At 50.3% G+C, this 71,647-nt stretch overlaps 2 protein-coding genes across 2 annotated transcripts in view; both read left to right on the forward strand.

Moving 5' to 3' along the window:
• Nucleotides 1-957: 957 nt before the first annotated feature.
• Nucleotides 958-54,478, forward strand: LOC137319165 (netrin-G1-like). Its single transcript, XM_067981500.1, has 7 exons — nucleotides 958-1,769; nucleotides 35,797-36,440; nucleotides 40,470-40,642; nucleotides 42,343-42,369; nucleotides 50,743-50,910; nucleotides 52,581-52,715; nucleotides 54,058-54,478. Exons 1-7 carry the CDS (start codon nucleotides 1,527-1,529, stop codon nucleotides 54,285-54,287), a joined length of 1,620 nt encoding a protein of 539 aa, XP_067837601.1. The 5' UTR covers nucleotides 958-1,526; the 3' UTR covers nucleotides 54,288-54,478.
• Nucleotides 54,479-59,378: 4,900 nt separating this feature from the next.
• Nucleotides 59,379-71,647, forward strand: part of LOC137319166 (E3 ubiquitin/ISG15 ligase TRIM25-like) — a 23,917-nt gene continuing 11,648 nt past the window's right edge. Inside the window, exons 1-3 of the mRNA XM_067981501.1 lie at nucleotides 59,379-60,013; nucleotides 64,121-64,216; nucleotides 66,219-66,449. Coding sequence (XP_067837602.1) covers nucleotides 59,456-60,013; nucleotides 64,121-64,216; nucleotides 66,219-66,449 — 885 coding nt within the window. The 5' untranslated portion in view covers nucleotides 59,379-59,455. The remainder of the gene's footprint in view (nucleotides 60,014-64,120; nucleotides 64,217-66,218; nucleotides 66,450-71,647) is intronic.

Consider the following 71,647-nt stretch of genomic DNA (forward strand, 5'->3'; position numbering starts at 1 on the left):
ATGATTCCATGGCACTATTCAAAAGAAGAGCAGGGGAGTTCTCCCGGGGTCCTGGCCAATATTTATCCCTCAACCAACATTGTGAAAAAACAGATTATTGAGTCATTTATCTTATTGCTGTTTGTGGGATCTTGCTGTGCACAAATTGGCTGCCGTGTTTCCGACATTACAACAGTGACTACACTTCAATAAAGTATTTCATTGGCTGTAAACGCTTTGGGACGTCCTGAGGATGTGAAAGTCCCAAAGCTGCTCAAACAAAGTCCTCCACAGAGAGAGCCAATAGAAAGTGTTTGAGTGGGAACCTCGATTCCTTGTCATTGAATTGAAGGGCTGGAGACTCTCACATTTTAAAATTAAACAAAGCTGTTTCACTTTAATCCTCACTCCAGCCAATAGGTGACCCGGCTCCGTCACACTCACTGGTTCTCAGTGTCTGCAGTTATTGGTTTATATTAAAACTAATAAAAGGCGGTAACGATTGATTCTGGGCAGTGTGGTCCTGATGATCAGGGATCCAGAGTCTCGATCTGGTGTTGTCTGAAAGGATCTTTTGATTGTCTGTAATTTCTGAATGTTGCAGTAAATCAGTGCGTTTATAATCAGATAATGAATAATATCCTTAATCCCTCAAACTCCAGTGTGTTCTATTTAATCAGTGAGCTTTTCAATAGTGGCCGAGATTTAACGGGAAAATCCCATCACGATTTATTTTTATCTCGATCAGAATCCTGGGAGTTGAGTTGAAATCTTCATCTCATCGAAATCGAGATAAAATCTCAAATCCAGGCACTCGGATTGGATTAGTCAGAGTGCGGGGATTGGCTGTTAATGGGCAGTGTGAGTCTGAGGATTGGGCTCGAAGGTCAGGAGCAGAACCTGGTCCAAAATCCATTGATTTTATTTCTCTCCGAACAGGGAGCTGATGTCAGAAGGAGGAGATGATCAATGGGAGAGAGAGTCTTGTCAGGACACAGTCATCTCATTGGGTCCCAGTACTGACTGATCAGCGAATAAGGACAACTGTCTGACACAGAGAACAGCTGGGGGGAAAACAGCTGGAATTCAAACACCTGGAACATCTGCAAACACAGCCGGGGAAAACAGCTGGAACCATAACACCTGCACATCTGCAAACACCGCTGTGGAAAAACAGCTGGAATCCTAACACCTGACACGTTCGCAAACACAGCTGGGAAAAACAGCTGGAACCCCAACACCTGGAATATCTGCAAACACCGCTGGGGAAAAACATCTGGAATCAGTGTCCAGTCAAAGTCGGATCGTCACAGAACGTTCACACCAGACCTCGGAGCGGAGACCCCCTGAATCACCCCCAGACGGACTGAGATTGCCCCCTCTCTGAGCGAGGGTCCATTCGGAGCGGAGACCCCCCTGAATCACCCCCAGACGGACTGAGATTGCCCCCTCTCTGAGCGAGGGTCCAGTTGGAGCAGAGACCCCCCTGAATCACCCCCAGACAGACCGAGATCACCCCCTCTCTGGGTGGGGGTCCAGTCGGAACGATGCGTCTGTCCGGTTTGTTGCCCCTTCAGGCCCTTTGGACAGCCCTGTCTGTCTCCACACAGCACTTCCCGTCCTGGGGTCACTACGACCTGTGTAAGGCTCAGATTCACTGGGACCAGGGGAGGAGTTGGGATTACATGGCCTGCCAGCCCGAGGCGGAGCTGGTCAGCAGGTTCCTGAGGGTGAGGTTGGATCCCCCCAACAGTACGTGTGGAGAGACCCCGGAGATGTACTGCACGCTGGTGAGTAGAAGCCTTTCACACCCAGTCTCTGTTGTGTGTCACGCTGGGAATGGACGGTCACTGAATGGCCTTTATCAAAGTGAGTCATTACATAGAATTACAGAGAATGTACAGCACAGAAACAGGCCATTCGGCCCAACTGGTCTATACTGGTGTTTATGCTCCACACGAGCCTCCTCCCACCCTCTTTCATCTCACCCTATCAGCATATCCTTCTATTCCTTTCTCCCTCCTGTGTTAATCCAGCTTCCCCTGAAATCCATCTACACTATTCACCTCAACCTCTCCTTGTGGGAGTGAGTTCCACATTCTCACCACTCTCTGGGTGAAGAAGTTTCTCCTGAATTCCCTATTGGATTTATTAGTGACGATCTTATATTTATGGCCCCGAGCAGGTGAATATGTCCAATTGTGTCTCTGAACACTGTCCAATATCTCCAGTGGGGGAATATGTCCAATTATATTTCTGGACACCACTGATTTATTATAATGTTCTGTCTCTCTGGGGCTGCTGGGAGACTTGTCATTTTCTGAAGATCCAATTTAGCCCAAAAGGCAACAGACTCGATCCCGATTGGCTTTGCTGTAATCTCCCCGAGTCTGACAATCTGATCTGATTGGGTTTCCGTACGATATAAACTGTCCTGTAATGAAGTCATTGAGATGTAAATTCAGGACTGTTTCTAAATATTAATTATCCTCTCGTTGAGTTAATCATCTCCTCAGGACAACTGGTTCCTTCATCAATGTTAGAGGGAAAACTCCTGAATTAATAATCCGTCATAAGTTTCACCAATAATTAAAACTGTGTAATTTATTGCAGAACATGTCGTTTATCAGAGGGAATTATTCTCCAGGTCAATTAGTAATCTGTTATAACAATAATACGACTCTTTGAGGTAAATCTTACACCAGTCCCATATTCCATTGTCGGAGCTGTGTGTGAAACACTGTCCGGGCCCAGTGAGACCGGACCGGGTGTCAGTGTGTGTGAAACACTGCCCGGACCCAGTGAGACCGGACCGGGTGTCACTGTGTGTGAAACACTGCCCGGACCCAGTGAGACCGGACCGGGTGTCACTGTGTGTGAAACACTGTCCGGACCCAGTGAGACCGGACCGGGTGTCACTGTGTGTGAAACACTGCCCGGGCCCAGTGAGACCGGACCGGGTGTCACTGTGTGTGAAACACTGCCCGGGCCCAGTGAGACCGGACCGGGTGTCACTGTGTGTGAAACACTGCCCGGGCCCAGTGAGACCGGACCGGGTGTCACTGTGTGTGAAACACTGTCCGGGCCCAGTGAGACCGGACCGGGTGTCACTGTGTGTGAAACACTGTCCGGGCCCAGTGAGACCGGACCGGGTGTCACTGTGTGTGAAACACTGCCCGGGCCCAGTGAGACCGGACCGGGTGTCACTGTGTGTGAAACACTGCCCGGACCCAGTGAGACCGGACCGGGTGTCACTGTGTGTGAAACACTGCCCGGACCCAGTGAGACCGGACCGGGTGTCACTGTGTGTGAAACACTGTCCGGACCCAGTGAGACCGGACCGGGTGTCACTGTGTGTGAAACACTGCCCGGACCCAGTGAGACCGGACCGGGTGTCACTGTGTGTGAAACACTGCCCGGGCCCAGTGAGACCGGACCGGGTGTCACTGTGTGTGAAACACTGCCCGGACCCAGTGAGACCGGACCGGGTGTCACTGTGTGTGAAACACTGCCCGGACCCAGTGAGACCGGACCGGGTGTCACTGTGTGTGAAACACTGCCCGGGCCCAGTGAGACCGGACCGGGTGTCACTGTGTGTGAAACACTGTCCGGACCCAGTGAGACCGGACCGGGTGTCACTGTGTGTGAAACACTGCCCGGACCCAGTGAGACCGGACCGGGTGTCACTGTGTGTGAAACACTGTCCGGACCCAGTGAGACCGGACCGGGTGTCACTGTGTGTGAAACACTGTCCGGACCCAGTGAGACCGGACCGGGTGTCACTGTGTGTGAAACACTGCCCGGGCCCAGTGAGACCGGACCGGGTGTCACTGTGTGTGAAACACTGCCCGGACCCAGTGAGACCGGACCGGGTGTCACTGTGTGTGAAACACTGCCCGGACCCAGTGAGACCGGACCGGGTGTCACTGTGTGTGAAACACTGCCCGGGCCCAGTGAGACCGGACCGGGTGTCACTGTGTGTGAAACACTGCCCGGGCCCAGTGAGACCGGACCGGGTGTCACTGTGTGTGAAACACTGCCCGGACCCAGTGAGACCGGACCGGGTGTCACTGTGTGTGAAACACTGCCCGGACCCAGTGAGACCGGACCGGGTGTCACTGTGTGTGAAACACTGCCCGGACCCAGTGAGACCGGACCGGGTGTCACTGTGTGTGAAACACTGTCCGGACCCAGTGAGACCGGACCGGGTGTCACTGTGTGTGAAACACTGCCCGGGCCCAGTGAGACCGGACCGGGTGTCACTGTGTGTGAAACACTGCCCGGGCCCAGTGAGACCGGACCGGGTGTCACTGTGTGTGAAACACTGCCCGGGCCCAGTGAGACCGGACCGGGTGTCACTGTGTGTGAAACACTGTCCGGACCCAGTGAGACCGGACCGGGTGTCACTGTGTGTGAAACACTGCCCGGGCCCAGTGAGACCGGACCGGGTGTCACTGTGTGTGAAACACTGCCCGGGCCCAGTGAGACCGGACCGGGTGTCACTGTGTGTGAAACACTGTCCGGACCCAGTGAGACCGGACCGGGTGTCACTGTGTGTGAAACACTGCCCGGGCCCAGTGAGACCGGACCGGGTGTCACTGTGTGTGAAACACTGCCCGGGCCCAGTGAGACCGGACCGGGTGTCACTGTGTGTGAAACACTGCCCGGACCCAGTGAGACCGGACCGGGTGTCACTGTGTGTGAAACACTGCCCGGACCCAGTGAGACCGGACCGGGTGTCACTGTGTGTGAAACACTGCCCGGACCCAGTGAGACCGGACCGGGTGTCACTGTGTGTGAAACACTGTCCGGACCCAGTGAGACCGGACCGGGTGTCACTGTGTGTGAAACACTGCCCGGACCCAGTGAGACCGGACCGGGTGTCACTGTGTGTGAAACACTGCCCGGACCCAGTGAGACCGGACCGGGTGTCACTGTGTGTGAAACACTGCCCGGACCCAGTGAGACCGGACCGGGTGTCACTGTGTGTGAAACACTGCCCGGGCCCAGTGAGACCGGACCGGGTGTCACTGTGTGTGAAACACTGCCCGGGCCCAGTGAGACCGGACCGGGTGTCACTGTGTGTGAAACACTGCCCGGGCCCAGTGAGACCGGACCGGGTGTCACTGTGTGTGAAACACTGCCCGGACCCAGTGAGACCGGACCGGGTGTCACTGTGTGTGAAACACTGTCCGGACCCAGTGAGACCGGACCGGGTGTCACTGTGTGTGAAACACTGCCCGGGCCCAGTGAGACCGGACCGGGTGTCACTGTGTGTGAAACACTGTCCGGACCCAGTGAGACCGGACCGGGTGTCACTGTGTGTGAAACACTGTCCGGACCCAGTGAGACCGGACCGGGTGTCACTGTGTGTGAAACACTGTCCGGACCCAGTGAGACCGGACCGGGTGTCACTGTGTGTGAAACACTGTCCGGGCCCAGTGAGACCGGACCGGGTGTCACTGTGTGTGAAACACTGCCCGGGCCCAGTGAGACCGGGCCGGGTGTCACTGTGTGTGAAACACTGCCCGGGCCCAGTGAGACCGGACCGGGTGTCACTGTGTGTGAAACACTGTCCGGGCCCAGTGAGACCGGACCGGGTGTCACTGTGTGTGAAACACTGCCCGGACCCAGTGAGACCGGACCGGGTGTCACTGTGTGTGAAACACTGTCCGGACCCAGTGAGACCGAACCGGGTGTCACTGTGTGTGAAACACTGCCCGGACCCAGTGAGACCGGACCGGGTGTCACTGTGTGTGAAACACTGCCCGGACCCAGTGAGACCGAACCGGGTGTCACTGTGTGTGAAACACTGCCCGGACCCAGTGAGACCGGACCGGGTGTCACTGTGTGTGAAACACTGCCCGGACCCAGTGAGACCGGACCGGGTGTCACTGTGTGAGATTCACACACCTCAGGATGCCCCAAAGCACTTTGAAAGTGTCAGCTGTGGCTCAGTGGGGAGCACTCTGACCTCTGAGTTGGAAGGTTATGGGTTCATAGTCCCACTCCAGAGACTCAAGCACATAATCGAGGCTGACACTCCCAGTGTCGTACTGAGGGAGTGCTGCATTGAGGGAGTGGTGCACTGTCGGAGGGTCAGTACTGAGGGAGCGCTGCATTGTCGGAGTGTCAGCACAGAGGGAGTGCAGCACTGTCAGAGGGTCAGTACTGAGGGAGTGGTGCACTGTCGGAGGGTCAGTACTTAGGGAGTGGTGCGCTGTCGGAGGGTCAGTGCTGAGGGAGTGCGGCACTGTCGGAGGGTCAGTACTGAGGGAGTGCTGCACTGTCGGAGGGTCAGTACTGAGGGAGTGCTGCACTGTCGGAGGGTCAGTACTGAGGGAGCGCTGCACTGTCGGAGGTGCCGTCTTTTGGATGAGATGTTAAACCGAGGTCCCATCTGCCCTCTCGGGTGGGCGTGAATGATCCCAGGGTTACTATTTCGAGGAAGAGTCGGGGAGTTCTCCCCGGTGTCCTGGGCAATATTTATCCCTCAACCATCACCAAAAATAGATGATCTGGTCATTTATCTCATTACAACAGTGACTACACTTCAAAAAAAGTCCTTCATTGGCTTTGAAGAAAGAATGAACTTGCATTTCTATAGCGCCTTTCACATCCTCAGGACGTCCCAAATCGCTTCACAGCCAATGAGGTACTTTTTGAAGTGTAGTCACTGTTGTAATGTGGGAAACGTGGCAGCCAATTTGCGCACAGCAAGATCCCAGAAACAGCAATGTGATAAATGACCCGATAATCTGTTTTAATGATGTTGGTTGAGGATAAATATTAACTTCCTGCCGCCATATTGGGACCTTAGTTGGCCGGTTTACGCCTGAGAAACGGAGCCTTGTTGTTCGGCCGGTATCTCGTAGTTTGTATATTTTTTATTCTGTAACTGTGTTTTTTACTCGTGTCCTCTCTCCTTCTCTCCCAATCTGTTCCCTCTCCTGAACTTCTGTTCTCTGATTCTGTTCTCTGATTCAGTATTCAATGTGAGTGGGTGAGTGAGACGGAAAGACTGCAGGGTGAGAATGGATTCAGACTCTGGCTGTAGTGTTGGTGCAAAGACAGCAATTCCTGCACAGATGCTGCAGATTTTAAAATTCTCATCCTCGTGTTCAAATCCCTCCATGGCCTCTCCCCTCCCTATCTCTGTAACCTCGTCAACCCTACAACCCTCCGAGATCTCTGTAACCTCGTCAACCCTACAACCCTCCGAGATCTCTGTAACCTCGTCAACCCTACAACCCTCCGAGATCTCTGTAACCTCGTCAACCCTACAACCCTCCGAGATCTCTGTAACCTCGTCAACCCTACAACCCTCCGAGATCTCTGTAACCTCGTCAACCCTACAACCCTCCGAGATCTCTGTAACCTCGTCAACCCTACAACCCTCCGAGATCTCTGTCACCTCGTCAACCCTACAACCCTCCGAGATCTCTGTAACCTCGTCAACCCTACAACCCTCCGAGATCTCTGTAACCTCCCCCAACCCTACAACCCTCCGAGATCTCTGTAACCTCATCAACCCTACAACCCTCCGAGATCTCTGTAACCTCGTCAACCCTACAACCCTCCGAGATCTCTGTAACCTCGTCAACCCTACAACCCTCCGAGATCTCTGTAACCTCGTCAACCCTACAACCCTCCGAGATCTCTGTAACCTCCCCCAACCCTACAACCCTCCGAGATCTCTGTAACCTCGTCAACCCTACAACCCTCCGAGATCTCTGTAACCTCGTCAACCCTACAACCCTCCGAGATCTCTGTAACCTCCCCCAACCCTACAACCCTCCGAGATCTCTGTAACCTCGTCAACCCTACAACCCTCCGAGATCCCTGTAACCCCCCCCAACCCTACAACCCTCCGAGATCTCTGTAACCTCGTCAACCCTACAACCCTCCGAGATCTCTGTAACCTCCCCCAACCCTACAACCCTCCGAGATCTCTGTAACCTCCCCCAACCCTACAACCCTCCGAGATCTCTGTAACCTCATCAACCCTACAACCCTCCGAGATCTCTGTAACCTCCCCCAACCCTACAACCCTCCGAGATCTCTGTAACCTCGTCAACCCTATAACCCTCCGAGATCTCTGTAACCTCGTCAACCCTACAACCCTCCGAGATCTCTGTAACCCCCCCCAACACTACAACCCTCCGAGATCTCTGTAACCCCCCCCCAACCCTACAACCCTCCGAGATCTCTGTAACCTCCCCCAACCCTACAACCCTCCGAGATCTCTGTAACCTCCCCCAACCCTACAACCCTCCGAGATCTCTGTAACCTCCCCCAACCCGACAACCCTCCGAGATCCCTGTAACCTCCCCCAACTCTACAACCCTCCGAGATCTCTGTAACCTCCCCCAACCCGACAACCCTCCGAGATCTCTGTAACCTCCCCCAACCCTGCAACCCTCCGAGATCTCTGTAACCTCGTCAACCCTACAACCCTCCGAGATCTCTGTAACCTCCCCCAACCCTACAACCCTCCGAGATCTCTGTAACCTCCCCCAACCCTACAACCCTCCGAGATCTCTGTAACCTCCTCCAATTCTGGCCTCTTGTCCATCCCCGAGTTTCTTCGATCCACCATTGGCGGCCGTGCCTTCAGCTGCCTGGGCCCTAAGCTCTGGAATTCCCTCCCTCCCCCTCTCCGCCTCTCTCTCCTCCTCTAAGATGCTCCTTAAAACCTACCTCTTTGACCAAGTTTTTGGTCACCTGTCCTAATAACTCCTTCTGTGACTCGGTGTCAGTTTGTGTCTGATAATCGCTCCTGTGAAGGGCCTTGGGACGTTTTCCTACATTAAAGGCGCTATATAAATGCAGGTTGTTGTTGTTGCTGTTGTTGGTTCTGCTGCTCTGTACCTTTATCGGCCGTCTGACCCTAACCCTGTTTACACTGATGTTCTGTTTGTTGTTGGGAGTGGGGACTGCCTGCCAGGCCCTGGTGTCCTGACTTGTGAAGGCCCGAGGCCTGAGAGTCGTGACCCGAGAGTGACCTGTGTAATCGACCTTCGAACCCGGCTCCGCACAGCATGAGGAAACATTTATTATTGGACGATCAGTGAGACCTCCCGGTGTCCCGGCCAACTCTCCTCCCATCCAACATCAACACAAACAGCTCATCACAACGCTGTCTGTTGGATCTTGCTGTGCACAAAATGGCTGCTGCGTTTAGCTCCATCAGACTAACCGTGTTTCACCTGTCAGCCTTGACTCAGTGGTGAACTTTCACCTTGGAGTCAGAAGGTCATGGGGGAGTGCAGGGTGAGGTCTGGGGGCTAAGTTGAGGCCCAGTGCAGATTGTCTCCTGTGAAGCAGAGATTCCAGTGATCCTGTTGTAGACACTGAGCTGAGGTTTAAACTCCGTGAGGGCCGAAAGCCCCTTTAATACGGGTTCCAGGATTTGAAATCTCTGCATTGCTTTAAAATCTTTTCCTGTGAGCTGATGGACGTGTTTCTCTGGAGTGTCGGAGCTCAGGTTCGAGTTCAGATAATGGGCTATATTTATATAAAAGGCCGCGGTTTCACCCAGTCTGACTCACATTCTGGGCTCCACTTCCCGCAATATCACTAATTTTACCAAAGTCTCTCGACAGCAGAATGAAGGGGTTACGATCAATATTTCAGCATCTCCAGGACATGATGTTCAATGTCAGCTGACCAACTGAATCCATGGCCTTGTTACTGATTATATCGCTCACCTTCTCTCCCCGGAAAGTCTGTTCATAATTGATGTAAAGTTGCTTCTCCAGAGAACAAAACATGGTTGAGGTTTGATTGAAATACTGAGGGGACAGTGTGAGGAGAGGGGAGGGGAGTATTGGTGAGTGAAGCAAACACTGTCGGGAACATCGGAACAGCAGGAGGCCATTCAGCCCCTCGAGCCTGTTCCCCATTCAATTAGATCATGGCTGATCTGTATCTTAACCCCATTTACCCTCCTTTGCTCCGTATCCCTCGATACCCTCACCCAACAAAAATCTATCGATCTCAGTCTTGAAAGCTCCAATTGACCCCCAGCATTGACAGCCTTTTGGGGGAGAGAGTTCCAGATTCCCACTCCCCTTTGTGTGAAGAAATGCTTCCTGACATCACCCCTGAACGGCCGAGCTCTAATTTTAAGATTATTCCCCCTTGTTCTGGACTCTCCCACCAGAGGAAATAGTTTCTCTCTATCTACCCGATCGAATCCTTTTATCATCTAAAACATTTTAATATTTCCAACATTACAACAGTGACGACATTTCAAAATTACTTCATTGGCTGTAAATCGCTTTGGGATGTAAAGTAACATTCATGCGAGACAAGTGCCAGGCAATGACCATCTCCAACAAGAGAGAGTCTAACCACCTCCCCTTGAAATTCAACGGCATTACCATCGCCGAATCTCCCACCATCAACATCCTGGGGGTCACCATTGACCAGAAACTTAACTGGACCAGCCATATAAATACTGTGGCTACAAGAGCAGGTCAGAGGCTGGGTATTCTGCAGCGAGTGACTCACCTCCTGACTCCCCAAAGCCTTTCCACCATCCACAAGGCACAAGTCAGGAGTGTGATGGAATACTCTCCACTTGCCTGGATGAGTGCAGCTCCAACAACACTCAGGAAGCTCGACACCATCCAGGACAAAGCAGCCCGCTTGATTGGCACCCCATCCGCCACCCTAAACATTCACTCCCTTCACCACTGGCGCACTGTGGCTGCAGTGTGCACCATCCACAGGATGCACTGCAGCAACTCGCCAAGGCTTCTTCGACAGCAACTCCCAAACCCGCGACCTCTACCACCTAGAAGGACAAGAGCAGCAGGTACATGGGAACAACACCACCTGCACGTCCCCCTCCAAGTCACACACCATCCCGACTTGGAAATATATCGCTGTTCCTTCATTGTCGCTGGGTCAAAATCCTGGAACTCCCTTCCTAACAGCACTGTGGGAGAACCGTCACCACACGGACTGCAGCGGTTCAAGAAGGCGGCTCACCACCACCTTCTCGAGGGCGATTAGGGATGGGCAATAAATGCCGGCCTCGCCAGCGATGCCCACATCCCATGAACGAATAATAAAAAAAGATCAGCTTGAGTATATTATTTGGAGACCTTCCCTGAACCATTGATATCTGACCCTCCCGGACCCCCCATCAGAGGACCCCCCGCACTGAACCCCACCAGACCCACTCCAAACCCCCCCGATCTCCCACCAGACTCCCAACACCCCCCACCAGAACCTCCCCCCAAACCCCACCAGACCCACCCCAACCTACTGTCCTCCCACCAGACCCCCAACACCCCCCACCCAAACCTCCCCCCAAACCCCACCAGACCCACCCCAACCTACTGTCCTCCCACCAGACTCCCAACACCCCCCACCAGAACCTCCCCCCAAACCCCACCAGACCCACCCCAACCTACTGTCCTCCCACCAGACCCCCAACACCCCCCACCCGAACCTCCCCCTGAACCCCACCAGACCCACCCCAACCTACTGTCCTCCCACCAGACCCACCCTGACCCACCCCCGACCCCCTCCCCCAGACCATTGCAGTACTTCGACCTTCCCCAGAACCCGCTGCCCCCAGTTTTGATGGAGTAAATAAGGAGAAACTGTTTCCAGTGGCAGGAGGGTCGGTAACCAGAGGACACAGATTTAAGGTAATTGGTGAAAAATCCAGAGCGGAGATGAGGAGAATTTTTTTTATGCAGCGAGTTGTTCTGATCTGGAATGCGCTGCCTGAAAGGGCGGTGGAAGCAGATTCAATAATAACTTTCAAAAGGGAATTGGATAAATACTTGAAAAGTGTAAAATTTGCAGGGCTGTGGGGAAAGAGCAGGGGGAGTGGGACTAATTGGATAGCTCTTTCAAAGAGCTGGCACAGGCTCGATGGACCGAATGGCCTCCTTCTGTGCTGTAATATTCGATGATTCTATGGATTGAGGGACACACTGTGGGGCCTGTTGTTAGACTCACTCCCCCAGTTATATTGTTCACTCCCCCTGGACTGAGGGACACACTGTGGGGCCTGTTGTTAGACTCACTCCCCCAGTTATGTTTTTCCCTCCCTCTCACAACCTTCTCTAAACAGACAGCTTTTCCCAACAGAAACCGTGACTGTTGTGTCGAAGGCTCAGTCCAGGCAGGAGTTTGAAGGTCGAGTTATCTCCCTGTCACCCTGTCCCTGTCTCTCCTCCCCTTCAATACACGTCCAGCTCACTCACTCACACAGAAAGATGAGATGATGTGGAGATGCCGGTGATGGACTGGGGTTGACAATTGTAAACAATTTTACAACACCAAGTAATAGTCCAGCAATTTTATTTTAAATTCACAAGCTTTCGGAGGCTTCCTCCTTCGTCAGGTGAACGTCCATCGTCTCGGCACTATACACCAGTATCCCCCACGATGACGGCATCGCTGCAACAGCATCAATACTCAACACCAACAACAGCCAATCTCCAGACGCCATCCTACAACTCATCCGCTTCATCCTGGATCACAATGTCTTCACCTTCGATAACCAGTTCTTTACCCAAACACACGGAACAGCCATGGGGACCAAATTCGCACCCCAATACGCCAACATTTTCATGCACAAGTTCGAGCAGGACTTCTTCACTGCACAGGACCTCCAACCAACACTATACACCAGATACATCGACGACATTTTCTTTCTATGGACCCACGGTGAGGAATCACTAAAGAGACTACACGATAACATCAACAAGTTCCATCCCACCATCAAGCTCACCATGGACTACTCCTCAGAATCAGTTTCTTTCTTGGACACACGAATCTCCATCAAAGACGGGCACCTCAGCACCTCACTCTACCGCAAGCCCACGGACAACCTCACGATGCTCCACTTTTCCAGCTTCCACCCTAACCACGTCAAAGAGGCCATCCCCTATGGACAGGCCCTGCGAATACACAGGGTCTGCTCAGACGAGGAGGAACGCGATGGACACCTACAGACGCTGAAAGACGCCCTAGTAAGAACGGGATATGACGCTCGACTCATCGATCGACAGTTCCGACGGGCCACAGCGAAAAACCGCGTAGACCTCCTCAGGAGACTAACACGGGACGCAACCAACAGAGTACCCTTTGTCGTCCAGTACTTCCCCGGAGCGGAGAAACTACGCCATGTTCTCCGCAGCCTTCAACATGTCATCAATGACGACGAACACCTCGCTATGGCCATCCCCACACCTCCACTACTCGCCTTTAAACAGCCACCCAACCTCAAACAAACCATCGTTCGCAGCAAATTACCCAGCCTTCAGGAGAACAGCGTCCACGACACCACACAACCCTGCCACGGTAACCTCTGCAAGACATGCCAGATCGACACAGATACCACCATCACACGAGAGGACACCACCCACCAGGTGCATGGTTCATACTCCTGTGACTCGGCCAACGTTGTCTACCTCATACGTTGCAGGAAAGGATGCCCCAGAGCATGGTACATTGGCGAGACCATGCAGACGCTGCGACAACGGATGAACGGACACCGCGCAACAATCGCCAAACAGGAGGGTTCTCTCCCTGTCGGGGAACACTTCAGCAGTCATGGACATTCAGCCACCGACCTTCGGGTAAACATACTCCAAGGCGGCCTTCGAGACACACGACAACGCAAAATCGTCGAGCAGAAATTAATAGCCAAGTTCCGCACCCATGAGGACGGCCTCAACCGGGATCTTGGGTTCATGTCACACTACACGTTACCCCACCAGCGAACAAATGTGATCTGTTTTTAATATAACGGGTCATTGACTGTCTTCGTTCTGTCTCTCTTTTTTTTTTGGGGGGTTGTATATTCAGTGGCCTTTTAGATGACACCTTTCTGTCTGCTCACTGTGATTGCCTTGGCAACGGGCAGTAATCACCAGGCTTTGTTATGTGATCTTAAAATGCGACGGATTCGAAATTGTCACTTCCACACCGCCTGAGGAAGGGGAAAGCCCCCGAAAGCTTGTGGGATTAAAAATAAAACCATTAATTCACAAACTGAATGTTTGAGTCAAAATGAAATGGGATGAATTAAATCCACTTTCCATTTCAGTGGATTGTGTTTAAAATGTAAATGAGATGAGCTTCCTCTTTAAACCGGGCCAGGTTTCCACTTTAAAGGAGTGATGATCCTTTGTTGCTGGGTTTATTCCCCTGTGGGTCAGCATTGAGGAGTGGGGCTGTGGACAGAAGCAGGACTGACTGTCGTTTGCTTGTTAATACACGGCCCGTTCTCTGCCCGTTCACCCTTCGACCTCCCGCTGACCTTGTGCCCAGAGTCCACCTTCAGGTCGATTTGGTTCGCGGGTCGATAAACGTGTGTGAAAAGGAGACGGGATAATGTCTGGGCTCACCCTTTCCCTCCTGCATTTTCAGGGTTTCTTTCCACTGACAACAACAACAACCTGCATTTATATAGTGCCTTTAACGTAGTAAAACATCCCAAGGTGCTTCACAGGAGTGTAAATCAGACAAAAATTGACACCGAGCCAAAGAAGGAGATATTAGGACAGGAGACCAAAAGCTTGGTCAAAGAGGTGGGTTTTAAGGAGGGTCTTAAAGGAGGAGAGAGAGGGGGAGAGACGGAGAGGTTTACGGAGGGAATTCCAGAGTTTAGGGCCTCGGCAGCTGAAGGCACGGCTGCCAATGGTGGGGTGAAACAATTGGGGGCTGGACAAGAGGCCAGAATTGGAGGAGTGCAGAGATCTCGGAGGGTTGTAGGACTGGAGGAGATTACAGAGATAGGGAGAGGTGTTGGGCTCGAAGAGGTTACAGAGATAATTGTAAACAATTTTACAACACCAAGTTATAGTCCAGCAATTTTATTTTAAATTCACAAGCTTTCGGAGGCTTCCCCCTTCGTCAGGTGTTGTAAAATTGTTTACAATTGTCAACCCCAGTCCATCACCGGCATCTCCACATCATGACTACCATCGACGTTACAGAGATAGGCAGGGGTGTCGGGCTGGAGGAGGCTACAGAGGTAGGGAGGGGTGCAGGACTGGAGGAGATTACAGAAATAGGGAGGGGTGTAGTGCTGGAGGAGATTACAGAAATAGGGAGGGGTGTAGTGCTGGAGGGGGTTACAGAGATAGGCAGGGGTGTCGGGCTGGAGGGGGTTACAGAGATAGGGAGGGGTGTAGGACTGGAGGGGGTTACAGAGATAGGGAGGGGTGTAGGGCTGGAGGAGGTTACAGAGATAGGGAGGGGTGTAGGGCTGGAGGAGGTTACAGAGATGGGGAGGGGTGTAGGTCTCAAAGAGGTTACAGAGATAGGCAGGGGTGTAGGGCTGGAGGGGGTTACAGAAATAGGGAGGGGTGTAGGGCTGGAGGGGGTTACAGAGATAGGGAGGGTTGTAGGGCTGGAGGGGGTTACAGAGATAGGGAGGGGTGTAGACAACTACTGTGTGACATCACAGGTGAGGCAGGAGAGTCCGAGAGGTGAGCACAGGATAAAAGGAGAGACCTGGAGCGGGAGGAGAGTATGAGAGTCCAAGGCAAGTCATGGCAGCACAGGTCGCACACGTGATATGCTCCTCCTGCACTATGTGGGAAGTCATGGACACGACTGGTGTCCCTGACGACCATGTGTGCAGGAAGTGTGTCCAGCTGCAGCTACTGGCTGACCATCTTTTGGAGCTGGAGCTGCGGGTGGATTCACTGTGGAGCATCCGCGATGCTGAGACTATCGTGGATAGCACGTTCAGTGAGGTGGTCACACCGCAGGTAAAGAATACGCAGGCAGAAAGGAAATGGGTGACCACCAGGCAGAGTAAAAGGACTAGGCAGGTAGAGCAGGAGTCCCCTGGGGCCATCTCCCTCTCAAACAGATATTCTGCTTTAGATACTGTTGGGGGAGATGGCTTATCAGGGGAAAGCAGCAAGAGCCAGGTTCGGGGCTCCACGGGTGGCTCTGCTGCACAGGAGGGGAGGAAGAAGAGTGGCAGGGCTATAGTGATAGGGGATTCAATTGTAAGGGGAACAGATAGGCGTTTCTGTGGCCGCAAACGTGACTCCAGGATGGTATGTTGCCTCCCTGGTGCTGGGGTCAAGGATGTCACTGAGCGGCTGCAGGGCATTCTGGAGGGGGAGGGTGAACAGCCAGTAGTCATGGTCCATATTGGTACCAACGACATAGGTAAAAAAAGGGATGAGGTCCTGCAAGGTGAATTTAAGGAGTTAGGAGATAAATTAAAAAGCAGGACTTCAAAGGTAGTGATCTCAGGATTACTACCGGTGCCACGTGCTACTGAGTATAGGAACAGGAGAATAGACAGGATGAATGCGTGGCTGCAGGGATGGTGTAGGAGGGAGGGATTTAGATTCCTGGGACATTGGGACCGGTTCTGGGGAAGGTGGGACCTGTACAAGCGGGACGGGTTACACCCGAGCAGGACTGGGACCAATGTCCTCGTAGGGGTGTTTGCTAGTGCTGTTGGGGAAGGTTTAAACTAGAGTGGCAGGGGGATGGGAACCTGAGCGGGGAGTCAGAAGGGAATACAGTTGACAACAGCAAGAGAGGGGAAGACCCAGGGGAAATCTACAATACAAATAGTACAAACAGTTGTTCAAGAACAAGTGAAAGGGAAAAGCATAGAGCAGCGGAAAGAAAGTGTACTTTAGGCACGACAGATAAAATAAAAACTAGAAGGCGCAAGGTGATTAACCCAGCATCAAAGCTGAGGCAGGGGGTTGGGAACCTGAGCAGGGAGACAGAGGAAAGTGTGTCAGGAAGGGACAGAAGGTATGGAGTAAAAGGTAAAGTGTTAAAAAAGGAAAAAGCAGGAACTAAGTGTCACAAGACATATTTGGAAGTTCTTTATCTGAATGCACGTAGCATTCGTAACAAAATGGACGAGTTAATGGCACAAATAACTATGTATGGGTATGATCTTGTGGCCATTACAGAAACATGGCTGCAGGGTGACAACGACTGGGAATTAAATATGCCAGGGTATTTAACAATCAGGAAGGACAGGCAGGAAGGAAGGGGAGGTGGGGTGGCTATGTTTAGAAAGGAAGGAATCACTGTAATACAGAGAAATGATATTGGGACAAAGGATCAGGATAATGAAACAGTTTGGGTGGAGATAAGGAATAATAAGGGGAAAAAAAACACTAGTGGGCGTAGTATATAGGCCTCCTAATAGTTGCAACTCTGCTGGGAGAAGTATTAATCAGGAAATAGTCGGGGCATGTAATAAGGGAACAGCTATAATTATGGGGGATTTTAACTATCATATTAACTGGACAAATCAAATTGGGCAGGGCAGCCTTGAGGAAGAGTTTATTGAGTGTATTAGGGATGGATTTCTTGAGCAGTATGTAACTGATCCTACAAGGGGGCAGGCAACCTTAGACCTGGTCCTGTGTGATGAGCCAGGATTAATTAATAATGTCCTAGTTAAGGATCCCCTTGGAATGAGTGACCATAACATGGTTACATTCCATATCCAATTAGAGGGTGAGAAGGTTGGTTCTCAAACAAGCGTACTGAGCTTGAATAAAGGAGACTATGATGGTATGAGAGCGGAATTGATTAAAGTGGACTGGGAAAATAGATTAAAGGGTAAGACGGTACATGAGCAGCGGTGTTCATTTAAGGAGTTATTTTACAACTTTCAAAAAATATATATTCCACCGAGGAAAAAAGGGTGTAAAAGAAATGACAGCCATCCGTGGCTAAGTAAAGAAATTAAGGATAGTATCCGACTAAAAACAAGGACATATAAGGTAGCCAAACTTAGTGGGAGGATAGAAGATTGGGAAGTCTTCAAAAGACAGCAAAAAGTAACTGAAGGATTGATTAAGAAAGGGAAGATAGATTATGAAAATAAATTAGCAAAAAATATAAAAACAGATAGCAAGAGTTTCTACAGTTATATAAAAAGAAAAAGGGTGGCTAAGGCAAACGTAGGTCCCTTAGAGGATGAGACCGGGAAATTAATGGTGGGAAACAAGGAGATGGCAAAAATGCTGAACAAATATTTTGTTTCAGTCTTTACGGTAGAGGACACTAAGAATATCCCAACACTGGACAAACAGGGGGCTCTAGAGGGGGAGGAGCTTAATACAATTAAAATCACTAAGGAATTGGTACTCAGTAAATTAATGGGACTCAAGGCGGATAAATCCCCTGGACCTAATGGCTTACATCCCAGGGTCTAGTGGGAAGTGGCAGTAGGGATTGTGGATGCTTTGGTAATAATTTTCCAAAATTCTCTGGTCTCGGCAAAGGTCCCGGCAGATTGGAAAACTGCCAATGTAACACCCTTATTTCAAAAGGGTAGTTGGCAGAAGGCTGGAAATTATAGACCAGTTAGCCTAACATCTGTGGTGGGTAAAATTTTGGAGTCTATTATTAAGGAGACAGTAGCGGAACATTTGGATAAGCATAATTTAATTGGACAAAGTCAGCATGGCTTTACGAAGGGGAAGTCATGTCTGACAAATTTACTTGAGTTCTTTGAGGACATAATGTACAGGGTGGATAAAGGGGAACCAGTGGATGTAGTGCATTTGGACTTCCAGAAGGCATTCGACAAGATGCCACATAAAAGATTATTGCTCAAGATAAAGAATCACTGGATTGGGGGTAATATTCTGGCATGGGTGGAGGATTGGTTATCTAACAGGAAGCAGAGAGTTGGGATAAATGGTTCATTCTCGGACTGGCAACCAGTAACCAGTGGTGTTCCGCAGGGGTCGGTGCTGGGTCCCCAACTCTTTACAATCTATATTAACGATTTGGAGGAGGGGACCGAGTGTAACATATCAAAGTTTGCAGATGATACAAAGATAGTGGAAAGTAGAGAGTGGGGAGGACATAAAAAACCTAGAAGGGGATATAGACAGGCTGGGTGAGTGGGCGGAGATTTGGCAGATGCAATACAATATTGGAAAATGTGAGGTTATGCACTTTGGCAGGAACAATCATAGAGTAAGTTATTATCTTAATGGCGAGAAACTGGAAAGTACTGCAGTACAAAGGGATCTGGGGGTCCTCGTGCAAGAAAATCAAAAAGTTAGTATGCAGGTGCAGCAGGTGATCAAGAAGACCAACGGAATGTTGGCTTTTATTGCTAGGGGGATAGAATATAAAAACAGGGAGGTATTGCTGCAGTTATATAAGGTATTGGTGAGACCGCACCTGGAATACTGCATACAGTTTTGGTGTCCATACTTAAGAAAAGACATACTTGGTCTCGAGGCATACTTGGTTAATCCCGGGGATGAGGGGGCGGACATATGAGGAGAGGTTGAGTAAATTGGGACTCTACTCATTGGAGTTCAGAAGAATGAGAGGCGATCTTATTGAAACATATAAGATTGTGAAGGGGCTTGATCGGGTGGATGCGGTAAGGATGTTCCCAAGGATGGATAAAACTAGAACTAGGGGGCATAATCTTAGAATAAGGGGCTGCTCTTTCAAAACTGAGATGAGGAGAAACTTCTTCACTGAGGGTCGTAGGTCTGTGGAATTTGCTGCCCCAGGAAGCTGTGGAAGCTACATCATTAAATAAATTTAAAACAGAAATAGACAGTTTCCTAGAAGTAAAGGGAATTAGGGGTTACGGGGAGCGGGCAGGAAATTGGACATGAATTTAGATTTGAGGTTAGGATCAGATCAGCCATGATCTTATTGAATGGCGGAGCAGGCTCGAGGGGCCGATTGGCCTACTTCTGCTCCTATTTCTTATGTTCTTATGTTCTTATTTAGTTCTTCTCGACCAAAAGGCATCAGTTAATTCCCACCGATCTTGGTGCTGAAAATAGAATATTCCCCAGGCTCTGTAATCCCCAATTTGATTAATCTCTGGCACCAGATCAAAGTCATCGTCTCCAATTCCACTTTAGTGCCAATTTGCTGATTGATTTGAGTGTTTCTTGTGCTACAAAGCAACAGGTCACAGAGGAAGGAAATCGCGGATGGACAAGAGGCCAGAATTGAAGGAGCGCGGAGATCTCGGAGGGTCATAGGGCTAAAGGAGGTTATAGAGATAGGGAGGGGTGTAGGGCTGGAGGAGGTTACATAAATAGGGAGGGGTGTAGGGCTGGCGGAGGTTACAGAGATAGGGAGGGGTGTAGGGCTGGAGGAGGTTACAGAGATAGGGAGGGGTGTCGGGCTGGAGGGTGTTACAGAGATAGGGAGGGGTTCAGGGCTGGAGGGGGTTACAGAGATAGGGAGGGAAGAGGCCATGGAGGGATTTGAACAAGAGGAAGAGAATTTTAAAATCAGAATTAAAATCACTGATGATTGAAATCCGAATGTGGGAAGCTTTGCCACAAGTGCTGATCGATACTGAATCATTTATAGGGTTGAAAAGGTCACTGAGTAAATACTGAGAGAGGAATTAAAAAGTGTCCGAGAGCAGGAAAACAGGACCATCGAAAACCAGCCCCAATTGGGGCCGAAATTCAGCCCCGGCAAAACGGGCCAAACACTCGCCTCCTGAGTTAAAATCTCCGTCTCCAATAGAATGGGACCGGGGATGAGGGACTTCAGGTGTGGAGAGACTGGAGAAGCTGGGATTGTTCTCCTTAGAGCAGAGAAGGTTAAGGGGAGATTTAACAGAGGTGTTCAATATAATGAGGGATTTTCACAGAGCAGAGAGGGAGAAACTGTTTCCAGTGGTGGGAGGGTCGGTAACCAGAGGACACAGATTGAAGGGAATTGGCAAAAAAGCCAGGGGGAGATGAGAATTTTTTATGCAACGAGTTGTTCTGATCTGGAATGCGCTGCCTGAAAGGGCGGTGGAAGCAGATTCAATAATAACTTTCAAAAGGGAATTGGAGAAATACTTGAAAAGGAAACAATTGCAGGGCTGTGAAAGAAAGGAAGACAGAGAGACTTGTGTTTCTATAGCACCTTTCAGGACCTCAGGATGTCCCAAAGCTTCACAGCCAATTAAATACTTTTTTGAAGTGTAGTCACTGTTGTAATGTAGGAAATGCGGCAGCCAATTTGAACACAGCAAGATCCCACAAACAGCAATGAGATAAATGACCAGACAATCTGTTTTAGGTGTTGGTTGAAGGATAAATATTGACCGGGGAGAACGCCTCTGCTTTTCTTCGAATAGTGCCATGGGATCTTTTAAGTCCACCTGAGAGGGCAGGCAGGGCCTCGGTTTAATGTCTCATCCAAAAGACGGCACCTCCAACAGTGCAGCACTCCCTCAGTACTGCCCTGGGAATGTCGGCCTAGATTATGGAGCTCAAGTCTCTGGAGTAGGTCTTGAACCCACGACCTTCTGTCTCAGAGGTGAGAGTGCTGCCCACTGAGCCAGTATAACCCCGTGCTGTGACCCCCAATATTCTGATTGTTTGTTTAACAGCCTGGGAACATTGTGCTGATGGTTTCAGTGACCTGTCCACTCAGACCCCGAGATCTCTCTCCTGCTCCAACACCTCAAGTACATTCCCATTTAGCACATAATCCACATCAACCTTCCCTCTGCCCAATCTCATGACCTTACATTTCTCTGTATTAAACTGGATTTGCCATTTCTCCGCCCATTGATCGAACTTGTCAAGATCCTTTTGAATTTGTTCCCATTGATATTCACCATTTTCCACTGCTCCCAAGTTGGTATCGTCTGAAAATTTGGACACAATTCCTTCTTCGAAATCATTTATAAAAATTATAAACAGCGGCCCCGACACTGAACCTTGTGACACTCCCCTGGTAACTGTCGGCCAATCAGAGACCTGCCCATCCCCCACTACTCATTATCTTCCAATCATATCCCAATCCAGTTTAATCCATTCCCATCTGTCCCGTGGGCTTGGACCTCATGTTGTTGCCTATTATTTGGGACGTTGTTAAATGTCTTCCTGAATCCTGGGGAGACAACATCCACCGTCTCCCCCGATCTACTCGGTCTGTCATCTCCTCAAAGAAATCCAATCAATAAGTCAAGCACCACCTCCATTGTCTCGAATTAGCTCATGTCTCACAAGATGACCCTTATATTATCCCTCCCAATACTTTCAAACACTTTCCCAACACTGGAAGTAAAGCTTGAGGGTCTGTGATTCGATGGTTCATCCCTCGCCCCTTTCTGGGACTCACATTTGGGATTTTCTGATCCTCTGGGATTTGGTCCGAGTCTCGTCAACTCTGAAAAATATCCACAAGACTCTCAATCGTTTGTGTCGATTCCTTCAGACCCCTGGGATGAAACGTATCAGATCCTGGAGCCTCATCTACCTTGAGCTTCAACAACCTCCCCAACATGTCCTCTCCACATTTCCCCATCTACATTCACCTTTAAACTGGACCCCAATTCTGACCTTTCTCCCCCCATTTCTTTTGTAAACATTGTTAAAAAACGAACGGTTAGAAGCTTCAGCAATTTCTCTATTTCCGGATGTGACCTCCCCATCGTCACAGTTTGTGACTGTGTGTAAATTTCAGGCTCCCGGTCAATGACTGACTTTATTGTGATTGGATTGTTTTGTGTCTGTAACCGTGCGGAGTCTGCTGTGTGACGGAGTCACGCCAGATGGGAGAAGAATGTGGTATTTCTGTTTGTCTGGGATTGGTTTGATGGCCGTCCATAGGAATTACTGGAGGGGAAAAGACTGAGGTCGATCTCGTTCACCTTCTACCATCCTGGTAATCACATGATCCAATGGGAATGGAGTTATTGACCAATCACAGCAATCAATCTCTATCAATGAGTCTCCAACAGACCCAGACATGAGGTGAGGAAAACCCCCAGTGGGGGAGAGCTTTGGGAACCATAGGTCCAAAGTCCCCTGTTCCTCCCGAGCCTGTTACACTCACCACACGTCATGTCTCAAATTACTCAGATACTGGATCCCAAAAAATTATTTCTGAATGAAATCGATGTAATTTGTATTTGAGTGAATCAATACTAACTGTTCCCACCGTCTCCCTGGGGAACCTGTTGCATAGATTGACCACTCGCTCACTGAAATATTGTTCCCACAGATGAGTTTTGAATTGACCCCCTTCGAGCGCAGGCCGTGTCCTCGGGTTCTCCTGTTCTGGACAAGGTGAAACAGCTGGTCATGGTCGACATTATCCAGTCCCTTTAGAATCCTAAAAAACTGGAATCAGATCACCTCTCGACCTTCTCTTTCCCAAGTGAGAATATTCCCAATTTACATAATCGCTCCTCATAATCCAATCCCTCCATCCCCTCAATCATTCTGTATCCTTTCAAAAGCTGCAATATCCTTTTTGTACTGTGGTGACCAGAACTGTACACGGTATTCTAACATCTGTACACGGTGTTCTAACATCTGTACATGGTGTTCTAACATCTGTACATGGTTATTCGAAGATCTGCACATGGTTATTCGAAGATCTGTACACTGTATTCTATGAACTGTACACTTTATTCTATGAACTGTACACTTTATTCTCCGAACGGTCGCACCAATGATTTATAAAGTGATGGGATTACCTCACTATTTTGCTCCCTTTAAATTCACTCACTGTCCATGAGTTTGAAGGAGGATGTGATTAACCAGGAATCCTTGTCTCAGCGAATTCTCTACCTGTGTTGTGAGGTTTGCTCGAACTGTTGACTTAAAGGGAGGAACATCACTACTTCTGGAGAAACACAGTCTGTGTGACTCACTCGGCTAAAAGTCTGACAGCCAATTATTTCTAAATCCGAGCACCAATTATGAAAATCCCAGCGAGTCTCGACAGCTGGTGAATGTTAACGGGAAGTGTCGGCTTCTCTTCTTTGAGCCGAGTCAAGTGATTCGGTTCCGTGTTCTCCAGAAATTTCTCCCAGAAATGTGGTGATGTGGTGATTATGTTACAAACATGGAAATGACGGGCAGGAAAGGACCAGCTGGTCCATCAAGCCTGTTATTGGCCGAATAATCCAGAGATCGTGAGTTCAAATCCCACCGTGGGCAGTTTGAGAATTTGAATTCATAGAATCGTAGAATCTTACAGCACAGAAGGAGGCCATTCGGCCCATCGTGCCTGTGCCGGCTCTTTGAAAGATCTGTCCAATTAGTCCCACTCCCCCGCTCTTTCCCCATAGTCCTGTAAATTTTTCCTCTCAAGTATTAATCCAATTCCCTTTTGAAAGTTATTATTGAATCTGCTTCCACCGCCCTTTCAGGCAGCGCATTCCAGATCAGAACAATTCGCTGCGTTAAAAAATTTCTCCACATCTCCCCTCTGGTTCTTCTGCCAATTACCTTAAATCTGTGTCCTCTGGTTACCGACCCTCCTGTCAATGGAAACAGTTTCTCCTTATTTACTCCATCAAAACCCTTCATGATTTTGAACACCTCTATTAAATCTCCCCTTAACCTTCTCTGCTCTGAGGAGAACAATCCCAGCTTCTCCAGTCTCTCCACATAACTGAAGTCCCTCATCCCTGGTCCCATTCTGGTAAATCTCCTCTGCACCCTCTCCAAGGCCTTGACATCCTCCCTAAAGTGCGGTGCCCAGAATTGGACACAATACTCCAGCTGAGGCCTGACCAGTGATTGATAGAAGTTTACCATAACTTCCTTGCTTTTGTCCTCTCTGCCTCTGTTTATAAAGCCCAGAATCCCGTATGCTTTTATTCAGTTTAAATAAATCTGGAAATAAAAATCTGGTCTCAGTAAAAGTGACCATGAAACTGTCAGATTGTCGTAAAAACCCCACTGGTTCACTAATGTCCTTTAGGGAAGGAAACCTGCCGTCCTTACCCGGTCTGGGCCTATATGTGAGTCCAGTCCCACACCAACGTGGTTGACCCTTAACCTCCCTCTGAAGTGGTCGAGCAAAACACTCAGTTTGTATCAAACCCGCTCCCAGTGGTTCAAGAAGAAGGCCCAGCACCACCTTCTCAGGGCGACTAGGGATGGGCAATAAATGCCGGCCTTGCCACCGACGCCCACATCCCCAGAATCAATTTAATAAATGAACAATGTTTTAAGTCCACATCTTCCCAGGGAGCTCGATGGGATTCTAAGCGTCGAAATGTAATTACAGAGAATCTGAGCCGGTGGAAATGAATGTTTGTTCATGTTAATAAAACCCAGAACTCTGCACCTGGTGTTTGTGTTTAAACATTTCAGTAATGAGCCGAGCACAGGGAGGTTTCAAGAGAACGGAAACCTGACTGGAGAAAGAATGAGAATCTCCAGCAAATATTAAACAAGCAGGAGGGCATTCAGCCCCTCAAACCTGTTACATCGGAACAGGACCAGGCCATTCAGCCCCTCGAGCTTGTTACATCGGAACAGGAGGAGGCCATTCAGTCCCTCGAGCCTGTTCCGCCATTCAATTAGATCATGGCTGATCTATATCTAAATTCTATTTACCCGCCTTTGCTCCGTATCCCTCGATACCCAAGAAAAATCTATCGATCTCAGTCTTGAAAGCTCCAATTGACCCCCAGCATCCACAGCCTTTTGGGGGAGAGAGTTCCAGATTCCCACTCCCCTTTGTGTGAAGAAATGCTTCCTGACATCACCCCTGAACGGCCGAGCTCTAATTTTAAGATTATTCCCCCTTGTTCTGGACTCTCCCACCAGAGGAAATAGTTTCTCTCTATCGACCCTATCAAATCCTTTTTTATCATTTTAATCACCTCGATTTGATCATCCCTCAACCTTCCAAACTCGAGGGAAACAAAACAAGTTTTGCAACCTGTCCTCATAATTTAACCCTTTTAGCCCCGGTATCATAAGCAATGTGATAATGAGCAGATAATCTGTTTCAGTGATGTTGGTTGAGGGATTAATATTGACCTCGACACCGGGGTGAACTCCCCATCTCTACTTCAAATAGTGGCCGTGGGATCTTTTACACCCAATTGAGAGGGCAGACGGGGCCTCGGTTTAATGTCTCATCTGAAGGACGGCACCTCTGACAGTGCAGCACTCCCTCAGTACTGACCCTCCGACAGTACAGCACTCCCTCAGTACTGACCCTCCAACTGTGCAGCACTCCCTCAGTACTGACCCTCCGACAGTGCAGCACTCCCTCAGTACTGACCCTCCGACAGTGCAGCACTCCCTCAGTACTGACCCTCCGACAGTGCAGCACACCCTCAGTACTGACCCTCCGACAGTGCAGCAGTCCCTCAGTACTGACCCTCCGACAGTGCAGCACTCCCTCAGGACTGACCCTCCGACGGTGCAGCACTCCCTCAGTACTGACCCTCCGACAGTGCAGCACTCCCTCAGTACTGACCCTCCGACGGTGCAGCACTCCCTCAGTACTGACCCTCCGACAGTGCAGCACTCCCTCAGTACTGACCCTCCGACAGTGCAGCACTCCCTCAGTACTGACCCTCCGACAGTGCAGCACTCCCTCAGTACTGACCCTCCGACAGTGCAGCGCTCCCTCAGTACTGACCCTCCGACAGTGCAGCGCTCCCTCAGTACTGACCCTCCGACAGTGCAGCGCTCCCTCAGTACTGACCCTCCGACAGTGCAGCGCTCCCTCAGTACTGACCCTCCGACAGTGCAGCACTCCCTCAGTACTGACCCTCCGACAGTGCAGCACTCCCTCAGTACTGACCCTCCGACAGTGCAGCACTCCCTCAGTACTGACCCTCCGACAGTGCAGCACTCCCTCAGTACTGACCCTCCGACAGTGCAGCACTCCCTCAGTACTGACCCTCCGGCAGTGTGGCACTCCCTCAGTACTGACCCTCCGACAGTGCAGCACTCCCTCAGTACTGCACTGCGAGTGTCGGCCTGGATTATGAGCTCGAGTCTCTGGAGTGGACCTTGTACCCATGACCTTGCCTGTCTGTCTCTATTTGTGTTTATAATTAAATATGAATGTGGGCAATACAGAGAACGGGAAACAGAGAATAACAGGAGACGGCCCCGAGACTCCTCATCATTCAAACTGGTCGATAGAAAAATCCATCCCCTGATGACAGGGTCACAAGGTCAGTCAGTCATTACCTCAACATCTGGAAACAACCTCTGAAAACACCGTCCGGTTAGAATCAGGTCTGTGTGCAGCTGCTGACGGACTCACTCCATAAATATCTTGTAATGTTTTCATATACACAGAGTGTTTTTATAATTCATTCCTGGGATGTGGGCGTTGCTGGCAAGGCCGGCATTTATTGCCCATCCCGAGTTGCCCCTTGAGAAGGTGGTGATGGGCCTTCTTCTTGAACCGCTGCAGTCCGTGTGGTGAAGGTTCTCCCACAGTGCTGTTCGGTCGGGAGTTCCAGGATTTGGACCCAGTGACGATGAAGGAACGGCCGATATATGTCCAAGTCGGGATGGTGTGTGACTCGGAGGGGAACTTGGAGGTGACGGTGTTCCCATGCACCTGCTGCCCTTGTCCTTCCAGGTGGTGGAGGTGGTGGGTTTGGGAGGTGCTGTCGAAGAAGCCTTGGCGAGTTAGTGCAGTGCATCCTGTGGATGGGACACACTGCAGACACGGTGCGCACAGGGGGAGGGAGTGGGTGTTTAAGGTGGGGGAGGGAGCGGGTGTTTAAGGTGGGGGAGGGAGTGGGTGTTTAAGGTGGGGGAGGGAGTGGGTGTTTAAGGTGGGGGAGGGAGCGGGTGTTTAAGGTGGGGGAGGGAGTGGGTGTTTAAGGTGGGGGAGGGAGTGGGTGTTTAAGGTGGGGGAGGGAGTGGGTGTTTAAGGTGGGGGAGGGAGTGGGTGTTTAAGGTGGGGGAGGGAGCGGGTGTTTAAGGTGGGGGAGGGAGCGGGTGTTTAAGGTGGGGGAGGGAGCCGGTGTTTAAGGTGGGGGAGGGAGTGGGTGTTTAAGGAGGGGGAGGGAGTGGGTGTTTAAGGCGGGGGAGGGAGTGGGTGTTTAAGGTGGGGGAGGGAGTGGGTGTTTAAGGTGGGGGAGGGAGTGGGTGTTTAAGGTGGGGGAGGGAGCGGGTGTTTAAGGTGGGGGAGGGAGTGGGTGTTTAAGGTGGGGGAGGGAGCGGGTGTTTAAGGTGGGGGAGGGAGCGGGTGTTTAAGGTGGGGGAGGGAGTGGGTGTTTAAGGGGGGTGGGGAGTGGGTGTTTAAGGTGGGGGAGGGAGTGGGTGTTTAAGGTGGGGGAGGGAGTGGGTGTTTAAGGTGGGGGAGGGAGTGGGTGTTTAAGGTGGGGGAGGGAGTGGGTGTTTAAGGTGGGGGGAGGGAGTGGGTGTTTAAGGTGGGGGAGGGAGTGGGTGTTTAAGGCGGGGGAGGGAGTGGGTGTTTAAGGTGGGGGAGGGAGTGGGTGTTTAAGGAGGGGGAGGGAGTGGGTGTTTAAGGCGGGGGAGGGAGCGGGTGTTTAAGGCGGGGGAGGGAGCGGGTGTTTAAGGTGGAGGAGGGAGTGGGTGTTTAAGGTGGGGGAGGGAGTGGGTGTTTAAGGTGGGGGAGGGAGTGGGTGTTTAAGGTGGGGGAAGGGCTGCCGATCGAACGGACTGCTTTATCCTGGATGGTGTTCAGGTTCTTGATTGTTGCAGCTTCACATCCACTTCCTGTCACGTACATATGCATCGAGCCACACAAGGAGATATTAGGACAGGTGAAGAGGTAGGTTTTATGGAGCATCTTAAAGGAGGAGAGAGAGGTGGAGAGGGGGAGAGGTTTAGGGAGGGAATTGCAGAGTTTAGGGCCTCGGCATCTGAAGGCACGGCCGCCAATGGTGGGGTGATGAAAATCGGGGATGAATAAGAGGCCAGAATTGGAGGAATGTGGTGGACCGGTGATCCCGAGGCCTGGACCGGTGATCCCGAGGCCTGGACCGGTGATCCCGAGGCCTGGACCGGTGATCCCGAGGCCTGGAGCGGTGATCCCGAGGCCTGGACCGGTGATCCCGAGGCCTGGACCGGTGATCCCGAGGCCTGGAGCGGTGATCCCGAGGCCTGGAGCGGTGATCCCGAGGCCTGGAGCGGTGATCCCGAGGCCTGGAGCGGTGATCCCGAGGCCTGGACCGGTGATCCCGAGGCCTGGACCGGTGATCCCGAGAGTCACTGGAGGAGGGGAGAGAGAGAGAGGGTACCCATTGGAGGAGGGGAGAGAGAGGGAGGGTACCCATTGGAGGAGGGGAGAGAGAGGGAGGGTACCCATTGGAGGAGGGGAGAGAGAGGGAGGGTACCCATTGGAGGAGGGGGAGAGAGAGGGAGGGTACCCATTGAGGGGGAGGGGAGAGAGAGGGTACCCATTGGAGGACGGGAGAGAGAGGGAGGGTACCCATTGAGGGGGAGGGGAGAGGGACGGTACCCATTGGTGGAGGGGAGAGAGAGGGAGGGTACCCATTGGAGGATGGGAGAGAGAGGGAGGGTACCCATTGGTGGAGGGGAAAGAGAGAGAGGGTACCCATTGGAGGAGGGGAAAGAGAGAGAGGGTACCCATTGGAGGAGGGGGAGAGAGGGAGGGTACCCATTGGAGGAGGGGAAAGAGAGAGAGGGTACCCATTGGAGGAGGGGGAGAGAGGGAGGGTACCCATTGGAGGAGGGGAGAGAGGGAGGGTACCCATTGGAGGAGGGGAGAGAGGGAAGGTACCCATTGGAGGAGGGGAGAGAGGGAGGGTACCCATTGGAGGAGGGGAGAGAGGGAGGGTACCCATTGGAGGAGGGGAGAGAGAGGGTACCCATTGGTGGAGGGGAGAGAGAGGGAGGGTACCCATTGGAGGATGGGAGAGAGAGGGACGGTACCCATTGGTGGAGGGGAAAGAGAGAGAGGGTACCCATTGGAGGAGGGGAAAGAGAGAGAGGGTACCCATTGGAGGAGGGGGAGAGAGGGAGGGTACCCATTGGAGGAGGGGAAAGAGAGAGAGGGTACCCATTGGAGGAGGGGGAGAGAGGGAGGGTACCCATTGGAGGAGGGGAGAGAGGGAGGGTACCCATTGGAGGAGGGGAGAGAGGGAGGGTACCCATTGGAGGAGGGGAGAGAGGGAGGGTACCCATTGGAGGAGGGGAGAGAGAGGGTACCCATTGGTGGAGGGGAGAGAGAGGGTACCCATTGGAGGAGAGGAGAGAGGGAGGGTACCCATTGAGGGGGAGGGGACAGAGAGTATTCCTGATATTGGGATCTGAAGGAACGATTAATCGCTGATAGTTTGACAGAAGCATGAGATTGAGATCAGGCAAAGAAGATAAAAAACCCTTGAAATTATCCTTTTATTCACTTTCTGAACTGTATTTATCAGAAACAATCGATCCCCTAAAATATTCAAATTTATGAAAAAGTGAGACATCCCCATAATTAATAGCAGGATTTCCATTTGCTGTTGGGGGTTTTGTAAATGAGTCGGTGTAAAAGTCTCCAGGTTTGGAGTCTGATTTATTGTCTCTTTAACCCTCAGACAGTATAAAAGGATGGGGGTGAATTTCTGACCCGTTTTATCCTCTCGCTGCCTCTGTCCTGTTGAGATTACTGGAGAATATTTCAGCTCCTCTCTGGGACACTAAACGCTGCTCATTTTATTCTCTGTCCGATCATTAACCTCCAAACTGAGCAACTCTGCTCTAAAATTAACTGTAACAAAGGAGCTGATTACTTGGCGATGGGGAGTGACCGCAATCTGTGGGATTGTACTTTATGGAGCCACTAACTCCTGTACTTAATAATACCCTAATTAACATAATTAACCAGGGGACTGAACCGTGCAGATAGCGAGAGGTTTAGTTAGTGAGAATGACAGGCTGTTACTCACACAACACATTGTAAATCCAAGATAGAAACACTTAAAGCCCTGAAATATATGTCAAGTGGTGAGTGGATTTGGAGAAGTAACAATGATTCATAAGATGCTCCGTTTACACTCCAGTGTGGCAGGAACAGTTCCTGTAATATATGATCCGTGTATTGAAATATCTTCCCTTCCCACGTTGATGCAGCTGCACAGAGCAGGAGCCTGTTGTTTCTCTCCCTCCCTGGGCTGTGTGGTGATCTTTAATTACTGTTTCAACAACAACTACTTGCATTTATATAGCGCCTTTAACATAGTAAAACGTCCCAAGGTGCTTCACAGGAGCGTAATCGGACAAAACTTAACACCGAGTCACACAAGGAGATATTAGGACAGGTGACCAAAAGCTTGGTCAAAGAGGCAGGTTTTAAGGAGCGTCTTAAAGGAGGAGAGAGAGGGGGAGAGGTGGAGAGGTTTAGGGAGGGAATTCCAGAGCTTTGGGCTCAGGCAGCTGAAGGCACGGCCGCCAATGGTGGGGTGATGAAAATCGGGGATGCACAAGAGGCCAGAATTGGAGGAGTGCAGAGATCTCGGAGGGTTGTAGGACTGGAGGAGGTTACAGAGATCGGGAGGGGCGAGGCCATGGAGGGATTTGAACATGAGGATAAGAATTTTAAAATCGAGGCATTGCTGGACTGGGAGCCAATGTAGGTCAGCGAGCACAGGGGTGATGGGTGAACGGGCGAGTTAGGATACGGGAGGCAGAGTTTTGGATGAGCTGAAGTTTACGGAGGGTGGACGGTGGGAGGCCGGGCAGGAGAGTATTGGAATAGTCGAGCCTGGAGGTGAGAAAGGCATGGATGGTGCAGTGGAACAGTAAACAAGAAACCTGGTCCAGAAATGTGAGAATCAGAGAGAGCTCGAGCGAGTGGTGGAGAGAGACAGTCGCTCAGTCTCTCTCTTCACTCCCGCTGTGGTTTCACACTGAACTCCCACCACTGATTGCCCCTCGAGTTTCCTCACCGTTTACACACTGTCATTCCATAGAATGGTGAGTTGTAGCACTGGGACAAGGGGCTGTTAATTATGTACCGAGGACACGGCAATTCAGGAGCACTTAACATCTGGACAGTGTGATTATTCATTCATACTTTTGACAGCTTTAGGATTCTGTTACTAATGGACGCTCGTTTCATTCTAAATAGAGACATTAAAATAATCGATTCCAATATCCAGCTTTAGTCAGTGCCTTTAGAAAGATGCTGTGAGAATTGTAGATTCATTAATAGGAACATAAGTACATAAGAAATAGGAGCAGGAGTAGGCCATTCAGCCCCTCGAGCCTGCTCCGCCATTCAACAAGATCATGGCTGATCTTCTACCTCAATGCCATTTTCCTGCACCATCCCCATATCCCTTGATGCCTTTAATATCTAGAAATCTATCGATCTCTGTTTTGAATGTACTCAATGATTGAAGCCTCTTTGCATCCTCCTCACAACTCACATTCCCACCTAGTTTTGTGTCATCAGCAAACTTGGAAATGTTGCATTTGGTCCCCGCGTCCGAATCATTGGTAGAGATTGTGAATAGCTGGGGCCCAAGCACCGATCCCTGTGGTACCCCACTAGTCACAGTCTGCCAACCTGAAAAAGACCCGTTTATTCCTACTCTCTGTTTTCTGTCTGTTAACCAATTCTCAATCAATGCCAATAAATTACCCTCAATTCCATGTGCTCTAACTTTGTTCACGAACCTCCTGTGTGGGACCTTATCGAAAGCCTTCTGAAAATCCAAATACACCACATCCACTGGTTCCCCCTTATCTATTCTACTAGTTACATCCTCAAAGAACTCCAATAGGTTTGTCAAACATTATTTCCCTTTTGGCCTTTCATAAATCCATGTTGACTCTGCCAAATCCTATTATTATTTTCTCAGTGTCCTGTTATCACATCCTTTATAATCGATTCTAGCATTTTCCCTCCTACTGTTGTCAGGCTAACAGGTCTGTAGTTCCCTGTTTTCTCTCTCCCTCCTTTCTTAAATAGTGGGGTTACATTTGCCACCCTCCAATCTGCAGGAACCATTCCAGAATCTATCGAATTTTGGAAGATGACAACCAATGCATCCACTATCTCTGTCGCCACCTCTTTCAAAACCCTGGGATGGAGATCATCAGGTCCTTGGGATTTATTGACTTTCAGTCCCATTAATTTCTCTAATACTATTTTTTTACTAATACTAATTTCTTTCAGTTCCTCATTCTCACCAGACCCTTGGATCTCTAGTATTTCTGGGAGGTTTTTTGTGTCTTCTTCCATGAAGAGACACAAAGTATTTGTTTAATTTCTCTGCCATTTCCTTTTTCCCCGTTATAAATTCTCCCCTCTCTGTGTGTAGGGGACCCACATTTGCCTTCACCAGTCTTTTCCTTTCCACATACCTATAGAAGCTTTTACAGTCCGTTTGTATGTTTCTCGCTAGTTTACTCTCATATTCTATTTTCCCTCTTTATGAATTTCTTGGTCCTCCTTTGCTGAATTCTGAAATGCTCCCAATCCTCAGGCTTACTGCTTTTTCTGGTGTCTTTCTCTGCCTCTTCCTTTGATTTAATACTATCTTTCATTTCTCTTGTTAATCTCTATTATCCAGCTTTAGTCAGTGCCTTTAGAAAGATGCTGTGAGAATTGTAGATTCATTAATCTCGATTCTCTCTGTATACGGCCCCCTCTCCATCTTTCTCACACATTAGTTTTATTGATTGCTGCAACAGCCACTTTCTGAAGATTGCGGTCTAACAGACGAGCTGTGTGATCATTTGGAAAAGGATGTTGGTCTGATTCTGTGTTGCCGATGTTGGGGAGAGTATCAGTGTGTCCCATCCACAGGATGCACTGCAGCAACTCGCCAAGGCTTCTTCGACAGCACCTCCCAAACCACCGAGAAGGACAAGGGCAGCAGGTGCATGGGAACACCGTCACCTCCAAGTTCCCCTCCGAGTCACACACCATCCCGACTTACAATCAGAGAATCGTAGAACCTTACAGCACAGAAGGAGGCCATTCGGCCCATCATGCCTGTGCCTGCTCTTTGAAAGAGCTATCCAATTAGTCCCACTCCCCCGCTCTTTCCCCAGAGTTCTGCAGATTTTTCCTTTTCAAGTATTTATCCAATTCCCTTTTGAAAGTTATTATTGAATCTGCTTCCACCGCCCTTTCAGGCAGCGCATTCCAGATCAGAACAACTCGCTGCGAAAAAAATTCTCCACATCTCTCCTCTGGTTTTTTGGCCAATTACCTTAAATCTGTGTCCTCTGGTTACCGACCCTCCTGCCACTGGAAACAGTTTCTCCTTATTTACTTTATCAAAACCCTTCATAATTTTGAACACCTCTATTAAATCTCCCCTTAACCTTCTCGACTCTGAGGAGAACAACCCCAGCTTCTCCAGTCTCTCCACATAACTGAAGTCCCTCATCCCTGGTTCCATTCTGGTAAATCTCCTCTGCACCCTCTCCAAGGCCTCGTCTGTCCTTCACCCGACTGTCGGAATCATCAGAGAATCTGGGAACATTGTGATGAGAGAATACGACCCACATAAAAGCTGATGTGTGACCTCTGATTGTCTGCGGGCCGTCGACTCATTCCCGAAACGCACCTTGTGTGAAATATGTGGAGCTGCCGCTGTCTCTGTCGCTGCTTCACTGCGGAAGGACCCTGACCTGAAGTGAGCCCGAGGGAGCCCTGCCATCTCCTACTGCTTCCTCGCAAACCAGCCGCAGATAAAGCATCATTAGGACCACAGGCTGGGCTGTGGTCTGACACCCAGAGCCCAGGATTATGGCCTGGTCGGAAATAAGGGATTGTTTTCACAACGGACTGTAAAAAGACAACTGCCCCTCGATCATTCCGCCCGGAAAACTCTCCTCCTTTCTCTCTCTCTCTCTCCTTTTGGGCAATAAATGCCAGCCTCGCCAGCGACGCCCACATCCCGAGAATTAATAAACACAAATGATTCTTTCAGAACAACATTCCTGAGAAATTGGCTGATGATAAATTCTGTGATCCAGATATTCCTAATTCTGATACAACAAACTACACAGTGACAGGGAATCACCCCCGGTGACGGGGAATCACTCCCAGTGACGGGGAATCACCTCCGGTGACGGGGGATCACCCCCGGTGACGGGGGATCACCCCCGGTGACGGGGGATCACCCCCGGTGACGGGGGATCACCTCCCGGTGACGGGGGATCACCCCCGGCGACGGGGAATCTCCCCCGGTGACGGGGAATCACCCCCAGTGAGGATAAGGTGGGATTTTACAGTTGTGTTTCCAATTCCTGTGCAGTTTTACAATTCAGGTCTCTAAATATTTTAGAGGTGTGAAGCTATTTTTAGTTAGACAGAGCGAGAATCATTCCTCAACACTACAGCGATATAATTAACCAGCTGTCTAACTGTCCAGCACAGAGTGCAGTGAGATGGAGCGCGTACAGTTTAATCAAAACTTATCCCTGAGAAAATTAGAGTGGATGGATATTCCTGGATTTCAAGACAGTGTAGAGGGAGCTTTACTCTGTATCTAATCCGTGCTGGACCTGACCTGGGAGTGTTTGATGGGACAGTGTGGAGGGAGCTTTACTCTGTATCTAACCCGTGCTGTACCTGCCCTGGGAGTGTTTGATGGGACAGTGTAGATGGGGCCTAACTTTGTATCTAACCCGTGCTGTACCTGCCCTGGGAGTGTTTGATGGGACAGTGTAGAGGGAGCTTTACTCTGTATCTAACCCGTGCTGTACCTGCCCTGGGAGTGTTTGATGGGACAGTGTAGAGGGAGCTTTACTCTGTATCTAACCCTGTACCTGCCCTGGGAGTGTTTGATGGGACAGTGTAGAGGGAGCTTTACTCTGTATCTAACCCATGCTGTACCTGCCCTGGGAGTGTTTGATGGGACAGTGTAGAGGGAGCTTTACTCTGTATCTAACCCTGTACCTGCCCTGGGAGTGTTTGATGGGACAGTGTAGAGGGAGCTTTACTCTGTATCTAACCCATGCTGTACCTGCCCTGGGAGTGTTTGATGGGACAGTGCAGAGTGAGCTTTACTCTGTATCTAACCCGTGCTGTACCTGCCCTGGGAGTGTTTGATGGGACAGTGTAGATGGGGCCTAACTCCGTATCTAACCCGTGTTGCTCTGTGCCCATTTCCAGGAGAACCCCTACATGTGCAACAACGAGTGTGACGCTCGCACGCCCGAGCTCGCACACCCCCCCGAGCTGATGCTGGATCACGAGGGCCGGATCCCAAACACCTTTTGGCAAAGTGTCTCCTGGAGGAGTTTCCCCGAGCCCCTCCTGGTCAATATCACCCTGTCCTGGGGCAAGACCATCGAGCTGACCGAGGATATCGTCATCACCTTCGAGTCGGGCCGGCCGGAGCAGATGGTCCTGGAGAAATCTCTGGACCACGGCTGGACGTGGCAGCCCTACCAGTTCTACGCTGCCGACTGCCTCAACTCCTTCGGGATGGAACGGAGAACGGTCCGGGATCTGAGCCCAGCCTCGGTGCTGGACATCATCTGCACGGAGGAGTACTCCAGGGGCTACGTGTGGAAGGTGGACAAGACGGTCCGCTTCGAGATCAGGGAGCGGTTCGCCCTGTTCGGGGGGCCCCTTCTCCGCAACATGGCCTCGCTCTACGGCCAGCTGGACACCACCAAGGACCTGAGGGACTTCTTCACCCTGACCGACCTGCGGGTCAGGCTGCTCCGGCCGGCCACCGGGGCCACCAGCGTCGACCAGCTCAACCTCTCCAAATACTTCTACGCCATCTCCAACGTGGAGATTCACGGACGGTGAGAGCTCCTCGTCACCTCTGCTCAGGGTCACTGATCCCACACTTCACATCCAGGGGGCGCTGTATCAGGGCAAACATCTGGGGGACGGTCTATCAGGGCAAACATCTGGGGGACGGTCTATCAAGGCAAACATCTGGGGGACGGTCTATCAGGGCAAACATCTGAGGGATGGTCTGTCAAGGCAAACATCTGGGGGAACGGTCTACCAGGGCAAACATCTGGGGGAAAGGTCTACCAGGGCAAACATCTGGGGGATAATCTCCCAGGGCAAACATCTGGGGGACGGTCTGTCTGGGCCAACATCTGGAGGGAACTCTATCAACAACAACAACTTGCAATTATATAGCCCCTTTAACAGAGTAAAACGTCCCAAGGTGCTTCACAGGAGCAACTATCAAACAAAAATTTTATACCGAGCCACATGAGATATTCGGACAGGAGACTAAAAGCTTGTTCGAAGAGGTAGGTTTTAAGGAGCGTCTCAAAGGAGGAGGGAGAGGTGGAGAGGGGGAGAGGTTTAGGGAGGGAATTCCAGAGCTTAGCTCCCAGGCAGCTGAAGGCACGGCTGCCAATGGTGGAGTGATTAAAATTGGGGAAGCGCAAGAGGCCAGAATTGGAGAGATCTCGGAGGGTTGGAGGGCTGGAGGAGGTTACAGAGATAGGGAGGGGGCGAGGCCATGGAGGGATTTGAAAACAAGGATGAGAATTTTAAAATCGAGGCGTTGCCAATGTAGGTCAGTGAGCACAGGGGTGATGGGAGAACGGGACTTGGTGAGAGTTAGGATACGGGCAGCAGAGTTAGCCTCAGACTGTGGCCGGGGAGAGGGATGGAGTTGGTGTCTGGGGAACGGAGTTTGAGGCGGGGACTGAAGACAATGGCTTCGGTCTTCCCAATATTTATTTGGAGGAAATTTGTGCTCCTCCAGTACTGGCTGTTGGAAAAGCAGCGTGACAAATCAGAGAGAGTGGAGGGGTCGAGAGAGGTGGGGGTGAGGTAGAGCTGGGTGTCGTCAGTGTACATGTGGAACCTGACGTTGTGTTTTCAGATGATGTCACCGGGGGGCAGCCTGTAGATGAGAAATTCTACACTCAGCATCTGGGAGACTCACTCGAGCTTTTAGTCCAGGAGAATCTTCAGACACTAATTCGAGAACAGGAACAGGAAAATGTTTACGCTGAGGTTAATTTGCCTCCAAGGAACTGTCTGGGTTTCTGCTTAGTTCAGCAAAAAGTGCCGAGAATAGCAAATGTGCTGAATGTGTGAGGACCAATCTGCAGATTTTGAAGCTTCACCTTCCCAGTGAGTTAAACAGCGGCCCGATGCTGTTAGCACAGAATCCCCGAGACCAGCGATCTCACACTTTACAACACAGAAACCCTCACAACACACTGGGCCTTTCCACATCGTATTTACTAAAGGGAAATCTTCATCACACTCACTGTTAATGTCAGCGATGCAATTGTGTCCTTTAGAACATTAAAATATATATTTCACAAGGAGGTGATCCCAGACCGACCTTCCCCAGAAACTGTAAACTCCCATCACAGCGACTAAACCCTCTTCAATGTGATAATGACCAAATAATCTGTTTTATGATATTGGTTGGTGGATAAACATTGGTCAGGACTCCGGGGAGAACTCCCCCACTCTTCTTTGAATTCTCATCCAAAAGACAGCACTTCCGACAGTGCAGCACTCCCTCAGTACTGACCCTCCGACAATGCAGCACTCCATCAGTACTGACCCTCTGACAGTGCAGCACTCCCTCAGTACTGACCCTCCGACAGCGCAGCACTCCCTCAGTACTGACCCTCCGACAGCGCAGCACTCCCTCAGTACTGACCCTCCGACAGTGCAGCACTCCCTCAGTTTGCTTGAGTTCTTCGAGGATATAACGTATAGGGTGGATAAAGGGGAACCAGTGGACGTAGTGTATTTAGACTTCCAGAAGGCATTCGACAAGGTGCCACATAAAAGATTATTACTTAAGATAAAAAATCACGGGATTGGGGGTAATATTCTGGCATGGGTGGAGGATTGGTTATCAAACAGGAAGCAGAGAGTTGGGATAAATGGTTCATTTTCGGACTGGCAACCAGTAACCAGTGGTGTTCCACAGGGGTCGGTGCTGGGTCCCCAACTCTTTACAATCTATATTAACGATTTGGAGGAGGGGACCGAGTGCAACATATCAAAATTTGCAGATGATACAAAGATGGGAGGGAAAGTAGAGAGTGAGGAGGACATAAAAAACCTGCAAGGGGATATAGACAGGCTGGGTGAGTGGGCGGAGATTTGGCAGATGCAATATAATATTGGAAAATGTGAGGTTATGCACTTTGGCAGGAAAAATCAGAGAGCAAGTTATTTTCTTAATGGCGAGAGACTGGAAAGTACTGCAGTACAAAGGGATCTGGGGGTCCTAGTGCAAGAAAATCAAAAAGTTGGTATGCAGGTGCAGCAGGTGATCAAGAAAGCCAACGGAATGTTGGCTTTTATTGCTAGGGGGATAGAATATAAAAACAAGGAGGTATTGCTGCAGTTATATAAGGTATTGGTGAGACCGCACCTGGAATACTGCATACAGTTTTGGTCTCCATACTTAAGAAAAGACATACTTGCTCTCGAGGCAGTACAAAGAAGGTTCACTCGGTTAATCCCGGGGATGAGGGGGCGGACATATGAGGAGAGGTTGAGTAGATTGGGACTCTACTCATTGGAGTTCAGAAGAATGAGAGGCGATCTTATTGAAACATATAAGATTGTGAAGGGTCTTGATCGGGTGGATGCAGTAAGGATGTTCCCAAAGATGGGTGAAACTAGAACTAGGGGGCATAATCTTAGAATAAGGGGCTGCTCTTTCAAAACTGAGATGAGGAGAAACTTCTTCACTCAGAGGGTGGTCGGCCTGTGGAATTTGCTGCCCCAGGAAGCTGTGGAAGCTACATCATTAGATAAATTTAAAACAGAAATAGACAGTTTCCTAGAAGTAAAGGGAATTAGGGGTTATGGGGAGCGGGCAGGAAATTGGACATGAAGCTGAGTTCGGATCGGTCAATGCCCTGTGGGTGGCGGAGAGGGCCCAGGGGCTATGTGGCCGGGTCCTGCTCCGACTTCTTGTGTTCTTTAGATTTGTGGTTGGGATCAGATCAGCCATGATCTTATTGAATGGCGGAGCAGGCTCGAGGGGCCGATTGGCCTACTCCTGCTCCAATTTCTTATGTTCTTATGTTCTTATGTTCTTATGACCATCCGACAGTGCAGCACTCCCTCAGTACTGACCCTCCGACAGTGCAGCACTCCCTCAGTACTGACCCTCCGACAGTGCAGCACTCCCTCAGTACTGACCCTCCGACAGTGCAGCACTCCCTCAGTACTGACCCTCCGACAGTGCAGCACTCCCTCAGGACTGACCCTCCGACAGTGCAGCACTCCCTCAGTACTGACCCTCTGACAGTGCAACATTCCCATAGTACTGACACCGAGGAGTGCCAGCCTGGATTATGTGCTCAAATCTCTTGTGATCTTTCGACTCAGAGGCGAGATCTCATTATCACATTGCTGTTTGTGGGATCTTGCTGTGCGCAAATTGGCTGCTGTGTTTCCTGCATTGCAACAGTGACTACATTTCAAATTTACTTCATTGGCTGTAAAGCACTTTGGGACGTCCTGAGGTGGTGAAAGGCACTGTAGAAATGGGAGTTCTTTCTCTTTTTAGGGTTGACCCATGTTCCTGGTCTCTGCTGCTCCAGTCAGTGGGAATTGTCCTGTGCTGGGAATTGTCCTGTGCTGGGAATTGTCCTGTGCTGGGAATTGTCCTGTGCTGGGAATTGTCCTGTGCTGGGAATTTCCCTGTGCTGGGAATTGCAATGACCTTTAACTGGGATCCAGGACCTTCCTGTGATGGAGACACCAGGAACCTAAGCTGGTAAAGGGAGAGCTGAGCCCCGGAGCAGAGAGTCCGGTGTGTAACGGAGCTGCTCGGGGTCATTTTAAACCAGCTTGTCCCCTTGTTTTTTTGCCAGGTGTAAGTGCAATCTTCACGCCAACAACTGTGTCCTGGAGAAGGGGAAGCTGAGTTGCGAGTGTGAGCACAACACGACGGGGCCGGACTGCGGGAGATGCAAGAAAGGCTTTCAAGGCCGGCCGTGGAGAGCCGGCTCGTACCTCCCGATCCCCAAAGGGACGGCCAATATCTGTGAGTAACGAGGGCTTCTCTGGCCCCGCCTGATACCGGCGGCACCTTGGGTTTCGGTTCAGATTTCATTCTAATTCCAACTCCCGGCAATGCACCGATTCCAAAATAGAAGCAAATGGATGTTTGTGAATGAATTAATGTGTAAACAGAGACTCAGAGCGGGAGATTGGACAGAGACAGAGAACAGGAATAAGGACTGACTCCAGGGGGAGGGGACCACAAGGGGGAGGGGAAGGGGGTCAGGAGGGGGGAGAAGGGGGTTCAGGAGGAGGGAGAAGGGGGTTCAGGAGGGGGGAGAAGGGGTTCAGGAGGGGGGAGAAGGGGTTCAGGAGGGGGGAGAAGGGGTTCAGGAGGGGGGAGAAGGGGTTCAGGAGGGGAGGAGAAGGGGTTCAGGAGGGGGGAGAAGGGGTTCAGGAGGGGAGGAGAAGGGGTTCAGGAGGGGGGAGAAGGGGTTCAGGAGGGGGGAGAAGGGGTTCAGGAGGGGGGAGAAGGGGTTCAGGAGGGGAGGAGAAGGGGTTCAGGAGGGGGGAGAAGGGGTTCAGGAGGGGGGAGAAGGGGTTCAGGAGGGGGGAGAAGGGGTTCAAGAGGGGGGAGAAGAGGTTCCGGAGGGGGGGAGAAGAGGTTCCGGAGGGGGGGAGAAGGGGTTCAGGAGTGGGGAGAAGGGGTTCCGGAGGGGGGAGAAGGGGTTCCGGAGGGGGGAGAAGGGGTTCCGGAGGGGGGAGAAGGGGTTCCGGAGGGAGGGAGAAGGGGTTCCGGAGGGAGGGAGAAGGGGTTCCGGAGTGGGGAGAAGGGGTTCCGGAGGGAGGGAGAAGGGGTTCCGGAGGGGGGTGATGGTCGATCCCCGGGGTGTGAATTTCCCCCGTGGCCCCTTTTTCTGTCGATTCCCTGATTCCCGGAGCCGGTTGAACGGAGGCGGCGATGGCGGCCCTGCCTTCCCACAATGCAGCGCGGCGGAGAAAAGGCCCCATCGAGAGCCCGGGCCCCGCTGCACTCTGGGAGATTGAGTCCCCTGACCCCGTGACCCCGGGGGCCGGATGTTGGCCACTGGTTGTCACTGTCCGGATGGGGAGGGGCGGAGCTGTCTGACCCTCCTCAGGCGAAGCCTCCATTCCCTCAAGGTGGGGCTCACTCTGGAATTACCACCTCCTGTATTATCCCCAACCCTCAACCCCTCCCCCTCCCCAACCCCTCCCTCCTCCCCCCAACCCTTCTCCTTGCCCTCCTCCATCACTCTCCCTCCATTCCACTCCCCCTCCACTCCCCCAATGCTTCTCCCCCCTCCCCAAATGCTCCCCTCCCCCCTCCCCTTTCCCCATCCCCCTCCCCCGTCCAAACCACCTCCTCTCCCCCTCCTCCCTCCTCTCCCTCCCCCTCCCCTCCTCCCCCCCTCCCCTCCTCCCCCCCCTCCCCTCCCCCTCCCCCCCCCTCCCCTCCCCCCCCTCCCCTCCTCCCCCTCCCCTCCTCACCCCCCCTCCCCCTCCCCTCCTCACCCCCCTCCCCCCTCCCCCTCCTCCCCCTCCCCCTCCCCTCCCCCCTCCTCACCCCCCCTCCCCCTCCCTTCACTCTGAAGAAATCTCCTTTCACTGTAATGTGTTTACGTTGCGTTCTGTCACATTGTTCCACTAAAATACTTTATAATCCGTGTTCGACACAAACACCTGAACTCAGGCCCTGATTTTTGTTTCCGTTTCCCTCTCCAGGCCTCCCGAACACCGTCACCAGTGACCGTAAGTAGGACCTACGCTCTCTGACCTGTGACCTGCTGACCCAGAGCCCATTTCTGTATCTGGAGCGAACCTTCCCCTCGACCCCCCCTCGTGTCTCACTGACCGTGGAACAGGTGTAGGTGTGAACAGGGACTGAGTGTGGAACTGGTGTAGGTGTGAACAGGGACTGAGTGTGGAACAGGTGTCGGTGTGAACAGGGACTGAGTGTGGAACAGGTGTAGGTGTGAACAGGGACTAAGTGTGGAACAGGTGTAGGTGTGAACAGGGACTGAGTGTGGAACAGGTGTAGGTGTGAACAGGGACTGAGTGTGGAACAGGTGTAGGTGTGAACAGGGACTGAGTGTGGAACAGGTGTAGGTGTGAACAGGGACTGGGTGTGGAACAGGTGTAGGTGTGAACAGGGACTGAGTGTGGAACAGGTGTCGGTGGGAACAGGGACTGAGTGTGGAACAGGTGTAGGTGTGAACAGGGACTGAGTGTGGAACAGGTGTAGGTGTGAACAGGGACTGAGTGTGGAACAGGTGTAGGTGTGAACAGGGACTGAGTGTGTGGAACAGGTGTAGGTGTGAACAGGGACTGAGTGTGGAACAGGTGTAGGTGTGAACAGGGACTGAGTGTGGAACAGGTGTAGGTGTGAACAGGGACTGAGTGTGGAACAGGTGTAGGTGTGAACAGGGACTGAGTGTGGAACAGGTGTAGGTGTGAACAGGGACTGAGTGTGGAACAGGTGTAGGTGTGAACAGGGACTGAGTGTGGAACAGGTGTAGGTGTGAACAGGGACTGAGTGTGGAACAGGTGTAGGTGTGAACAGGGACTGGGTGTGGAACAGGTGTAGGTGTGAACAGGGACTGAGTGTGAAACAGGTGTAGGTGTGAACAGGGACTGAGTGTATTTGTGGAAAGCTGTCTGGTTCCTGATACCGAGATCAATTGGGACCTGTTGTAATCCCGTTCTCCCAGATACAGAAATGGGAACTGGACGAGTGTCTCTCGGCCTCAATCTCTTCACCTTCGTTTCCCGTATTTTGCATGAACTCGTTCCCGTTTATTTAACCCTTCGCATGCTGTCCATGTCATTCCAAACCATCGGCTGCATTGAGCACCCAAACCAACACCCATACTGACCGGGAGAGAGTGTCCATAACTCCCCGTACTGACCGGGAGAGAGTGTCCATAACTCCCCGTACTGACCGGGAGCAGAGTGTCCATAACTCCCCGTACTGACCGGGAGCAGAGTGTCCATAACTCCCCGTACTGACCGGGAGCAGAGTGTCCATAACTCCCCGTACTGACCGGGAGCAGAGTGTCCATAACTCCCCGTACTGACCGGGAGCAGAGTGTCCATAACTCCCCGTACTGACCGGGAGCAGAGTGTCCATAACTCCCCGTACTGACCGGGAGCAGAGTGTCCATAACTCCCCGTACTGACCGGGAGCAGAGTGTCCATAACTCCCCGTACTGACCGGGAGCAGAGTGTCCATAACTCCCCGTACTGACCGGGAGCAGAGTGTCCATAACTCCCCGTACTGACCGGGAGCAGAGTGTCCATAACTCCCCGTACTGACCGGGAGCAGAGTGTCCATAACTCCCCGTACTGACCGGGAGCAGAGTGTCCATAACTCCCCGTACTGACCGGGAGCAGAGTGTCCATAACTCCCCGTACTGACCGGGAGCAGAGTGTCCATAACTCCCCGTACTGACCGGGAGCAGAGTGTCCATAACTCCCCGTACTGACCGGGAGCAGAGTGTCCATAACTCCCCGTACTGACCGGGAGCAGAGTGTCCATAACTCCCCGTACTGACCGGGAGCAGAGTGTCCATAACTCCCCGTACTGACCGGGAGCAGACTGTCCATAACTCCCTGTACTGACCGGGAGCAGAGTGTCCATAACTCCCCGTACTGACCGGGAGCAGAGTGTCCATAACTCCCCGTACTGACCGGGACAGAGTGTCCATAACTCCCCGTACTGACCGGGACAGAGTGTCCATAACTCCCCGTACTGACCGGGACAGAGTGTCCATAACTCCCCGTACTGACCGGGAGCAGAGTGTCCATAACTCCTGATACTGACCGGGAGCAGAGTGTCCATAACTCCTGATACTGACCGGGAGCAGAGTGTCCATAACTCCTGATACTGACCGGGAGCAGAGTGTCCATAACTCCCCGTACTGACCGGGAGCAGAGTGTCCATAACTCCCCGTACTGACCGGGGACAGAGTGTCCATAACTCCCCGTACTGACCGGGACAGAGTGTCCATAACTCCTGATACTGACCGGGAGCAGAGTGTCCATAACTCCCCGTACTGACCGGGAGCAGAGTGTCCATAACTCCCCGTACTGACCGGGACAGAGTGTCCATAACTCCCCGTACTGACCGGGACAGAGTGTCCATAACTCCCCGTACTGACCGGGACAGAGTGTCCGTATCACAGTCCGATACTGGACAGGAACATGTGCGATGCTGGGACTGGGACTGGGACTGGGACACCCTGGGGTTCTATGAAACATTACACTTTGGACCCAAACCTGCCCCTTTCCTGCCCAGGTACAGCCAGAACCGACATGAAAAAACAGACCATCAAAACCTTCATCACTGGCACAAACTTAACGAAAGATAAACTCGTTCTAATGTCTTCAATGATTATCTATTTTGTCCTTAATGACTGACCGTGATTGTTACTGGATTCAGTCTCGCTGAATAATAACAGGGAGACTCAGTCAGATACTGGTTTACACAGTTTGTCTTTCAAACACTCAACCTACTCGAATTACTGAAATCCCATAATAACAGCCTGTCACCAGCCTCCCCCCATTAAATCATCGGCTCCACAGACCAGATTCCAGCTAATTAGCGTTCGCTCGGCTTCGAGCTCCAACCCGGGCAGTGATTCGACCCGGAGAAGCGATCGATTGAACCGACATTGGCTCCCGGTCCAGCAACGCCTCGCAATTAAAATTCTCATCCTCACGTTCAAATCCCTCCCTGGCCTCGCCCCTCCCTATCTCTGTAACCCCCTCCAGCCCCTCGCCCCTCCCTATCTCTGTAACCCCCTCCAGCCCCTCACCCCTCGCTATCTCTGTAACCCCCTCCAGCCCCTCGCCCCTCCCTATCTCTGTAACCTCCTCCAGCCCCACACCCCTCCCTATCTCTGTAACCCCCTCCAGCCCCTCGCCCCTCCCTATCTCTGTAACCCCCTCCAGCCCTACACCCCTCCCTATCTCTGTAACCTCCTCCAGCTCTACAACCCTCCGAGATCTCTGCGCTCCTCCAATTCTGGCCTCTTGTACATCCCCGATTTCCTTCGCTCCACCATTGGCGGCCGTGCCTTCAGCTGCCGAGGCCCTGAGCTCTGGAATTCCCTCCATAAACCTCTCCACCTCTCCCCCTCTCTCTCCTCCTTTAAAATGTCCCTTAAAACCCACCTCTTTGATGAAACCTGTCCTAATATCTCCTTACGTGGCTCGGTGTTAAATTCTGTTTGATAATCGCTCCTGTGAAGGGCCTTGGGACGTTTTACTACGTTAAAGGCGCTATATAAATGCAGGTTGTTGTTATTATCTGTGGGCGAGGGTCAGAAACTGTGACCGTTTGTTCAGATTGAATAAAATCATCAGCAAAAAATATATTTTCAACTGAGCAACTTGACCCCTGCAAGAAGGAGTTTGTTTTTATTGAAGTTTGTGAGACTCAGTTCGGAGACACAGTCAGTCGTGGGGATGGGAGCAGGAAGTTACAAAGGGACATGGACAGACCGAGTGAGTGGGCAAAACTGAGGCAGATGGAGTTCAACGTGGACAAGATATATTGGCCCTGGAGGGGGTTCAGCGCAGATTCACCAGAATGATACCGGGGCTTAAAGGGTTAAATTAAGAGGACAGGTTACATAAACCAGGCTTGTATTCCCTGAGTTTAGAAGATTGAGGGTTGATCTGATCGAGGTGTTTAAAATGATTAAACGATTTGATGGGGTCGATAGAGAGAAACTATTTCCTCTGGTGGGAGAGTCCAGAACAAGGGGGAATAATCTTAAAATTAGAGCTCGGCCGTTCAGGGGTGATGTCAGGAAGTATTTCTTCACACAAAGGGGAGTGGAAATCTGGAACTCTCTCCCCCAAAAGGCTGTGGATGCTGGGGGTCAATTGGAGCTTTCAAGACTGAGATCGATAGATTTTTGTTGGGCGAGGGTATCGAGGGATACGGAGCAAAGGCGGGTAAATGGAGTTGAGGTACAGATCAGCTGTGATCTAATATGAACAGCAGAACAGGCTCGAGGGGTTGAAAGGCCTCCTCCTGTTCCTGTGCAACAGGCTCGAGGGGCTAAATGGCCTCCTCCTGTTCCTGTGTAACAGGCTCGCGGGGCTGAATGGCCTCCTCCTGTTCCTGTGTCACAGGCTCGAGGGGCTGAATGGCCTCCTCCTGTTCCTGTGTAACAGGCTCGAGGGGCTAAATGGCCTCCTCCTGTTCCTGTGTAACAGGCTCGCGGGGCTGAATGGCCTCCTCCTGTTCCTGTGTCACAGGCTCGAGGGGCTGAATGGCCTCCTCCTGTTCCTGTGTCACAGGCTCAAGGGGCTGAATGGCCTCCTCCTGTTCCTGTGTAACAGGCTCGAGGGGCTAAATGGCCTCCTCCTGTTCCTGTGTAACAGGCTCGCGGGGCTGAATGGCCTCCTCCTGTTCCTGTGTCACAGGCTCGAGGGGCTGAATGGCCTCCTCCTGTTCCAATATCCTGTGGATAGTGAGGTTTCACTGCTGACATCATCTTTAAAAAAAATCTATCAGCTGAAAAGTTACTTCTGGCAGGAAATCATTACAAACATCTGTCTGACCCCAGCAGATTGAAATCATTACAAACATCTATCTGACCCCAGCAGATTGAAATCATTACAAACATCTGTCTGACCCCAGCAGATTGAAATCATTACAAACATCTATCTGACCCCAGCAGATTGAAATCATTACAAACATCTGTCTGACCCCAGCAGATTGAAATCATTACAAACATCTGTCTGACCCCAGCAGATTGAAATCATTACAAACATCTGTCTGACCCCAGCAGATTGAAATCATTACAAACATCTGTCTGACCCCAGCAGATTGAAATCATTACAAACATCTGTCTGACCCCAGCAGATTGAAATCATTACAAACATCTGTCTGACCCCAGCAGATTGAAATCTGTGACGATTTTCAGAAATATTTGTTGGGTTTTGATGGAAGTGTCTGGTTGCTTGTCTCTTGGACCCACTTGCTGTCCCGTGCAGTCTCGAGTCGATGTGTTTGTGCGCACAGTACAGATGTTCTGTTCAGACCGCGCGTTGTTCTCCATCTGGGATTAATCGTTGCTGATTTCTCCTTCCGCAGCTCATCCAAAGCAAGGTCAGACACGGCCAAGTATCTCAACACTAGAGGTCACTAACACAAAGCAAGGTCAGACACGGTCAAGTATCTCATCACTCGGGGTCACTAACACAAAGCAAGGTCAGACACGGCCAAGTATCTCATCACTAGAGGTCACTAACACAAAGTAAGGGAGGAGCTCTCAAACAATGCTACTGGCTTACAGCAGAAAGATGAAGAAAGAAAGACTTGCATTTATATAGCGCCTTTCACAATCTCAAGACATCCCAATGTCCTTTACAGCCAAAGAAGTACTTTTGAAGTGTGGTCACTGTTGTAATGTAGGAAACGCGGCAGAAAATTTGCGCACAGCAAGATCCCACAAACAGCAATAAATAAAGAGCAGATAATTTATTTTTAGTGACGTTGAGTTGAGGGATAAATATTGGCCAGGACAACGGGGAGAACTACCTTGCTCTTCGAAATACTGCCATGAGATCTTTTACGTCCACCTGAGAGGGTGGACAGGGCCTCGGTTTAATGTTTCATTCGAAAGACAGGACTTCCGACAATGCAGCACTCCCTCATTACTGCCCCTCCGACAGCGCAGCACTCCCTCATTATTGCCCCTCCGACAGCACAGCACTCCCTCATTACTGCCCCTCCGACAGTACAGCACTCCCTCATTACTGCCCCTCCGACAGTACAGCACTCCCTCATTACTGCCCCTCCGACAGTGCAGCACTCCCTCATTACTGCCCTTCTGACAGTACAGCACTCCCTCATTACTGCCCCTCCGACAGTACAGCACTCCCTCATTACTGCCCCTTCTGACAGTACAGCACTCCCTCATTACTGCCCTTCTGACAGTACAGCACTCCCTCATTACTGCCCCTCCGACAGTACAGCACTCCCTCATTACTGCCCTTCTGACAATACAGCACTCCCTCATTATTGCCCCTCCGACAGTACAGCACTCCCTCATTACTGCCCCTCCGACAGTGCAGCACTCCCTCATTACTGCCCCTCCGACAGTACAGCACTCCCTCATTACTGCCCCTCCGACAGTGCAGCACTCCCTCATTACTGCCCTTCTGACAGTACAGCACTCCCTCATTACTGCCCCTCCGACAGTACAGCACTCCCTCATTACTGCCCCTCCGACAATACAGCACTCCCTCATTATTGCCCCTCCGACAGTACAGCACTCCCTCATTACTGCCCCTCCGACAATACAGCACTCCCTCATTACTGCCCTTCTGACAATACAGCACTCCCTCATTATTGCCCCTCCGACAGTACAGCACTCCCTCATTACTGCCCCTCCGACAATACAGCACTCCCTCATTATTGCCCCTCCGACAGTACAGCACTCCCTCATTACTGCCCCTCCGACAGTACAGCACTCCCTCATTACTGCCCCTCCGACAGTGCAGCACTCCCTCATTACTGCCCTTCTGACAATACAGCACTCCCTCATTATTGCCCCTCCGACAGTACAGCACTCCCTCATTACTGCCCCTCCGACAATACAGCACTCCCTCATTATTGCCCCTCCGACAGTACAGCACTCCCTCATTACTGCCCCTCCGACAATACAGCACTCCCTCATTACTGCCCTTCTGACAATACAGCACTCCCTCATTACTGCCCCTCCGACAGTACAGCACTCCCTCATTTTTGCCCCTCCGACAGTACAGCACTCCCTCATTACTGCCCCTCCGACAGTACAGCACTCCCTCATTACTGCCCCTCCGACAATACAGCACTCCTTCATTACTGCCCCTCCGACAATACAGCACTCCCTCATTACTGCCCTTCTGACAATACAGCACTCCCTCATTATTGCCCTTCCGACAGTACAGCACTCCCTCATTACTGCCCCTCCGACAATACAGCACTCCCTCATTACTGCCCCTCCGACAATACGGCACTCCCTCATTATTGCCCCTCCGACAGTACAGCACTCCCTCATTACTGCCCTTCCGACAGTACAGCACTCCCTCATTACTGCCCCTCCGACAATACAGCACTCCCTCATTACTGCCCCTCCGACAATACGGCACTCCCTCATTATTGCCCCTCCGACAGTACAGCACTCCCTCATTACTGCCCCTCCGACAGTACAGCACTCCCTCATTACTGCCCCTCCGACAATACAGCACTCCTTCATTACTGCCCCTCCGACAATACAGCACTCCCTCATTACTGCCCTTCTGACAATACAGCACTCCCTCATTATTGCCCTTCCGACAGTACAGCACTCCCTCATTACTGCCCCTCCGACAATACAGCACTCCCTCATTACTGCCCCTCCGACAATACGGCACTCCCTCATTATTGCCCCTCCGACAGTACAGCACTCCCTCATTATTGCCCTTCCGACAGTACAGCACTCCCTCATTACTGCCCCTCCGACAATACAGCACTCCCTCATTACTGCCCCTCCGACAATACGGCACTCCCTCATTATTGCCCCTCCGACAGTACAGCACTCCCTCATTACTGCCCCTCCGACAATACAGCACTCCCTCATTACTGCCCCTCCGACAATACGGCACTCCCTCATTATTGCCCCTCCGACAGTGCAGCACTCCCTCATTATTGCCCCTCCGACAGTACAGCACTCCCTCATTACTGCCCCTCCGACAGTACAGCACTCCCTCATTACTGCCCCTCCGACAGTACAGCACTCCGAGTGTTGGCCTGGATTTTGGGCTCAAGTCTCTGGAGTGGGGCTTGACCCAATGACCTTCTGACTCCGCGGTGAGAGTGCTGCCCACTGAGCCACACCACCGGACTCTATAAACCCTGGAACGTTCCCATCCATCGCCATCTGCCTGATTCAATGTGACCGTATCGAGCCAGGAGTCTGATGTTCTCCCCTCACTGCTAAAAGTCTCAGTGTTTCCCCCCCCTCCCATTCCAGACATTTCCTCTCCGCCTCTCATTCCTGCAGCATGTGACCCGCTAGCAGTTTGCGACCCGTCTACCTCCTGTCTACGTCCCGTCTACACTTTCTGTCTTCTCCTTGCAAGACTGTGAATGTTTCGGCCACTCGAACCGGTGCAGTTACATCGAGCTGCTCACCACCACCATTTGCGTGAGCTGTAAGCACAACACGAGAGGCCGACACTGCCAGTTGTGCCGACTGGGCTATCACCGAAACCCGTCAGCAGAGCTGGACCATCACAACGTTTGCCTCGGTCAGTTCCTGTTACAATCTCCGCTCTCGCCTCCTTCCTTCACCATTCAGATTTCAGCCCAAAACAAGATAAAGAAACAAAAAGGAACCTTCGATAGGGCTGAGCAAAAGGAATCAGCTCCCCTTTCCCCAGAGATCAGACCCGGTCCGACCTTTCCCCGGGGATCAGACCCGGTCCGACCTTTCCCCGGAGATCAGACCCGGTCCGACCTTTCCCCAGAGATCAGACCCGGTCCGACCTTTCCCCGGAGATCAGACCCGGTCCGACCTTTCCCCGGAGATCAGACCCGGTCCGACCTTTCCCCAGAGATCAGACCCGGTCCGACCTTTCCCCGGGGATCAGACCCGGTCCGACCTTTCCCCGGAGATCAGACCCGGTCCGACCTTTCCCCAGAGATCAGACCCGGTCCGACCTTTCCCCGGAGATCAGACCCGGTCCGACCTTTCCCCGGAGATCAGACCCGGTCCGACCTTTCCCCGGAGATCAGACCCGGTCCGACCTTTCCCCGGAGATCAGACCCGGTCCGACCTTTCCCCAGAGATCAGACCCGGTCCGACCTTTCCCTAGCGATGAGGCCTGGCCCTGAGGTAAATTGAAAGCCCTGTGTTATGACGATATAATTATTGCTTCCCTGTCTCCATTGTTTTTCTGGAATTTGTATGTTGTTTGTTCTCTCGGCAAACGAACATCCTTCATCGTAGCAGCATCACTCGCCTCTGCTCAATGTTACCCTCCCCCATTGTCTAACATCAATGTTCTCTCTCCATTTCCTCATCTCCTTCCCATTCTCCACACATAGAATTACAGAGAATGTACAGCACAGAAACAGGCCATTCGGCCCAACTGGACTGTACCGGTGTTTATGCTCCACACGTGGCTCCTCCCACCTTACTTCATCTCATCCTATCAGCATATCCTTCTATTCCTTTCTCTCTCGTGTTTATCGAGCTTCCCCTTAAATGCAACTATGCTATTTGCCTCAACTACAGTGAGTTCCACATTCTCACCACTCTCTGGATCGAGAAGTTTCTCCTGAATTCCTTATTGGATTTATTAATGACAGTCTTATATTTACAGCCTCTAGTTTTGGTCTCCCCCACAAGTGGAAACATCTTCTCTCCGTCTATCTTATCAAACCCTGTCTTAATTTTGAAGACCTCTATCAGGTCACCCCTCAGTCTTCTCTTTTCTTGAGAAAAGAGCCCCAGCCTGTTCCATCTTTCCTGATATTTATAACCTCTCAGTTCTGGTATCATCCTTATGAATTTTTGCACCCTCTCCAGTGTCTCTCTATCCTTTTTATAATATGGAGACCAGAACTGTGCACAGTTCTCCAAGTGTGGTCTAACCAAGGTTCTGTACAAGTTTAACATAACCTCTCTGATTGTGAATTCTCTCCCTCTAACAATGAACCCCGGAGCTTGGTTTGCTTTTTATGGTCTTGTTAACCTGCATTAATCCTTTGCAGTCGCCCCAAGGAGTGGAACACGGGTCGTGTCCAATCAGTGTGTGGACGATTGACGCTGTTTGTAAACTGTTGGAGACTTGTTTCCCCCCAGAGTCGGCTCGTCCCCTGTCCTGGGCCCGAGTCATTTGTGTCCCTGAGGTTGTGTCGATGGGTTTTATTGGGAACAGCCATGTGCAGTGTGTGTGTTGTCTTGTTTCTGCAGACTGTCAGTGTCACCCCTATGGCTCACTCCATGATCGCTGTAATGAGACGGGATATTGTGACTGTAAGGAGGGGACAGCAGGGCCCAAGTGTGACAAGTGCCTGCCCGGATATTACTGGCACAGGGGCTGCCGAGGTAAGTAACCGTTCCAGCACCAGACCCTCCCTCACTCCGCCTGGCTCCTGTGTGTCAGGGTCAGCAGTGGATCCGATAGCAGAGATACCAGGGGGGGAAACACAAAGGCTTTTAGACAAGGAGCCCTCCTGGGTTCCCCCATCACCCTGAGAAACAATTAGTGGCACAGCTCCTCGCAAAGGGAGGGACTGGAGTTCAGTGAGGAGCATTTCATAGAATCAGACAGCACACAAGGAGGCCGTTCAGCCCATCGAGGCAGTGCTGGCTCTTTGAAAGAGCGATCCTATTAGTCTCACTCCCCCTGCTCTTTCCCCATAGCCCTGCAAATTTTTCCCCTTCAAGTATTTATTCAATTATCTTTTGAAAGTTATTATTGAATCTGCTTCCAGATCAGAACAACTCACTGTGTAAAAACATTCACCTCATCTCCCCTCTGGTTATTTTGCCAATTACCTTAAATCTGTGTCCTCTGGTTATTGACCCTCCTGCCAGTGGAAACAGTTTCTCCTTATTTACTCTATTAAAACCCCTCATAATTTTTAACCCCTCTATTAAATCTCCCCTTAACCTTCTCAGTTCTGAGGAGAACAATCCCAGCTTCTCCAGTCTCTCCACATAACTGAAGTCCCTCATCCCTGGTATCATTCTGGTAAATCTCCTCTGCACCCTCTCCAAGGCCTTGACATCCTTCCTAAAGTGCGGTGCCCAGAATTGGACACAATAATTTGACACAGAATTTAACCCTCAGTCTCTCCTTCAGTATTTAACCATCAATTTAGTCCCATTAACCCATCACCCCTGTGATCTCTGACCTACATTGGCTCCCGGTCCAGCAACACCTCAATTTTAAGATTCACATCCTCACATTGAAATCCCTCCGTTGCCTCGCCCCTCCCTATCTCTGTAACCTCCTTCAGCCCGACACCCCTCCGAGATCTCTGCGCTCCCCCAATTCTGGCCTCTTGCACATCCCCCATTTCCTTCACCCCACCATTGGCGGCCGTGCCTTCAGCTGTCTGGACCCGAAACTCTGGAATTCCCCTCAAACCTCTCCGCCTCTCCCCCTCTCTCTCCTCCTTTAAGACCCTCCTTAAAATCTACCTCTTTGACCAAGCTTTTGGTCTCCTGTCCTAATATCTCCTTATGTGGTTCAGTGTTAATTTTTGTCTGATTTACGCTCCTGTGAAGCACCTTGGGCCGTTTTACTACGTTAAAGGCGCTATATAAATGCAAGTAGTTGTTGGTGTAAAAGTGAAACACTGGGAGCGGCGACAGTTCAAACAATCTCTGAGGTCAGGAGATTTTCAGTGACCTGACGTTTCTTTTCTCTGACCTCTTGCAGCCGGCGTGTGCGATAACTTGCTGACGCGGTGTCAGAACGGAGGAGTGTGCGAGGACAATGGGAGGTGTCGCTGTCCCGCTCCCTACACCGGGCTCCTGTGTGAGAAAGGCCAGTGTGGGAAGGAAGCAGGAGGGTGTGTCTCCCAATCCCCCCGGGACCCCACCTTACACCGGGTGCTGCTGTCACTCACTGCGCTGCTAACCACCGCTAACGGACGCCCGGCGCTCTGACCCGCTTCCAGCGCCACGGACGCTCACGGGAAGGTGCAAAGAGCGGAGGAGAATCCAGCGTTTACTGCGTCCCCGTTAAACACGGTCCCCGCCCTCCGGCCCGGGAAAGGCAAACTGTAACCCAGGCCTGAGCCCACCCACCCACCCACCGAGCCCGACTGTATCTCCGAGCCCTGAAGGAATGGGCAGTCAGTGGGGACTGTACTTTCAGACCCCCCGCCGGAGGGAGGGAGGGAGGGAGGGAGGGAGGCAGCTGCTAATATTCATTCTCCAATCGCCAGCCTGGCCTCGGATGGCCAGCTTTGGGAAAGAAGAAAGAAAGAAAGACTTGCATTTATATAGCGCCTTTCACCACCTCAGGACGTCCCAAAGAGCTTTACAGCCAATGAAGTACTTTTGAAGTGTCGTCACTGTTGGAATGTAGGAAACACGGCAGAAAATTTGTGGAGCTCAGAGGAGGCCGTTCCCCGCTCTGGTGCAGCCCTCGCTCGCTCGCCCCTCACTCACTCACTCCCTCCCTTCCTCACTCTCCCTCACACGCTCATTCACTCCTCAATCCCTCCCTCCACTCACTACATTCATTCACTCCGTCACTCCACTCATGCTCACTCATCAATCACTTGCCCCTCACTCACTCCCTCCATCCCTCACTCCCAACACTCAGTCACACTCACTCATTCACTCCCTCACTCACTCCTTCCCATTCCCTCCCTCACTCCTTCCATTCCTCATTCCTTCCCTCACTCACTCCACCCTCACTCCCTCCCTTCACTCCACTCCCTCACTCCTTCCCTCCCTCAAACATTCCTTCACTCACTCACTCCTTCACTCACTCCTTCCCTCTCACTCCCTCCCTCACTCACTGCGAGGGATTGCTGTTGGTACATCGTGACCTGAGGAAATCTGTGGGCCGGCTTCGAGCGGCCTACAACCTGGGCTTTAGTGACCATTGTGTGTAATCCTGGAGCGCATCAGAGCGATGGGGGAATAATCCTGAGCAGTGAGTGGAGAGTGTTAGTGCGTTTATCGATTCTTTTGTATTAAGATGAAGTTATTTTCTTGCAATCCCACAATGTTCCATGTAGTTTTTGTATGAATCGCGGTTTGTGTTGATGAATATATCTCTCACTGTGTAATTCCCAGCGACGGGGGGAATGAGACGGTTTTATTTTATTTGTATGATTTTCCTGTGCACAGATTTCTCTGTAACTGCAACGTGCTGACATCAAAGAATCTGAGTTTACAGCTCTGGAAAGTGTCATAAGATCCAGGAAAGGATTTGATGCTTTACTCTGGACAACAATAAAAGCTGCTGCAGAAAGTGTCCTGGTCTCCTGATCTGGGTCCTGACTGTGTGTCTGTGGGGAGGGGGAGGGGGAGGGAGAGGGGGGAGGGGGAAGGGGGTTAGGAAGGGGCTGAGGGGGTCAGGAAGGGGGCTCAGGGTGGAGCGGAAGGGCTTGAGAGGAAGGGGTTGAGGGGAAGGGGAAGGGGTTGAGGGGGAGGGGAAGGGATTGAGGGGGTTATGAAGGGGGTTTGGGGGGAGTGTCCGGGGCTGGTTCCTGTCCTGGGCCAGTTCCGGTCCTGGGCCAGTTCCGGTCCTGGGTTCCCCGATTCCAGGAGTCGGTTGAACGGGAGCCATCGACAGCTCGAGCCGCATTGCATTCTGGGAGATTGAGTGACCTGACCCCGTGACCCCGGACAGGCGGTGGAGGGGGAGGGGGACGAGGAGGGGGAGGGGGAGGGGGAGAGCTGTGTCTGTTTCGGCCAGAGACGGTGGCCAGGGAGGGGGGGAGGGGATGGAATCAGCAGCGAGGGATCGGAGTTTGTGGCGGGGATCGAAGACAATGGCCTAAATTTTCACTCCAAGCCAAGAAGTCAGCGGGGGGAGAATTCCCTGACTCCGGGTTTCCCGGACGTCCTTCGGATTTTTTTGAGAGTTTTCCACCCGAGAGGCCGTCCGGATTGACAGGCTGGTCTCAGTCGGACGGGAGAAGAGCAAGGAAGATGATGCGAGCAGCGAAATGATGTGAGCAGGTAAATGTTAGACAGGGGGCGGGGTTGGGGGGGTCACCGGGGGGGTGGGGGGGGGAGGGTTGGCAGTCATCGGGGGGTTCGGAGATCGTGGGTCGGGTTGGAATTCATGGGGGGTAAGAGATCGTGGGGGGCTCGGAGATTGTATGGGGGTCGGAGATCGTGGTGGGGTCGGAGATCGTGGTGGGGTCGGAGATCGTGGTGGGGTCGGAGATCGTGGTGGGGTCGGAGATCGTGGGGGCGGTCAGAGATCGTGGTGGGGTCGCAGATCGTGGGGGTGTCGGAGATCGTGGGGGTGTCGGAGATTGTAGGGTCAGGTCGAAGATCGTGGGGGGGTCGGAGATCGGTGGGGGGCTCGGAGATCGTGGTGGGGTCGGAGATCGTGGGGGGGGTCGGAGATCGTGGGGGGGGGTCGGAGATTGTGGGGGCAGGTTGGTGATTGTGTGTAGGGCGGGTCAGAGATCGTGGGGGGGGGTCGGAGATCGTGGGGGGGGGTCGGAGATTGTAGGGGCAGGTTGGTGATTGTGTGTAGGGCGGGTCAGAGATCGTGGGGTGGAGGGGTTGCCCCAGGGAAGCTTGTTGGGCCTGGGGGAAGCACTCCTGCTCCTCCGGGCCCACAAGCCCTGCGATAAAGGCTCTCACCTGCTGTTTGGGGCCTTCTCACCTCCTCTCACGAGGCGTGAAGGAAAAGGCCCGGGAATCCAGACAAAGCAGCACTCCCTCCGCACTGCCCTGGAGTGGCAGCTTGGATCATGAGCTCAAACTCCCGAGCCCCAGCAAGTCGCACAACTCTCTAGTCCCAGAATAGAACATGTTACCAACTGAGCTCTGCACCGGTCAGGCAGCATCTGAGGGGCAACGTTTTGGGTGGGATCCTGAGTCAGTTCTGCTGTTTATTGCCAGCAATTTGTTTTATTCAAAGTACAGATGCCATTTTGTCGAAATGTCTTTAATCTAAAAACGGAGAAACAGTGTACACACACTCACACTAAAGGAATTGAAGGTGAAATATTAGTGAGCATTCCTGGTTCCTTTCAGAGACCGAGCAATCAGTTATTGAAGCCCCCCTGCCCATGGTTTAGTGGGTAAAGTGTAACTGGTCTGATGTGTTGACCGTGGGCTCCACATGGTCTCGGTCTCATTAAACTGGGGCAGGACAAAGAATCAGTCAGGGTTAAATTTATATTTATCAGTGACTTGGATGAAGGAATAGAGAGCCGTGTTTCTCAGTTTGCTGACGACACTAAGTTAGGTGACACAGTAAATAGTGTAGATGGGAGCAGAAAGTTGCAAAGGGACATTGGTCGATTCAGTGAGTGGGCAAAACTGGGGCAGATGGAGTTCAATGTGGGGAAATGTGAGGTCATTCACTTTGGACCGAAGAAAGATCGATCAGAGTATTTTCTAAATGGTAACAGGCCGGGGACTGTGGAGGAGCAGAGAGATTTAGGGGCCCAAGCACAGAAATCACTAAAAAAATAATTAAAAAGACGAATGGAATGTTGGCCTTTATCTCAGGGGCTGGAATACAAAGGGGAGGAAGTGATGTTCCAGCTGTACAGAGCTCTGGTCAGACCACATCTGGAGACTGGGTTCAGTTCTGGGCACCGCACCTCAGGAAGGATATATTGGCCTTGGAGAGGGTGCAGCACAGATTCACCAGAATGTTCTCATTTGGGCGGGAAAGTGGAGTTGAGGTAAAAGATCAGCCATGATCTGATTGAATGGCGGAGCAGGCTCGAGGGGCCGTATGGCCTACTCCAGCTCCTAGTTCTTATGTTCTTATATCGGGGCTGGAAAGGTTAAATTATGAGGCCAGGCTGCACACACTCGGCTTATATTCCCTGAGTCTCGAAGATTAAGGGGTGATCTAATTGAAGTATTTAAAATGATTAAAGGATTTGATAGGGTAGATAGAGAGAAACTATTTCCTCTGGTGGGGGAGTCCAGAACAAGGGGGAATAATCTTAAAATTAGAGCTCAGTCGTTCAGGGGTGATGTCAGGAAGCGTTTCTTCACACAAAGGGGAGTGGAAATCTGGAACTCTCTCCCCCAAAAAGCTGTTGAGGCTGGGGGTCAATTGAAAATTTCAAAACTGAGATTGATAGATTTTTGTTCGGTAAGGATATTAAGGGTTACGGAACCAAGGCGGGTAGATGGAGTTAAGATACAGATCAGCCATGATCTAATTGAATCGTGGGACAGGCTGGAGGGGCCGAATGGCCTCCTCCTGTTCCTCTGTTCATATGTCCATAACTGGACACAGTACTCGAGGTTGGTCTGACCAGAACTGGACACAGTACTCAAGTGGGTCTGACCAGAACTGGACACAGTACTCGGGGTGGGTCTGACCAGAACTGGACACAGTGCTCGGGGTGGGTCTGACCAGAACTGGACACAGTGCTCGGGGTGGGTCTGACCAGAACTGGACACAGTGCTCGGGGTGGGTCTGACCAGAACTGGACACAGTGCTCGGGGTGGGTCTGACCAGAACTGGACACAGTGCTCGGGGTGGGTCTGACCAGAACTGGACACAGTGCTCGGGGTGGGTCTGACCAGAGCCCTGTACAGTTTGACCATGACTTCCTCTGACTGTATTCTCCTGATTTGGATTTGTTGTCCAACATTCCTTTGTCTTTGTTGGTTTCCAGCTCTGTGTTGGTCGGACATGTTTCGTGTCGAGTTTACTAAGACTTGTAGCCTCTGCTGCTTTGCTTTTTCTCATCTCTCTTTCCCCACTGATAAACCTTTTAACTTTTTCTGTATATTTCTCCATTCCTCCCAGAGAGCTCCTTCCCTTTCCTCTCTGGGGGATTTGTAAAGGTTATTGTTCCTCTTTATATCAGTTTTAAATCATTTGTTAAACTGTTTAGGGTCTGGTCTGAGCTGATCAGTTTTCGGTTTGTGTTTACTGAGCCCAGCTTGCTGTATTCTGGCTCCGGATTGTAATATTGCAATCTTGTTTTTCTGACTTTGGTTTCTGAGCAGCTATTGCAGGCCTGAAAGGGTTAATCTTCACCCAAAGTGAGTCATGAATCCACTTCCTGCACTGAGTGTTTGTAAGAATTTCACTTCCTGCTCTGGTTCCTCGCTCTCTCTCTCTCTTTTGTGTGAAAACTCTTTCAGGTGCTGCAGGAATGGAGCCTGGAGCTTTAGAGGATGAATTAACCTGTGCTGTGTGTCTCCAGGTGTACCAGGACCCGGTGATATTACCCTGTGTGCACAGTTTCTGTTTGAAATGTATTGAGGGAGTTTGGGCCCAGACAGCAGGCCCAGAAGGGTTTGAGTGCCCTCAGTGTCGCCGGAAATTCAACCCCAGGCCCAGTCTGGAGAGAAACTTCACGCTGTGCAATATCGTGGAGAAATACAATCGCTCACAGCCTCCTGCTGATTCAGGCCGTGTCATGTGTGAGTATTGTGATGGGAATCGAACTCCGGCTGTGAAGACGTGTCTGAAATGTGAAACTTCCTTTTGCTCCCTTCATTTAAAACCACATTTAATGAAAGAGGCCTTGAAAGATCACACCCTAATCGAGCCTACGGCTGATCTTACAGAGAGACAGTGCCTTGACCATAAGAAGGTCTTTGAAAACTACTGTAAAGATGATGCAGAGAGTGTGTGTGTTTCCTGCATAACAGGGAAACATAAATCCCACACACTGCTGAGCCTCGATCAGGCACAAGCTGCAATTAAGGTGAGTGACATAATTTCTGATATTAAATACAGTGAGGGAGAGTTTTCCTGTTGATGACGAACATTAATTAGAACTGATTGCAGACAGTGCTGATTTAGCCCAGAGTTTTCATGCTGCCCTGGGTCTGTGCTAGTGAGTACAGGAACAGGAGAATGGACCAGATGAATGCGTGGCTGCAGGGATGGTGTAGGAGGGAGGGATTTAGATTCCTGGGACAATGGGACCGGTTCTGGGGAAGGTGGGACCTGTACAAGCGGGACGAGTTACACCCGAGCAGGACCGGGACCGATGTCCTTGCGGGGGTGTTTGCTAGTGCTGTTGGGGAAGGTTTAAACTAGAATGGCAGGGGGATGGGAACCTGAGCAGGGAGACAGAGGAGGGGGAAACAAGCATAGAAACAAAAGACAGAAAGGGAAGAAGCAATAGTGGAAGGCAGAGTAAACAAGGGCGAGAAACAAATAGGGCCATAGTGCAAAATAAAACTAAGATGACTAGCAATCTTAAAAAGACAAGTCTAAAGGCATTGTGTCCAAATGCGCGGAGCATTCGCAATAAGTTAGTTGAATTAACAGCGCAGATAAATATTAACGGTTATGATATAGTTGCGATTACAGAGACATGGCTGCAGGGTGACCAAGGATGGGAACTGAACATCCAGGGGTATTCAATATTTAGGAAGGACAGGCAAAAAGGGAAAGGAGGTTGGGTAGCATTGCTAGTAAAGGAGGAAATCAATGCAATAGTGAGGAAGGATATTGGCTCGGAAAATCACGATGTGGAATCTGTATGGGTGGAGCTAAGAAACACCAAGGGGCAGAAAACGTTGGTGGGGGTTGTCTATAGGCCCCCAAACAATAGTGAAGATGTAGGGGATGGCATTAAACAGGAAGTTAGAGATGCATGCAAGAAGGGTACAACTACAATCATGGGTGACATTAATTTACATATAGATTGGTCAAACCAAATTAGCAATAATACTGTGGGGGAGGAATTCCTGGAGTGTGTACATGATGGTTTTGTAGACCAATACGTTGAGGAACCAACTTGAGAGCAGGCGATCCTAGACTGGGTATTGTGCAATGAGAAAGGATTAATTAACAATCTTGTTGTGCGGGGTCCCTTAGGGAAGAGCGACCATAACATGATAGAATTCCTCATTAAGATGGAGAGTGAAGTAGTTGAATCTGAAACTAGGGTCCTGAATCTAAATAAAGGAAATTACGAAAGTATGAGTTGCGAGTTGGCTATGACAGATTGGGGAACATTACTAAAAGGGACGACGGTGGATAGACAATGGCGAATATTTAAAGAACATGTGCAGGAATTACAACAATTATTCATTCCTGTCTGGCGCAAAAATAAAACAGGAAAGGTGGCTCAACCGTGGCTTACAAAAGAAATTCGGGATAGTATTAGATCCAAAGAGGAGGCATATAAAATTGCCAGAAAAAGCGGCAAGCCTAAGGATTGGTAGCAGTTCAGAATTCAGCAAAGGAGGACAAAGAGATTGATTAAGAGGGGAAAAATAGAGTATGAGAGTAAACTAGCAGGGAACATAAAAACTGACTGTAAAAGCTTCTATAAATATGTCAAGAGAAAAAGATTGGTGAAGACAAATGTAGGTCCCTTACAGTCAGAAATGGGAGAAATTATAATGGGGAACAAAGAAATGGCAGAACAATTAAACATGTACTTTGGTTCTGTCTTCACAAAGGAGGACACAAATGTTAGGGAACCAAGGATCGAGTGAGGGAGGAACTGAAGGAAATCAGTATTAGTAAAAAAAATAGTGCTCGGGAAATTAATGGGGCTAAAGGCTGACAAATCCCCAGGGCCTGATAATCTACATCCCAGAGTACTAAAGGAAATGGCCCTGGAAATAGTGGATGCATTGGTGATCATCTTCCAAAATTCTATAGATTCTGGAATAGTTCCTACAGATTGGAAGGTGGCAAATGTAACCCCACTATTTAAAAAAAAAGGAGGCAGAGAAAAAACAGAGAATTACAGACCAGTTAGCCTAACATCAGTAATGGGGAAAATGCTAGTCTATTATAAAAGATGTGATAACAGAACACTTGGAGGGCATTAATGGGATTGGACAAAGTCAGCATGGGTTATGAAAGGGAAATCATGCTTAACAAATTACTGGAGTTTTTTGAGGATGTAACTAGTAGAATAGATAGGGGAGAACCAGTGAATGTGATGTATTTTGATTTTCAGAAGGCTTTTCATAAGGTCCCACACAAGAGGTTAGTGTGCAAAATTAAAGCACATGGGATTGGGGGGAATATACTGGCATGGATTGAGAATTGATTGACAGAGAGTAGGAGTAAACGGGTCTTTTTCCAGGTGGCAGGCAGTGACGAGTGGGGTACCACAGGGTTCAGTGCTTGGACCCCAGCTATTCACAATATATATCAATGATTTGGATGAGGGAACGAAATGTAACATTTCCAAGTTTGCAGACAACACAAAGCTGGGGTGGAATGTGAGCAGTGAGGAGGATGCAACGAGGCTCCAATGTGATTTAGACAAGTTGGGTGAGTGGGCAAGAACATGGCAGATGCAGTATAACATGGATAAATGTGAAGTTATCCACTTTGGTTGTAAAAACAGAAAGGCAGATTATTATCTGAATGGTGACAGATTGGGAAAGGGGGAGGTGCAACGAGACCTACACCCAGGTCTCGTTGCACCTCCCCTTTTCCCAATCTATCACCATTGTACACCAGTCGCTGAAAGCGAGCATTCAGGTGCAACAAGCAGTTAGGAAGGCAAATGGTATGTTGGCCTTCATTGCAAGAGGATTTGCGTACAGGAGCAGGGATGTCTTACTGCAGTTATACAGGGCCTTGGTGAGACCACATCTGGAGTATTATGTGCAGTTTTGGTCTCCTTATCTGAGGAAAGATGTCCTTGCCATGGAGGGAGTGCAACAAAGATTTAGCAGACTGATTCCTGGGATGACGTATGAGGAGAGATGGGGTCGACTAGGCCTATATTCACTAGAGTTTAGAAGAATGAGAAGTGATCTCATTGAAACATATAAAATTCTAACAGGAATAGACAGACTACATGCAGGGAGGATGTTCCCGATGGCTGGGGAGTCCAGAACCAGGGGTCACAGACTCAGGATACGGGGTATGCCATTTAGAACCGAGATGAGGAGAAATTTTTTCACTCAGAGGGTGGTGAGCCTGTGGAATTCTCTACCACAGAAGGCAGTGGAGGCCAAGTCATTAGATATATTCAAGAAGGAGATAGATATATTTCTTAATGTTCAAGGGGTCATGGGAAATGGGGAAAAAGCAGGAATAGGGGACTGAGTTAGACAATCAGCCATGATCATTTTGAATGGCCGAATGGCCGACTCTTGCTCCTATTTTCTATGTTTCTAGGTTTACTGCGATTTGTTTTTTTTGTCAGTCAGATGCTCCCTCCCCTTTCTCTTACAGTCTGTCTGAGAGAACAGGGTGGGCACTGGGAGGGGTGTGAGAGTGGCCCAGGGTGACTGCCCCTCACCCACACTCAGCCTCTCCTGGTGAGGGCATTGTGGAGCTCAGTAATTCACTGTGTGGGCACCTGTGAGAACTGGCACTCTGTGGCATAGGGCTGGAGAGCAGAGCATGTTGGAGCCCTGTGTAACACTGGGGTATTCTGACATCTGACCATCAGGGAGAGGACCATCACCGGTGGGGGGAGTGAGGGACACCCACGGGGAGTGACTCAGGGGCTGGGGGGAGAAACTGTTTCTCACAACAAGAGGGAATTGGTGTTTGAGAAATGCTGGTGTGACTGAGTCTGTCTCCCTTTCCCCTCGGCTGATTCCTGGAAATGGAGGAGCTGAGTCCGTGTGAAAATGCAGCACACGGTGTGTCAGTGTGAAAAGAAGCCGGTGTGTGTGGTCACTCAGTTTATACAGGGCAGGGAGCGCCTCTTTACTGAGAGCCACAGAAGGGAATATTTCTGCTCAGGGCCCAGACACTGAGAATCCCCCAAACCACTTTCTATCCACACCCAGTGGGGTCACTCCTGGAACGGAATCATTTCCCCTTTAAATCCCAGTTTGAATCCCTTTTGAAAACTTTCCAATTGCCTTTACAGGAAGAATTGGAGAGAGAAATCGAGAGGCTTCGGGGAATCCAGCAGAATTGTTCCAGCAAACAGCGAGACTTGGAGAGATCAGAAGCTGAAATAAAGGTAGGGAAAAATGGGACTGGACGTAGTGTATTTAGACTTCCAGAAGGCATTCGACAAGGTGCCACATAAAAGATTATTACTTAAGATAAAAAATCACGGGATTGGGGGTAATATTCTGGCATGGGTGGAGGATTGGTTATCAAACAGGAAGCAGAGAGTTGGGATAAATGGTTCATTTTCGGACTGGCAACCAGTAACCAGTGGTGTTCCACAGGGGTCGGTGCTGGGTCCCCAACTCTTTACAATCTATATTAACGATTTGGAGGAGGGGACCGAGTGTAACATATCAAAATTTGCAGATGATACAAAGATGGGAGGGAAAGTAGAGAGTGAGGAGGACATAAAAAACCTGCAAGGGGATATAGACAGGCTGGGTGAGTGGGCGGAGATTTGGCAGATGCAATATAATATTGGAAAATGTGAGGTTATGCACTTTGGCAGGAAAAATCAGAGAGCAAGTTATTTTCTTAATGGCGAGAGACTGGAAAGTACTGCAGTACAAAGGGATCTGGGGGTCCTAGTGCAAGAAAATCAAAAAGTTGGTATGCAGGTGCAGCAGGTGATCAAGAAAGCCAATGGAATGTTGGCTTTTATTGCTAGGGGGATAGAATATAAAAACAAGGAGGTATTGCTGCAGTTATATAAGGTATTGGTGAGACCGCACCTGGAATACTGCATACAGTTTTGGTCTCCATACTTAAGAAAAGACATACTTGCTCTCGAGGCAGTACAAAGAAGGTTCACTCGGTTAATCCCGGGGATGAGGGGGCGGACATATGAGGAGAGGTTGAGTAGATTGGGACTCTACTCATTGGAGTTCAGAAGAATGAGAGGCGATCTTATTGAAACATATAAGATTGTGAAGGGTCTTGATCGGGTGGATGCAGTAAGGATGTTCCCAAAGATGGGTGAAACTAGAACTAGGGGGCATAATCTTAGAATAAGGGGCTGCTCTTTCAAAACTGAGATGAGGAGAAACTTCTTCACTCAGAGGGTGGTAGGTCTGTGGAATTTGCTGCCCCAGGAAGCTGTGGAAGCTACATCATTAGATAAATTTAAAACAGAAATAGACAGTTTCCTAGAAGTAAAGGGAATTAGGGGTTATGGGGAGCGGGCAGGAAATTGGACATGAAGCTGAGTTCGGATCGGTCAATGCCCTGTGGGTGGCGGAGAGGGCCCAGGGGCTATGTGGCCGGGTCCTGCTCCGACTTCTTGTGTTCTTTAGATTTGTGGTTGGGATCAGATCAGCCATGATCTTATTGAATGGCGGAGCAGGCTCGAGGGGCCGATTGGCCTACTCCTGCTCCAATTTCTTATGTTCTTATGTTCTTATGTACTCTGGAATCTGCAGCCAATTCAGGACAAACTCTGGGAAATTCCTCCCCAGCTCCCTTTTAAAGGGTGGGAGTGACTCCAAACCCCCCACATGTTCAGGGAGTCTGTTCCAGAGATCGAGGACTCTGGTGTCCAACCTAACTCTGTGCCTATGGATTTTATACACAGACCCTCTGGTCCTACCATCCCGATCCATCTCAATACCTCACCCAACCAGTGAGTCCAATAATTCCTCGATCGTTTTAAAAACATCAATCCTGTCCCTCCCGGCCTGCTTTTCTCTAAATCGCCCTCCCTCTTGGAGCCAATCCTCAGAATTAAATCCATCGGACTACGTGTCATTCTGGCCACCGTCCTCTCCAGTCTTGATCTCCTTCACCAGGTGTGGGCACCAAAACTGGACCCATCACTCCAGGTGTGGATGGACCAGGTGGCAGTGCCATACACAGTCCAAATACAGTGCTCTTTCTTTTAAACTCAAGGCTCAAGGCAACACTCATTAAACTCTGTTTTCTCTCCCAGTAGACACCCCCCACTGCTCGTCTATCTTTAACGGGTGATCGAGTAGTGATCGAAACAAACTGTCCCGTCCCTGGAAAGTGTCGTGTGCTCAGGGTAAGAGCTGTGTGGAAGGGCCGTTTGTAATGAGAGTTGGTTTGGGTTTCAGACACGAATCAATGAGCTGAAAGGAAAGCTATCGAAGAGCTACTCTGACTGGAGGAGACAGCTGGAAGAAGATGAAGAATACGCACTGAAACTGATCGATGAGGAGGGGCTCCGAGCTCTCTCACAGATTAGAAGCTGTTCTGAAGCATTAAACAAGAGGATGGAACAGATGACATTAATAGATGGAGAATACCAGAGTCTGCTACAGAGGGACCCTCTCTCCTTTATTCAGGTACATCTTCAATATAGCAGGGCCATGTCTGGGGAATGGGGCGTTTCTGTGAGGCTGGTGTGGGGCTGAATTGTTTGAAGATTGTTGGTGGGGCCCAGCAATGGTGCTGCCCCCTCAGCCCTGCCCCAGGAGTGTTGGTGCTGCCCCCTCAGCCCTGCCCCAGGAGTGTTGGTGCTGCCCCCTCAGCCCTGCCCCAGGAGTGTTGGTGCTGCCCCCTCAGCCCTGCCCCAGGAGTGTTGGTGCTGCCCCCTCAGCCCTGCCCCAGGAGTGTTGGTGCTGCCCCCTCAGCCCTGCCCCAGGAGTGTTGGTGCTGCCCCCTCAGCCCTGCCCCAGGAGTGTTGGTGCTGCCCCCTCAGCCCTGCCCCAGGAGTGTTGGTGCTGCCCCCTCAGCCCTGCCCCAGGAGTGTTGGTGCTGCCCCCTCAGCCCTGCCCCAGGAGTGTTGGTGCTGCCCCCTCAGCCCTGCCCCAGGAGTGTTGGTGCTGGCCCAGGATGGAGTGCAGTGAAATGTTGGATTATTCCCCATTCCTGTGACTGGCCCCACCTACTGTTATACACTGAACTCTTTACTCTCAATCCCAAATTCACGGTTTGGTTTCATTGGGTGTTGATTTGTTTGTTGTATGAACAATCGAATAGTGATAATGGGGGAGTTCAATTCTCCGAATATAGACTGGGGAAAAAACAGAGTAAAGGGCAAAGAGGGGGAGGAATTCCTCAAATGTGTTCAGGAAAACTTTCTTCAATATGTTTCCAGCCCAATGAGGAAGGAAGCAGCGCTGGATCTCGTTCTGGGGAATGAAGTGGGGAAGTGGAGCACATTTCAGTGGGGGAGCATTTGGGAAACAGTGATCACAATATCATTAGGTTTAGAAAAGTAATGGAAAAGGACAAGAAACAATCAAATGTAAAAATACTCAACTGGAGAAGGGCTAATTTCAGCAAGTTGTTGAAAAGGGATCTGGCCCAGGTGAATTGGAAACAAAAACTGGCAGGTAAAATAGTAAATGAGCAATGGGAGGCCTTCAAAGAGGAGATAGTTCGGGTACAGACTAGACACATTCCTGTGAGGGGAAAAGGAAGGGCATCCAGAGCTCGAGCTCCCTGGATGATTGAAGAAATAGAATTTAAAATGAAACAGAAAAAGGAGGCTTATGATAAATGTCAGGTTCTAAATAGACAGTAATCACAGTAGAGAATCAAACAGAATACAGAAAGTGCAGAGGAGAACTGAAAAAGGAAATGAAAGGGGCAAAGATAATGTATGAGAAAAGATTAGCGGGTAACATAAAGTCTTTTAGAAACTTACAAAGTGTAAAAGGGTAGTTAAAGGAAAGGTGGGGCCGATGAAGGACCATAAAACTCCACAGGAAAAGTGATCCAACCGTGGCTATCCTGAGAAGTTAAGGATGGTATTCGATTAGAAGAAGAGGCTTACAATGTTACCAAAAAGAGCAGTAAGCCTGAGGATTTGGAGGGTTTTAGAAATCAGTCAGGGATGACCAAGAAATTGATAAAGAGGGAGAAAATTGAATATGAGAGTAAACTAGCAAGAAATATAAAAACAGATTGTAAGAGCTTCTACAGGTATGTAACAAGGAAGAGATTAGTTAAAGTAAACATGGGTCACTTAGAGGCAGAGACAGGAGAAATTATAATGGGGATTAAGGAAATGGCAGAGATGTTAAACAAATATTTTGTATCTGTCCTCACCGTTGAAGAGACAAAAACATACCGGAAATAGTGGGGAACCAAGGGGCAAATGAGAGTGAGGAACATAAAGTAATTATGATTCGTAAAGAAAAAGTACTGGAGAAATTAATGGGACTAAAAGCTGACAAATCCCCTGGACCTGATGGTCTACATCGTGGGGTTTTTGGCTGCAGAGATAGTGGATGCATTGGTTTTGATCTTCCAGAATTCCCTCAATTCTAGAACAGTACCTGTTGATTGGAAGGTAGCAAATGTAAACCCGTATTCAAGATAGAAGAGAGAGAGAAAACAGGGACCTATAAGCCAGTTAGCCTGACATCAGTGGTGGAGAAAATCCTAGAACCTATTATTAAGGACGTAGTAACAGGGCACTTAGAAAATCGTAATATGATTAGGCAGAGTCAGCACGGTTTTATGAAAGGGAAATTGTGTTTGACAAATCTACTAGAGCTTTTTATGGGTGTAACTAGCAGGGTAGATGAAGGGGAACTGGTGGATGTAGTATATTTGGATTTTCAAAAGGCATTCGATAAGGTGCCACAGAAGATTAGGGCCCATGTGATTGGGGGTAATATATTAGCATGGATTGAAGATTGCTTAATGGACAGAAAACAGAGAGTAGGAATAAACGGGTCATTTTCGGGTTGACAGGTTATTACTAGTGGGGTGCCACAAGGATCAGTGCCTGGGCCTCAGCTGTTTACAATCTATATCAATGATTAGATTAGTGGACCGAGTGTAATGTATACAAGTTTGCTGACAATACAAAGATAGGTGGGAAAGTAAGCTGTGAGGAGGATGCAAAGAGGCTGCAAATGGATACAGACAGGTTAAGTGAATGGGCGAGACGGTGGCAGGTGGAGTATAATGTGCAGAAATGTGAAATTATCCACTTTGGCAGGAAGAATAGAAAAGCAGAATATTTTTTAAAAGGTGAGAGACTAAAAAATGTTGGCAGTCAGAGGGATTTGGGTGTCCTTGTACAAGAATCACAGAAAGTTAACATGCAGGTACAGCAAGCAATTAGGAAGGCAAATGGTACGTTAGCTTTTATTGCAAGCGGGTTGGAGTATAACAGTAAGGAAGTCTTGCTGCAATTATACAGGGCTCTGGTGAGACCACACCTGGAGTACTGTGTACAGTTTTGGTCTCCTTATCAAAGGAATGATATACTTGCCTTAGAGGGGGTTCAATGAAGGTTCATTGGATTGATTCCTGGGATGAGAGGGTTGTCCTATGAGGGGAGATTGAGTAGAATGAGCTTATATTCTCTGGAGTTTAGAAGAATTAGAAGTGATCTCATTGAAACATATAAGATTCTGAGAGGCTCGACAGGGTAGATGCTGAGAGTCTAGAACTAGGGGGCATAGTCTCAAGATAAGGAGAAATTAGCCTATTTAGGACCAAGATGAGGAGAAATTTCTTCACTTCGAGGGTTGTGAACCTTTGGAATTCTCTACCCAGAGGGCTGTGGATGCTCAGTCGTTGAGTATATTCAAGACTGAGATTGACAGATTTTTGGAAACTAACGGAATGAAGGGATATGGGGATCGTGCGCGTGCGGGAAGTGGAGTTGAGGTCGAAGATGAGCCATGATCTGATTGAATGGTGGAGCAGGCTCGAGGGGCCGAATGGCCGACTCCTGCTCCTTTTCTTATGTTCTTCAAAAGAAACTCTTCTCGTGGAGGCAAAGGGCATGACTGAGGTACTAAATGAATACTTTGCATCGGTCTTCAGTAAAGAAGAGGATGCTGCCAATCTTCCAGTAAAGGAGGAGGGGTAGAGAAACTGGAGAGGATTAAAATAGATAAAGAGGAAGTACTAAAAGGGTTGGCAGCGCTCAAAGTAGAAAAGTCACCCGGTCCGGGTGGGATGCATCCTAGGTTGCTGAGGGAAGTAAGGATGGAAATAGTGGAGGCTTTGTCCACAATATTTCAATCCTCCTTGGATATGGGAATGTTGCCAGAGGACTGGAGGATTGCAAATGTTACACCTCTGTTCAAAAAAGGGGAGAGGGATAAACCCGGCAACTACAGGCCAGTCAGCCTAACGTCGATGGTGGGCAAATTTCTAGAGACAATAATCCGAGACAAAATTAATTGTCACTTGGAAGAAAATGGGATAATAAACAACAGACAACACAGATTTATTAAAGGCAAATCGTATCTGACTAACTTGATTGACTTCTTCGATGAAAACTTGTGAGCAAAATTGAAGCCCATGGGATTAAAGGGACAGTGGCAGCGTGGACACGAAATATGCTCAGAGACAGAAAGCAGAGAGTAGTGGTGAACGGTTGTTTTTCAGACTGGAGGGAAGTTTATAGTGGTGTTCCCCAGGGGTCAGTATTAGGACCATTGCTCTTTTTGATATATATTAATGACCTGGACTTGGTTATACAGGGCATAATTTCAAAGTTTGCAGATGACACAAAACTCGGAAATGTAGTAAACGATGTGAAGGATAGTAACAGACTTCAGGAGGACATAGACAGACTGGTGAAATGGGCAGAAACATGGCAGATGCAATTTAATGCAAAGAAGTGTGAAGTGATGTATTTTGGTGGGAAGAATGAGGAGAGGCAAAATAAACTAAATGGTACAATTTTAAAGAGGGTGCAGGAACAGAGAGACCTGGGGGTGTACGTACACAAATCTTTGAAGGTGGCAGGACAAGGTGAGAAGGCTGTTAAAAAAGCACACGGGATCCTTGGCTTTATAAACAGTGGCATAGATTACAAAAGCAAGGAAGTTATTCTAAACCTTTATAAATGACTGGTTAGGCCCCAGCTGGAGTATTGTGTCCAATTCTGGGCACTGAACTTTAGGAAGGATGTCAAGGCCTGAGAGAGGATGCAGAAGTGATTTACGAGAATGGGACCAGGGATGAGGTACTTCAATTATGTGGAGAGACTGGAGAAGCTGGGGTTGTTCTCCTTCGAGCAGAGAAGGTTAATGGGAGATTTAATAGAGGTGTTCAAAATCATGAAGGGTTTTGATAGAGTAAATGAGGAGAAACTGTTTCCATTGGCAGAAGGTTGGCCTTTACTTCTAGGGGGATGGAGTATAAAAGCAGGGGAGTCATGCTACAACTGTACAGGGTGCTGGTGAGACCACACCTGGAGTACTGCGGACAGTTCTGGTGCCCTTATTTAAGGAAGGACATACTTGCATTGGAGGCAGTTCAGAGAAGGTTCACTCGGTTGATTCCGGGTATGGAAGGGTTGTCTTATGAGGAAAGATTGAACAGGTTGGGTCTATACTCATTGGAGTTTAGAAGAATGAGAGGAGATCTTATTGGAACACGCAAGATTCTGAGGGGACTCGATAGGGTAGATGCTGAGGGGATGTTACCCCTCGTGGGGGAATCTAAAACGAGGGGGTATGGTCTCAGAATAAGGGGTCACCCGTTTAAGATGGAAATTAGGAGGAATTTCTTCTCCCAGAGGGTCGTGAGTATTTGGAATTCTTTAGCCCAAAAAGCTGTG

Source organism: Heptranchias perlo, unplaced genomic scaffold, assembly GCF_035084215.1.
Source record: "Heptranchias perlo isolate sHepPer1 unplaced genomic scaffold, sHepPer1.hap1 HAP1_SCAFFOLD_749, whole genome shotgun sequence".
NCBI classification, from domain to species: domain Eukaryota; kingdom Metazoa; phylum Chordata; class Chondrichthyes; order Hexanchiformes; family Hexanchidae; genus Heptranchias; species Heptranchias perlo.

What these genes read in the sequence shown, in the direction of transcription:
- LOC137319165 (XM_067981500.1), top strand. Translation starts at nt 1,527, where the DNA reads ATGCGTCTGTCCGGTTTGTTGCCCCTTCAGGCCCTTTGGACAGCCCTG. An exon ending in CAAAGGGACGGCCAATATCT is followed by an intron (nt 40,643 to 42,342) that starts GTGAGTAACGAG and finishes TTCCCTCTCCAG; the next exon opens with GCCTCCCGAACACCGTCACC. An exon ending in GAACACCGTCACCAGTGACC is followed by an intron (nt 42,370 to 50,742) that starts GTAAGTAGGACC and finishes TCTCCTTGCAAG; the next exon opens with ACTGTGAATGTTTCGGCCAC.